The sequence below is a fragment of the Euprymna scolopes genome, chromosome 46 (genome assembly GCF_053919585.1).
Source record: "Euprymna scolopes isolate OS-2025 chromosome 46, ASM5391958v1, whole genome shotgun sequence".
Taxonomy (NCBI): Eukaryota; Metazoa; Mollusca; class Cephalopoda; order Sepiida; family Sepiolidae; genus Euprymna; species Euprymna scolopes.
In genome coordinates, this window is record NC_136527.1 from 200,017,024 (window position 1) to 200,089,112 (window position 72,089).

Below are 72,089 nucleotides of genomic sequence, written 5' to 3' on the forward strand. Positions count from 1 at the left end.
AAGAATACTGTTTAAGGAGGAACATACTCCCTTAATATTCATTAAAAACATTCAAGCAGGAACATCTGCAAATAAAAAATAAATGAAATTTAATATTTTAATATCATTGTTTATTGTGTGCAAATATATTGTGGTTTATTTATTTATTAATGTTCTTGATATCAGTATTAAACTTTGTTCCTTCTGTTTTATCTATACCAAGTTGTTTTACTGTTTTTACTGGGTTTTCGATTTTTACGCTTTTTAAAACATTTTAATTCGCTGTAAAACTGCGTTTCAAAACAAGAAAAAATGAACACATTCTTATTTGATGAACTAATGTAAAGTCTGATGATTTCTTTGGTGTATGCCATTCAATGAAACACATGTAAGACGCAGTAATTTAAAAATACAAATGTGAATAAAATGTTTAATAAAGGAACATATCCTCTGAAAGTGTAAATAATTTTCAGTGAACGTAATAAACTGTTGCAATTTAAAGATTGCCTTAATTATAATCGAATATCTGTTTTAAGGAAAATGTGCGCGCGTGTATTAAAATTTTAATGTAATATTTACCATTGTTATAAATATATTTAGGTTCATCAGAAACCGTTTGTTTCTGCCTTCCTAAAGCACATGCATATACTGTATATATGAATATGTAAATTTATTAAAACTATGGACAATTTCTTACAAAGTCTACAAAGCTAAGATTACCATATGTATTTTGCATTGTGGCCAAATATGGCTCCGTGCAACAACCTGCATCTGTATTAAACTGTGTATTTTCGTAACATTACTCATAATAGCGAATTTTATACAACAGAATAAGGTTCTTATTTTTTTACTTTTTATTAATAAATTCAACAGTTTTTTATTCAACAAATTATTTCATCCAATGGTTTGTAATGCATTATTATCATTCCCATATTTTATTATACAAATGATATAAACAGTTTTAATAATCGATTATCGCAATTTATTTTTTTTCATTCAACAAATTATTTCAACGAACGTTTTTGAATGCATTAATCAGTTTTAATAATCGATTATCGCAATTTTTTTTGTTTTAATTAACATTTGATAATGCATAGTTGTATGCAAAAAGGCTCTCGAAATCTGTGAATGTTACAGAATTTTAGCAGTTATTTTAATTTTTATTAAAATAATTTTTATTTTTATTTTTGAAATTCAACAAATTGTTACTAGCATTCAACGAATTATTACAACCACGTTTTAAGCGTATTTTTATTATTCGTATATTTTTTATCTTCTTTATGATGTTTCATCCTAATTATTTTCACCTTGTATAAATTATTAATATAAAGTATTTATGCTGAAAGCTTAGTATGGATTTAAATATGTAAAATGAACCTATTTAACTCATCGTATACGAACTAAACTTTTGTCTTTCTTTTGTATTAATGTTGTATCTATAACCAGTCGATATTTTATTGTTCGTTAAACCTTTTTCATTCGCTTTAAAATTACGTTTCTTTTACTTTTTTTATTTGAATTTTAGATGTTTATATTTTTTAAACGTTTCTAATGAGCTTTAAAATGACATTTTCTTTTTAACCAAGAAAAAAGTGAACATTTTCTTTGATAAACTGATGAAAGGTCTGATGAGTTGATTGGTTTATGCAATGAAACACATGAATGTAATAAACCTTTGCAATTGTAATGTTTATTGAATATATACTTTATAAACGTATTTTGTTTTAAGGAAAATGTGCACGTGCGGGTATGTGTGTGAGTGTGTGTGTGTGAGTGAGTGTGTGAGTGTGTGTGTGAGTGAGTGTGTGAGACAATCTTAATGTAATATTTGTCATTATTATAATGAAAGAAATATATTTAGGTTCACCAGAAAACGTTTGTTTCTGTCTTCCTAAAGCACATGCATATACTGTATATAAGGAATACCTGATAACGGAATATGTAAATTCATCAACATTATCAACACTTACTAAAAGGGACTTATTTATTACCAAAAACGTAACTAATTAGGTTGGAAAACATAGAGTAAAATCTGTATATTAAATTTTCATTAGTTATTTCTTATTTTCCGTATATATTTCTCAAATTTAAAGCATATTATTCAAATTTATAGATTTTTTAAGGATATCTGTTTATCGTTAATTCATTTGAACATAGAAATTGTTGTTACTAAATGTGTTTAACTCATCATCAAGTTAATATTTAATCTTTATGTTGCTGGAAGTTGAGAGATAAAGTTTATCGCTAATTCATTTGAACATAGAAATTGTTGTTACTACATGTGTTTTACTCATCAGCGAGTTAATATTTAATCTTTTACTATTGGTTAAAACAAAATTGTTATTTAATAATTTTTTAATACACAATTAACATAGTAAGGATGCTACAAAGCCAGCTTAAATCTTGCTAGAAAATTACATAAGAGTATCCTATACGTTAACAAAGCTAAGATTACTGTTGTGAGTTTAGAGCGCTAGTGCGCATGCACACAAGATGTTTACAAATAGAACAAAATTGGCGCCTTTTCCCAGCTTAGTCGTTCGTTACCGACCATGTTGTTGTATCTGCTGAATTTTATGTTGAATAAAACCCTTCTAATATCTTAAAAGGTCTTTATTTTTCATTACAATTTATTCAACATAAAATTAAAAATTAACAGCAACAATGGATGCTATACAGAGACCTGGTAAATTCGAAGGATCGTCAGATACAACCGCTGACGAATGGAATCATTGGTATCGTACCCTCAACTGCATCCACTCTCTCATAGTCGCTCATCCTCAAAATCCTCCGAATAAGTTAAGTATTCTGATTAATTTCATCTCACCGAAGGTCTATTCTCTTATATCTGTTTAATGATATGTTTATATTGTTTAATGATATCCGTTTATCGTTAATTCATTTCAACATAGAAATTGTTATTACTAAATGTGTTTAACTCATCATCAAGTTAATATTTAATCTTTATGTTGCTGGAAGTTGAGAGATAAAGTTTATCGCTAATTCATTTGAACATAGAAATTGTTGTTACTACATGTGTTTTACTCATCAGCGAGTTAATATTTAATCTTTTACTATTGGTTAAAACAAAATTGTTATTTAATAATATATTAATACACAATTAACATAGTAAGGAAGGATGCTACAAAGCCAGCTTAAACTTTGCTGGAAAATTACATAAGAGTATCCTATACGTTTACAAAGCTAATATTACAATATGTACTGCTTATTGTTGCATACCCTCGAAGAAATTCCAGCAAAATCCCAACAGCCAGTCGTGGTTCTCTCCAGAATGTGCTGCTACCATAGCGCACAGAAATCATTTTTCCATTGCCCCTAACATTATAGATGTATTTAAACTAAAGCCGCTTTCAGGACTGCCAGCAACCACTGTAAAAGATAATAAAGAAGGCAAGAGATGTGTATGCTCAGTCTTTAAATCCAAAGTAGCTAAGCAGCAGCTAGGTTCCCATCAAATAGACAACAGGGTCCTGAACAGAAGTGTGTGCTCTATCCCAAACATAATCAATGGACCTGTAGCAGAAAACATGCTATGCAACATACAAATATCTGTAGCAGAAAACATGCAACATACAAATATCTGTAGCAGAAAACAAGCTATGCAACATACAAATATCTGTGCATGATGTTGCCAAGCTAATTAAGAACCTTGATTCCATAAAAAAAGCAACTGGCCTTGACGGCATTCTAATTTTAGTGTTGAAAAGGCTTCAACCAGAACTAGCTCCCAGACTTATAAAGCTGTTTGAGTGTTGTCTTAAGGAGAATTGCTTCTTAACACCCTGGAAGATCTCATCAGTATGCCTTATATTCAACAATTAAGGTCATTGGTTATCTTCCTCTCAGTAGAGACCTATGTCTCCTGTGTGTCATGAGTAAGTTGCTGGAATCTGTGTTTAGTAGATAAGTAGTCAACCACATCAGCAAAAATAAAAACATCTTAGTGACACTCAATATGATTTCCGTTCTGCTAGATGTACATCAGATGTGCTACTCGTTATATCTCATAGGATTAGCGAATCTATATTCAAAAGCTTCTCTTGACATATCTAAGTATTTTGGTAGAGTATTGTATAAAGGCCTACTTCGCAAGATTTCAAACTATAGTATAGCTGGAAATGTCTTCTCAATTATTAAATCATTTCTCTCTGATAGGCTCATAAGAGTAGTGGTTGATGGGCAGAAATCAGAAGCTCTCAGTATTAATGTTTGGACCATCTCTCTTCTTGATCTACATCAATTATCTCCCAAAACACATACTTACATCATTTGTAGACATTTATGTTGACAACACTACCATCTATGGCAGCACATCAAAGGCAATAAATGCTCAAGTCCCCTCTGATTCCCTCTCCTCTTATCTTGAGTACATAGTCCAATAGGGAAAGAGGTGGCTGATTACTTTTAATGCATCTACAACCAAGCTTCTATCTTTATATCATTAACGCTCTGATCCCCATCTGGCATCAACTGAAATGAATGGCTCTCGTCTTGGGGAGGCCTCATCTTTTGACATGCTTCTGGGCTTGACATTTACTTCTCATCTGAAATGGAACATGTACATCAAATCTGTTGCCAAGGTCGCTGGAAAAATGGTGGGATCCTTCTACCACCCCAGTAGATATGTCACTCCTGATGCAATTCTCTATCTATATGAGAGCCAAGTACATCCAATGATGGAGTACTGTTGTCATATCTGGGCAGGAGCTGCTAGAAGCATCTTATGATGCCTTGACAGACTTCAAAATAGACTTTGTAGTTTAGTAGGGGAATCCCTTTTCTTTTCCCTGCAACCTCTTTCCCACAGAAGAGATATTGTGAGTCTGTCTCTGCTTTATCATTATTTCCATGGCAAGTGCTCGTCTGAGCTCCAATTTATTCCCCCGCCAACCTTTCATGAAAAACACCCGTTTAGATGAAACCACTGTCAATAATTTTACCAACTCTTTATCTGTGCCTAAACCGAAACATATTCCCTAAACAAAGCATCGTTCTTAGAACTGAACGCCTGTGGAACTCTCTTCCGTTCGTCTACAATTTTGTTGTCTTCAAGTCCAACATAAACAAATTCTTGATGAACCGTCCCAATAAATAATTAAATTTACCAAATTTCTACTACTAACGATTACTAAGAAATTATCCCATTGACTACTGTACATTTAATAACCCTTATCCTCGAGTGGCCTATGGGCCTTGCCTAGTCGTGACCTTTTCTTTAAAAAAAAATTATGAACAGCTTTTTCTTTTCAATATAAAAAATTCTTCTTCTTACATCCTCCAATAATATTTTCAGCCTTTCTGTTTGACAAAGTTTCATATTTTGAAGAAAATATTTGGAGCAACCATTTATTAATTCAAAGGTTAACTTACCCTTTGATGAGAATAAGAACCATTTTGAAACGTTCGAGCTTATAGGACTTGCCTTTTTTAAGTTGAGCATAAAAACAGTAAAGACTGGTGCTTAAAAAGGAACGTATGGTATATGTAATTATTTTATCTATCAGTGATAATTTAGGGAGAAGAGAGTAAAAGATTGGTAGACGACATTGTGAGAGATGCGGCACTTGGTGAGTTAAATGCAAGCTAAAACTTATTTATAAAAATTTTAATCAAAGTTATGGAGTATAACTCAATCCCTACACAAAATAATACAGAATTTTTGTGAAATTATTAAACGGATCCTGCTGGATTCATATTGACACATTACTTACGAAAAAAAAACAGTTAATTAAACTGCAGAAGCACCTGTTAAAACTATACAAGTTCTATAATTGAATACCCTCTAAAAATGTTCAAAATAAAAAATAAAAACGAAAAACAACACAAAAAATGCTTACGTTAGGCAAAATGGCCGCCATTGAAAACTACTAGAGACAAGATTGGATTATGAAGATGTCGATAACTTAAATACTTTTTGCCGGCCCCAATTCTGAATGTGATATTCGTTCATAACACCCGGGAAAACCTATAAAATGCATATTTTAATGGTAAGTTGTACATTGGTGTATTATCGATATTGACAAAAAAAAAACAACTTATATTACAAAGAAATGTTACCCAATGCAATATAAATTAATTTCTTCCAACAATTTTTGTTTTTTATATATTTAACATATTTTTAAGTGTTTATTAACTTTGAAAATTACTGCTGACGACTCCGTTAGAAAAATGATTCGCTGACATGAGTTGGTCATTTTGGGAGTTCCGATAATCGCTCATGAATCGAAAATTAAATCAAAAACTTGCAGAAATAAATCTAATATATGTCATGGTGACACTTTTTGCAAAGTTTTGTTTTGCCTTATTATATTTTAATTATATTTATTGTTTATTAAATTGCTAGTTGAAAGTACAGAATAGTTAATATCACATGGACTCCAACCCCCATCACAAAAGAGTAATAAAGAAAAATCAAAATGTTCCTCCTTGTACCACCGCCCAAAAATATGAAACTGCGAACATTGACAACATGTCTCGTCGACCGGTAATTTGTGAATATGTTAAAGTTATGAAGGAATCTAAAATATTTCAATATTTTTTTGTTTTGTTTTTTAGTTTCTTATTTACGGATTTTTTATGCGAAAACAAAAAAAAAACAGTATATTTTAATTTCTAGTTTAATTTAATATTTTTTTATACATTAAGTTTATTCTAATTGATGATGGTCAATAAATGGGTGCTCATTTCATGTAAACTTTATAAAAGAAACTGATCAACATTAAAATAGCAAACAGAATTCGCTAGCGACAAAATAGGTAAGACAGACAATAAACAGATAAAAAATTTAAAATTTAAAACCATATTGAAAAAAATCAGTTTTTCTGTTCAGTTGTTTAACAATTTGATAAACTTCGAAATAAATTTTTGTCATTATGGAAATTGCTCAGAAGTCAAATAAGTTTTACTAAAATAAGCATTATTATTATTATTATTATTATTATTATTATTATTATTATTATGATTTTTTTTTCTTTTTTTTTTTTTTTACTAAATAAGCATATTTACCAAAATATAAATATCAGATTGAATAATATATTTAAGGTGATTTTATTTTTTTAATTTAGAATTCATATTTTTTTATTCACGTTTGTTATAAAGAATGGTGGAATCAATAAACTTATTTAAATTTTTAAGATTAATTTAAAAGTTAGTGATTGAATAGTTTTATAAGCGTAAAAAAGATGAAAAAACTAACCTTTCATTCCAGGAGTTCAGGACGAAAAAAAAAAAAAAATCGGGATGAATTCGTTATTTTCTTTTTGTGTTCAAAACAGAAAAGTTGTTTTGTTTAAGATTTCTTTAGTAAATTTACCGAACTTTTGTTTTGTGTGTTGAATTCATTAAGAAATAACATATATAAAAATATAAAAGAATCAAAATTAAAAGATGAAAACCACGATTTAAACGTGAAATTATTTAAAGAGAAAATCAACTGCTTAAGAAGAATGAATTTAGGTCATCGTAATAAACCGGTGTAATCATTATTTTGTTCTTTGTGTAAAAATGTTCGTTCATTGTGTCGAATTGTTTTCCTATAAAGTTTATATTATCTTTGTTCATTCTGATACAAAGAAATCAATAGATATATTACAAAAAAAATCAATAGATATATAAAAAATTAAACAAAATTAAAACGTGAAATTATTTAAATAGAAAATTAATTGTTGAAAACAAAAAAAAATTAGGTCACCGCTTTTAAACATAAAAAATATATTGCTTAAAATCCGAAAAACGACATATTTGAAGAAAAGTTAAATGCGATATTCGTTTTCAGCATAGTCGAAAACTTCAGAGTCGTCATATTATGAGAAAATGTTAAGAAGGAAACCAAGTTAAAATTTACTCTTTAAACTTTAAATTTATAAAAATAGTTCTACCGTTTAAAATTATAAAAAAACTTTATTTATATTGTTTAAGCTTTAAAAAAATGCATTCTGTTTATATTCTTTTTTTAAAAAAGTGTTTTTTAAAAATAGTTATAAATTAAAACAGTTCTGTATATATTGTTTAAAATAAATAACAGGTGTTTATTCTTATAAAAAAAGTTGATTTCATATTTTTTTATTTTTGAAAAATTCGACTTTGTTGGAAAACATATACGAAATAAGAAGAAATAAACGAAAATAGCAATGCAAGAACACAAAGAAAAAAGAAAAAAAAAAACAAATAAATGAAATTGAATTGAAGTTTAAAAATTCCAAAGTTTATTTTGGAAAAACTGGTTGCTGCTTTGCTTCCCAAAAGCAAATGTAAAAATTAGCACATTAACAAGGTTACAGAAATAATATAACGAACAAAGTTCAAATTCAATTGAAGTAAATACAAAAAGAAAGGAAGAAATATAATTTGAAATGGAGAGTCGAAATTACACTTCCCAAAGGGGGGGGATTCTCGTTTCCTTTAAAATAAATAAGAAAGGCTTACTTGAAAAAAGGGATTCTGAAAGGGGGGGGGGGGAAATAACATGCAAAGAAAAGTTCGCAAAATTTTTTTCATGTTTTTTTCTCTTCTCTGTCCTTTTATCGACCTTTCTTCAAAACAAACAAAACCTTCAAAAAGGTTCAAGTGTTGGCCTCTCTCTCGCCTGAAGATTAGAGTCCGAATTAAAATTCCTTTTCTCTGAAAAGGCTGTAAGCTTTTTCTTCTTCTTTTTCTTCTTCTTCTTTTTATAGTCGTATGGTCACTAATACGATGGAATTCCCCCCACCAAAAAAAAAGAATCTTGCTCTCAAAAAAACTACCACTTGTTATTATGTGGGATAAAAAGCCAACAGACAGTACGTACACTTTATACACTTTCTCTCTCCATGAACTGGATTGACATTCACACTCTTTCTCTCTATATATATGCAACTGGCCCCTGAGAACACCTTCGCGTAGCTGACTGCTAACTGATGTCAATCCTCTATCCTTTTCTTTGTCTACACGATGGACTGCCATTTCTCGTTCCATTACATTACTCACTTCTCTTCTCATGCGCGAACAAATGATAGTGACCCGAACGTGAGATGAACACACATTTCTTTTTCTTTCTACACCACCAGTCCCGCAACAAACGATGGTTACACCCGCGCGGACATAAACACATGTTATATCTAAAACATTCATTCTTTCAACAGTAAATAAACGACGTTTATCTTATCCATCAATTATCCTCTACAGATGTCTTCCTTGAGCTAAAACGTCTCGTTTCGTCTCCTTAATATAACACATTCGTACTAATAATATTACAAAAAAAAGTACAACATGGTGGCAGCAGAAAAATTCGGTTATGGAATATTTCTGTAAAAAAAAAAGAGGGTAATCCTTACAGCATCCGACAATAGCTCAATCGTCTAACTGGCAGAAAAAAGGGCGTAGCCATGTGTGTCCAAAAAAAAAACGCAATATTGGATTTTAACGCGTGAACTGTAAGTTGCCTAATTAAAAAAAATCGTATGTCTTTCAACCCTATATTGTTTTGACGATACCAAGAATAATGTCGAATCGTACAAGTGAACCACATATGTGCTGGGAAACGACTAATTTAGTGGAATCTTTCAAAGTTTTCAAGCAACAGGCCGCTATTGAAAACTACTAGAGACAACATTGGATTATGAAGATGTCGATAACTTAAATACTTTTTGCCGGCCCCAATTTTGAATGTGATATTCGTTCATAACACCCGGGAAAACCTATAAAATGCATATTTTAATGGTAAGTTGTACATTGGTGTATTATTGATATTGACAAAAAAAAAAAACTTATATTACAAAGAAATGTTACCCAATGCAATATAAATTAATTTCTTCCAACCTGGACAATTTTTGTTTTTTTATATATTTAACATATTTTTAAGTGTTTATTAACTTTGAAAATTACTGCTGACGATTCCGTTAGAAAAAGGATTGGCTGACATGAGTTGGTCATTTTGGGAGTTCCGATAATCGCTCATGAATCGAAAATTAAATCAAAAACTTGCAGAAATAAATCTAATATATGTCATGGTGACATTTTTTGCAAAGTTTTGTTATGCCTAATTATATTTTAATTATATTTATTGTTTATTAAATTGCTAGTTGAAAGTACAGAATAGTTAATATCACATGGACTCCAACCCCCATCACAAAAGAGTAATAAAGAAAAATCAAAATGTTCCTCCTTGTACCACCGCCCAAAAATATGAAACTGCGAACATTGACAACATGTCTCGTCGACCGGTAATTTGTGAATATGTTAAAGTTATGAAGGAATCTAAAATATTTCAATATTTTTTTGTTTTGTTTTTTAGTTTCTTATTTACGGATTTTTTATGCGAAAACAAAAAAAAAACAGTATATTTTAATTTCTAGTTTAATTTAATATTTTTTTATACATTAAGTTTATTCTAATTGATGATGGTCAATAAATGGGTGCTCATTTCATGTAAACTTTATAAAAGAAACTGATCAACGTTAAAATAGCAAACAGAATTCGCTAGCGACAAAATATGTAAGACAGACAATAAACACTATGGAAATTGCTCAGAAGTCAAATAAGTTTTACTAAAATAATAATAATTATTATTATTTTTTTTTAACTAAATAAGCATATTTACCAAAATATAAATATCAGATTGAATAATATATTTAAGGTGATTTTCTTTTTTAAATTGGGAATTCATTTTTTTTTATTCACGTTTATTATAAAGAATGGTTGAATCAATAAACTTATTTAAATTTTTAAGATTAATTTAAAAGTTAGTGATTGAATAGTTTTGTAAGCGTAAAAAAAATGAAAAAACTAACCTTTCATTCCAGGAGTTCAATACGAAAGAAAAAAAAAAAAAAAACGGGATGAATTCGTTTTTTTCTTTTGTGTTCAAATCAGAAAAGAAAGTTGTTTTGTTTGTTAAGATTTCTTTAGTAATTTTACCGAACTTTTGTTTTGTGTGTTGAATTCATTAAGAAATAAAATATATAAAAATATAAAAGAATCAAAATTAAAAGATGAAAACCACGATTTAAACGTGAAATTATTTAAAGAGAAAATCAACTGCTTAAGAAGAATGAATTTAGGTCATCGTAATAAACCGGTGTAATCATTATTTTGTTCCTTGTGTAAAAATGATCATTCATTATTGAAACGCGTCGAATTGTTTTCCTATAAAGTTTATATTATATTTTTTGATTCTGATAGAAAGAAATCAATAGATATATAAAAAAGTAAAACACAATAAAACGTGAAATTATTTAAATAGAAAATTAACTGTTGAAAACAATTTTTTAGAGCAGAACGTCAAGTTAATTTTCAGATCACACGTTTTTGTTTACAGAATTACTCGCAAAACGAAACAGAAAAGATTGATGATTTTCTTGCGAGCTACAAGCTGCAAGCACACAAATGTAAATTCAGAGGCAATTATGAGTTGCAAGAACGGTTGATTGAACAAATAATAATAATCGGAACGAAACATCCGGAGTTGCAAAAGCAACTACTGAGCAAGAAAGAGGTCATGTCCTTACAGGAAGTACTTAACCTGTATAGAAGCTATGAGGCTCCGATTAACTGAATGAAAACAACGGCTAAGCTGCAAGGGAAACTGACAAGAAGATAAACGGGATAAAAGAAACATGTGGCAAATGTGTGCTTCTCAATCAGCATGGAAATTGCCCCGGTCGAGGCAGCACTTGTTCAGCATGTGGTCGCTAGAATCACTAAGATGTGCCAGACCAAAAGAGCCAAGAAAAAATCGGACAGACAGCCACAAATAGACATGCCAAAGACAAGAAATTTGTACCAGCACAGCCTACGTCTAAAAATCGTTAGAGCTGTATTAATTGGTTGATGAATTTTAGAATATGTCATTTTATTCAATGCAGGATCACAGGAAAAAGGAGTTCTCGGTCAGAAGCATTTGCCACCCGAAAGGTCATACTACCAAACAGGAAAGATGTTAGCGAACTGAAGATTAAAGTGGACAGAGGTGCGGAGATAAATACACTCCCATTACGTGCATTCCAGCAAATGTTTCTGGAACATATGGACCAGAATGGATATCCAAACCCAGGCACAAAGAAGAAGGAAACGGCAATCCTTACTGCGTACAATGGACCGAGCATCCATAGTACGGATCTGCCTACAAAGATACATGGAGATACGTGTGAGATTCTATGTAGTATTATTATTACAAAGATACATGGAGATACGTGTGAGATTCTATGTGGTAACCGCTAATGGGCCTGCCATATTAGGACTGCCCTCTCTTCAAGGACTAAAGTTAGTCACTTTGCACTGTTCCGTCGAGAATACAAAGTTTGTAACAGATGCCCCAAAATCACACCTCAAGTAACACTACAGAAGATCTTATGGAAGCATACCCGGACCAATTTGACCGGATTGCCAACTTCTTAGGGGAATACCACATCGTGCTTCATCCGAACAGCTGTCCCATGATTCATGAACCTAGGAAATGCCCCATCTACATAAAGGATGAGATAAAAACAGAACTGGATGAACTAATAAATCAACAGAAAGGTTGCTGAGCCAACAGATTGGGTGAACAGCATTGTATATGTGTGCAAGAGACATGGCGGACTTCGCCTATGTTTAGACCCTAAAGATTTAAACAGAGACATCATGCATTGTCTCCACAAATCCCCAACCATGGAGGAACTCTCGCATAAATTCTCTGATGCAAAATGTTTCTCCTAGCTAGATGATAACAATGGCTACTGGTCAGTGAAACTCGACAGGGAGTCACAATTACTGACGACCTTCAATTTCGTCATCAACACATACAGGATGTTGTTCACCCAATCCGTTGGCTCATCAACCTATCGGATTATTTGTTGGTTTACAAGTTCATCCAGTTCTGCTTTTACTTCCTGTAATCATGTGGATGAGTCATTCCCTAGGTGTATGAATTATGGGATGGATGTTCGGACGAAGCACGATGTGGTGTCCCCTGAGAAGTTGTCAATTCAGTCAAATTGGTCCGGGGTACCCTTCCATACGATCTCTTGTAGAGTTGATTGGGGTGTAGTTTGTAGTAGTAACTGTGGCATCTGTTGCGAACTTGGCCATCTCGACAGAACAGCAGTCTGTACATCTCCATCAACTGTCCTAAGTTGTGACCATGTTCCTCTTTGGTCTTCCCATTGATGATCACGTCATCAGTTTGAGCTAATGATCCAGGACACTTTTCGATTATCATGTCTATCTTTTGTTGAAAAACATCTGGAGACATGACTAGGCCAAAGGGCATTCTTTTGAAACAATATCGGCCGAAGGGTGAATTGAAAGTCGTCAGTAATTGTTATTCCCTGTCGCGTTTGACTGATCAGTAACCATTGTTGGCATCTAGCTAGGAGAAAAATTTTGCACCAGAGAGTTTGTGCGAGAGTTTCTCTATGGTTGGGGATTTGTGAAGATATTGAATTTCTACAGATCCCTGTTGTGCGATGCTAGAACCAATGTACGCAGTAAATATTGCTGTTTCCTTCTGAGTTGTTCCTGGGCGTGGATATCCATTGTGGTCCACATGTGCCGGAAACATTTGCTGGAATGTATGTAATGGGAGTGTATTTCCCTCCGCTACTGTGTCTACATTAATATTCAGTTCGTGAACACCTTTTTTCTTTGCTAGTATGACGTTTAGGGTGGCAAATACTTCTGACCGAGAGCTCCTTTTTCTGTGATCCTGCATTGAATAAAATGACATATTCTCAAATTCATCAACCATTTGGTTCTGAACATTAATACAGCTCTGACAATTTTAGATGTAGACTCTGCTGGTACAATTTTCTTGTGTTTGTGGTTGTCTGCCCGTTTTTTTTTACGCTTTTGGTCTGGCAAATCTTAGCCAGTGATTCCTGCTTCCGCATGCTGAACAAGTGCTGCCTCGACCGGGGCAATTTCCATGCTGATTGAGAAGCTCACATTTGCCACATGTTTCTTTTATCGCGTTTATCTTCTTGTCAGTTTTTCCTTGCAGTTTGCCCATTTGAAGAAATTTATTATCCACTCTTTCTCGTGGAAGGTAATTCTTCTTCATCAATTAGACGTTACGACTAAACTCTGAAACATCAAGGAAGAAAACAAACAAAAAAGGAAAAATATGAGAAATAGAATTTATGAAATATATTGGCAAAAGGAAAAGTTCGTGACCTCTATAGGCTGCCAAAAATGTCCATCTGGTTTACAAATATTCTTGTAGTAGTAACCGAAAGGGGAGAGAGTGAAGGGAAAGAGAAGGAAAGAGAGATGGAGAAAGAAAGAAAGAAAGAAAGAAGAGGTGCACTTACTGGAAGCTTCTGGGCGTCCTTTTCCGAATGGAACATTTAGAAAGTTCGTTTTGTTTTGGTTTTTTACTTTCAGAGTTCGTGTTATTTAAAAGTTCTTTTTTATTAGTCCTTTTCCTGGAAACTCGTTTCCGTAGTCCTTTTTGCAAAGGTTAAAATTCCATAAAGGCAGAATATTTCAGAGTTTTCAAGTTTCTTAGAAACTTTCCAGCGGCGAATGTTCTTCTTAAACTTCAATTATCCTTTTCTCGATAATTGAATTCAGTTTTCAAGTGTCTTAGAAAACTTTGAGACGAATTTGGTTCTCTTGGTTCTTTTCAACAATTTTAATGTCTTGTTACGACAGAGTTGTACTTCGCCTAAGTTATTTTTCAGGCTTGGTTTTCTGTTTCGTTTTGCGAGTAATTCTGTAAACAAAATCGTGTAAGAGCATGGCCTCTTTCTTGCTCAGTAGTTGCTTTTGCAGCACCAGATGTTCCGTTCCGACTATTATTTGTTCAATCACTTGTTCTTCCAACTCATAATCGTCTCTGAATTTACATTTGTGTGCTTGCAGCTTGTAGCTTGCAGGAAAAACATCAATGTTTTCTGTGTCCTTTTGCGAGTAATTCTGTAAACAAAAACGTGTGATCTGAAAATAAACTTGCGGTTCTAACTTCTCTAGGAGTTTATTCTAAATCATAGCAGGATTGCGTCTGTCGGCCTCGTTTTCAAATGACCAAGAATTATAACGCCTAAGACCTTCTTTCACCGAAAACAAGCGAATGTGATCAACTTGTCTGTCTTCTATAATGCCTTCTACGAAAAAATATAACTCACACTGTTGCTTGAAAAATTTCAAAGATTCCACTAAATTAGTCGTTTCCCAGCACATATGTGGTTCACTTGTACGATTCGACATTATTCTTGGTATCGTCAAAACAATATAGGGTTGAAAGACAAATATTTTTTAATTAGGCAACTTACAGTTCACACGTTAAAATCCAATATTGCGTCTTTTTGGACACACATGGCTACGTCCTTTTTTTTCCTACCAGTTAGACGATTGAGCTATTGTCGGATTCTGTGAGGATTCTCCTCTTTTTTTTAACAGTAATATTCTATAATCGAATTTTTCTGCTGCCATCATGTTGTACCTTTTTTTGTAATATTATTAGTACGAATGTGTTATAATAAGAAGACGAAACGAGACGTGTTAGATCTAATATAACTCACACTGTTCCCTGAAAATTTTGAAGGATTCAACCAAATTTTATCGTTTCCCAGCACATATGTGGTTCACTTGTACGATTCGACATTATTCTTGGTATCGTCAAAACAATATATGGTTGAAAGACAAACACAGTTTTGTTAATTAGGCAACTTACAGTTCACACGTTAAAATCCAGTATTGCGTTTTTTGGACACACATGGCTACGCCCCCCCTTTTTTTTGCTGCCAGTTAGACGATTGAGCTATTGTCGGATTGTCCTATTTTTTTTTACAGTAATATTCCGTAACCGAATTTTTCTGCTACCACTATGTTGTACCTTTATTGTAATATTATTAGTACGAATGTGTTATATTAAGGAGACGAAACGAGACGTGTTAGATCAAGGAAGACATCTTTGTTTGCATAAGGGATATAACTGGTACAGCAAGAATTACAACCAACAAGGAAAGATAATCCATGAATTGACACTCCCCCCCCCTCTCTCTCTCTCTCTCTCTCTCTCTCTCTCTCTCTCTCTCTCTCTCTATCTATCTGTCGATTGCGTGACACTGCTGTCCGAACTGTCACTTTCTGGTCACCACTTGACGCGTCTTCTCTCCACACCAAAACGAACTTCTGCAACTTTAGCTTTTCTCTCTCCGAATCCGACTTTTCTCTTCTACAAATACAACTTCTCTGCTCGCAATCTAACTTCAGAATGCCTTCCTTCTCCAATCACCCCTCTTTTATCTCCAATCAGGAGCATCTCATTTGCATACCTCGTGGTCACCCTGTAGGCATATAAAGAAACAGGGCAGCCATTTTTGTTTCTTTCTTCTTCATTATGAACACGAGGTAAGCCACACAAAAACGCGGTCGGTCGGTCGTTCTTGTTTCTTTTTTCTTCATTTACACCACACTATCTATCTCTCTCTATCTATCTCTCTCTCCTTTTTACTCGCAAGATAGTTTGCCGATCTCTGAAAAGTGGAAAAAGCTTGTTAGTAATTGATGTTCAGAAACAGTGCCAGCAATCTTTTTTCTTTTTTTTTTTTTTTAATTGTGTGTGTGTGGGTGTGTGTGTTTTTGTGTGTTTGTGTGTGTGTGTGTTTTCGCGTCTTTCGAATCAGTTCAAGGTAGGGTTTTTTTTTTAGAGCAAGAATCTTTTCTTGGGGGGGGGATTCGATTGTATTGGTGACCATATACGAACGACCATAAAAAAGAAGAAGCTTACAACCTTTTCAGAGAAAAGCCATTTTAATTCGGACTCTGATCTTGAGGAGAGAGAGAGAGAGCGAGAGAGAGCGAGAGAGAGAGGTAGAAAGAGAGAGAGAGAGAGAGAGAGAGTCCAATACTTGAACCTTTTGAAGTTTTTTGGTTTTGTTTTGAAGAAAGGTCGATTAAAGGACAGACAAGAGAAAAAAAACATGAAAAAAACTTTGCGAACTTTTCTTTGCATGTTATTCCCTCCCCTTTCCGAATCCCTTTTTTCAAGTAAGCCTTTCTTATTTAGTTTAAAGAAAACGAGAAGCCCCCCCCCCCTGATGGAAATCTAATTTCGAGTCTCCATTACAAATTATATTTCTTCCTTTTTTGTATTTACTTCAACTGAATTTGAACTTTGTTCGTTATATTATTTCTGTAACCTTGTTAATGTGGTATTTTTTACATTTGCTTTTGGGAAGCAAAACAGCAACCAGCTTTTCCAAAATAAACTTTGGAATTTTTAAACTTAAATTCAACGTCATTTATTTGTCTTATTATTTTCTTTTTCTTTGTGTTCTTGCATTGCTATTTTCGTTTTTCTTTTTTAGTAGATGTTTTCCAACAAAGTCGAATTTTTCAAAAATAAAAAAAATATGAAAACAACGTTTTTGTAAGAATACACCGATGTTATTTATTTTAAACAATATATACAGAAGTTTTTTTTAATTTATAACTATTTTGAAAAAAAAAAACACTTAAAAAAAACAATATATTTATTTTTTTAAAGCTTAAACAATATAAATAAAGTAGAATTATTTTTATAAATTTAAAGAGTACATTTTAACTTGGTTTCCCCCTTAACATTTTCTCATAAAATGAAGACTCTGAAGGTTTCGAGTATGCTCAAAACGAATATCGCATTTAACTTTTCTTCAAATATGTCGTTTTTCGGATTTTACGCAATATATATTTGTGTTTAAAAATTTATTGTTTTTCAACAGTTAATTTTCTATTTAAATAATTTCACGTTTTAATCATGTTTTTAATTTTTTTATATCTATTGATTTTTTTTTGTAATATATCTATTGATTTTTTTCTATCAGAATGAACAAAGATAATATAAACTTTATAGGAAAAAAATTCGACGCGTTTCAATAATGAACGAACATTTTTATACGAGGAACAAAATAATGATTACACCGGGTTATTACGATGACTTAAATTCATTCTTCTTAAGCAGTTGATTTTCTCTTTAAATAATTTCACGTGTAAATCGTGTTTTTCATCTTCTAATTTTGATTCTTTTATATTTTCATATATTTTATTTCTTAATGAATTTGACACACAAAACAAAGTTCGGTAAATTCACTAAAGAAATCGTAACAAACAAAACAAATTTCCTGTTTTCAAAGAAAAAGAAACGAATTCATCCCGTTTTTTTTTTTTTTCGTATTGAACTCCTGGAATGAAAGGTTAGTTTTTTTCATCTTTTTTACGCTTATAAAACTATTCAATCACTAACTTTTAAATTAATCTTAAAAATTTAAATAAGTTTATTGATTCCACCATTCTTTATAACAGAGATGAATAAAAAATACGAATTCTAAATTAAAAAAGAAAATCATCTTAAATATATGGGTTTGTATTACTGTACACATAGATTCGAAAAAGTTGTCAAAAAACAAATATAGAACAAATAAATGTTATCAAAGGCAAGATAAGTCATTTTTCTACCTAACTGGATATATTTTTTTTGTGTTTTTATTCAGTGTAACATGTTTATTCAGCTCGAACAACATGCAGTGTTTACCGATGTATTGGAAAATTCAAAATGGCAGCCGACTCTCTCTCTCTCGGAGAGGGTACGTTTGGGAAAAGGTATTATAAATAATAAACTAGACAAAATACTGTTAGAAAACAACCGAATACATATCAACTTATGTCACGGTAACATATATTGAGCGAATTTCTATATATATTATTCAATCTGAGATTTATATTTTAGTAAATATGCTTATTTAGTAAAATAAAATAATAATAATAATAATAATAATAATAATAATAATTATAATAATGCTTATTTTAGTAAAACTTATTTGACTTCTGAGCAAATAATAATATTTACCATAATGACAATAATTTATCGAAGTTTATCAAATTGTTAAACAACTGAACACAAAAACTGTTTTTTTCTCGATATTTAATTGTTTTACCATTTAATTTTTTTTTATCTGTTTCTTGTCTGTCTTATTTTGTCGCTAGCGAATTCTATTTGCTATTTGAATGTTGATACGTTTTCTTTTATAAAGTTTACATAAAATGAGCACCCATTTATTGACCATCATCAATTAAAAAAAAAAATATATATATATATAGTAATTGTCTGTATTTTTGAGATGAGGTGTTTTCATTGATTGAGATTGTAAATAAACACTTTAAAATAAGTTACAATATATCAAAAAACAAAAATTGTCCAGGTTGGAAGAAATTATTTATATTGCATTTGGTAACATTTCTTTGTAATATATGTTTTTAGTCAATATCGATAATACACCAATGCACAACTTACCATTCAAATATCCATTTTTAAATGTAGTCCCGTGTGTTATGAACGAATATCACATTCAAAATTGGGGGCGGCAAATAGTTTTCAAGATATCGACATCTTCATAATCCAATGTTATCTCTAGTAGTTTTCAATAGCGGCCGTTTTGCCCGGCGTAAGCATTTTTTGTGTTGCTTTTCGTTTTTATTTTTTATTTTGAACATTTTTTAGAGGATATTCAATTATAGAACTTGTATAGTTTTTAACAGGTACTTCTGCAGTTTAATTAACCGTTTTTTTTCGTACGTAATGCGTCGATATTAGCCCAGCATGATCCGTTTAATAATTTCACAAAAATTCTGTATTACTTTGTGTAGGGATTGAGTTATACTCCATAACTTTCATTAAATTTTTTAATAAATAAGTTTTAGCTTGCATTTAACTCACCAAATGCCTCATGTCTCACAATGTCGTCTACCAATCTTTTACTCTCTTCTCCCTAAATTATCACTGATAGATAAAATAATTACATATACCATACGTTCCTTTTTAAGCACCAGTCTTTACTATTTTTATGCTCAACTTAAAAAAGGCAAGTCCTATAAGCTCGAACGTTTCAAAATGGTTCTTATTCTCATCAAAGGTTAAGTTAAGCTTTGAATTAATAAATGGTTGCTCCAAATATTTTCTTCAAAATATGAAACTTTGTCAAACAGAAAGGCTGAAAATATTATTGGAGGATGTAAGAAGAAGAATTTTTATATTGAAAAGAAAAAGCTGTTCATAATTTTGTTTGTTTTTTTTTTAAACAAAAGGTCACGACTTATCAAGGCCCGTAGGTCACTCGAGGATAAGGGTTATTGAATGTACAGTAGTCAATGAGATAATTTCTTAGTAATCGTTAGTAGTAGAAATTTGGTAAATTTAATTATTTATTGGGACGGCTCATCAAGAATTTGTTTATGTTGGACTTGAAGACAACAAAATTGTAGACGAACGGAAGAGAGTTCCACAGGCGTTCAGTTCTAAGAAAGATTCTTTGTTTAGGGAATTATGTTTCGGTTTAGGCACAGATAAAGAGTTTGTAAAATTATTGACAGTGGTTTCATCTAGACAGGTGTTTTTCATGAAAGGTTGGCAGGGGCATGAATTGGAGCTCAGACGAGCACTTGCCATGGAAATAATGATAAAGCAGAGACAGACTCGCAATGTCTCTTCTGTGGGAAAGAGGTTGCAGGGAAAAGTAAAGGGATTCCCCTACTAAACTACAAAGTCTATTTTGAAGTCTGTCAAGGCATCATAAGATGCTTCTCTAGCAGCTCCTGTCCAGATATGGCAACAGTACTCCATCATTGGATGTACTTGGCTCTCATATAGATAGAGAATTGCATCAGGAGTGACATATCTACTGGGGTGGTAGAAGGATCCCACCATTTTTCCAGCGACCTTGGCAACAGATTTGATGTACATGTTCCATTTCAGATGAGAAGTAAATGTCAAGCCCAGAAGCATGTCAAAAGATGGGGCCTCCCCAAGACGAGAGCCATTCATTTCAGTTGATGCCAGATGGGGATCAGAGCGTTAATGATATAAAGATAGAAGCTTGGTTTTAGATGCATTAAAAGTAATCAGCCACCTCTTTCCCTATTTGACTATGTACTCAAGATAAGAGGAGAGGGAATCAGAGGGGACTTGAGCATTTATTGCCTTTGATGTGCTGCCATAGATGGTAGTGTTGTCAACATAAATGTCTACAAATGATGTAAGTATGTGTTTTGGGAGATAATTGATGTAGATCAAGAAGAGAGATACTCCAAACATTAATACTGAGAGCTTCTGATTTCTGCCCATCAACCACTACTCTTATGAGCCTATCAGAGAGAAATGATTTAATAATTGAGAAGACATTTCCAGCTATACTATAGTTTGAAATCTTGCGAAGTAGGCCTTTATACAATACTCTACCAAAATACTTAGATATGTCAAGAGAAGCTTTTGAATATAGATTCGCTAACCCTATGAGATATAACGAGTAGCACATCTGATGTACATCTAGCAGAACGGAAATCATATTGAGTGTCACTAAGATGTTTTTTTTTTGCTGATGTGGTTGACTACTTATCTACTAAACACAGATTCCAGCAACTTACTCATGACACACAGGAGACATAGGTCTCTACTGAGAGGAAGATAACCAATCACCTTAATTGTTGAATATAAGGCATACTGATGAGATCTTCCAGGGTGTTAAGAAGCAATTCTCCTTAAGACAACACTCAAACAGCTTTATAAGTCTGGGAGCTAGTTCTGGTTGAAGCCTTTTCAACACTATAATAAGAATGCCGTCAGGGCCAGTTGCTTTACTGGAATCAAGGTTCTTAATTAGCTTGGCAACATCATGCACAGATATTTGTATGTTGCATAGCATGTTTTCTGCTACAGATATTTGTATGTTGCATGTTTTCTGCTACAGATATTTGTATGTTGCATAGCCTGTTTTCTGCTACAGGTCCATTGATTATGTTTGGGATAGAGCACAAACTTCTGTTCAGGACCCTGTTGTCTATTTGATGGGAACCTAGCTGCTGCTTAGCTACTTTGGATTTAAAGACTGAGCATACACATCTCTTGCCTTCTTTATTATCTTTTACAGTGGTTGCTGGCAGTCCTGAAAGCGGCTTTAGTTTAAATACATCTATAATGTTAGGGGCAATGGAAAAATGATTTCTGTGCGCTATGGTAGCAGCACATTCTGGAGAGAACCACGACTGGCTGTTAGGATTTTGCTGGAATTTCTTCGAGGGTATGCAACAATAAGCAGTACATATTGTAATATTAGCTTTGTAAACGTATAGGATACTCTTATGTAATTTTCCAGCAAGGTTTAAGCTGGCTTTGTAGCATCCTTCCTTACTATGTTAATTGTGTATTAACATATTATTAAATAACAATTTTGTTTTAACCAATAGTAAAAGATTAAATATTAACTCGCTGATGAGTAAAACACATGTAGTAACAACAATTTCTATGTTCAAATGAATTAGCGATAAACTTTATCTCTCAACTTCCAGCAACATAAAGATTAAATATTAACTTGATGATGAGTTAAACACATTTAGTAACAACAATTTCTATGTTGAAATGAATTAACGATAAACGGATATCATTAAACAATATAAACATATCATTAAACAGATATAAGAGAATAGACCTTCGGTGAGATGAAATTAATCAGAATACTTAACTTATTCGGAGGATTTTGAGGATGAGCGACTATGAGAGAGTGGATGCAGTTGAGGGTACGATACCAATGATTCCATTCGTCAGCGGTTGTATCTGACGATCCTTCGAATTTACCAGGTCTCTGTATAGCATCCATTGTTGCTGTTAATTTTTAATTTTATGTTGAATAAATTGTAATGAAAAATAAAGACCTTTTAAGATATTAGAAGGGTTTTATTCAACATAAAATTCAGCAGATACAACAACATGGTCGGTAACGAACGACTAAGCTGGGAAAAGGCGCCAATTTTGTTCTATTTGTAAACATCTTGTGTGCATGCGCACTAGCGCTCTAAACTCACAACAGTAATCTTAGCTTTGTTAACGTATAGGATACTCTTATGTAATTTTCTAGCAAGATTTAAGCTGGCTTTGTAGCATCCTTACTATGTTAATTGTGTATTAAAAAATTATTAAATAACAATTTTGTTTTAACCAATAGTAAAAGATTAAATATTAACTCGCTGATGAGTAAAACACATGTAGTAACAACAATTTCTATGTTCAAATGAATTAGCGATAAACTTTATCTCTCAACTTCCAGCAACATAAAGATTAAATATTAACTTGATGATGAGTTAAACACATTTAGTAACAACAATTTCTATGTTGAAATGAATTAACGATAAACAGATATCCTTAAAAAATCTATAAATTTGAATAATATGCTTTAAATTTGAGAAATATATACGGAAAATAAGAAATAACTAATGAACATTTAATATACAGATTTTACTCTATGTTTTCCAACCTAATTAGTTACGTTTTTGGTAATAAATAAGTCCCTTTTTAGTAAGTGCTAATAATGTTGAGTAATTTACATATTCCGTTATCAGGTATTCCTTATATACAGTATATGCATGTGCTTTAGGAAGACAGAAACAAACGTTTTCTGGTGAACCTAGATATATTTCTTTCATTATAATAATGGAAAATATTATATTAAGATTGTCTCACACACACACACACTCACACACATACTCGCACGTGCACATTTTCCTTAAAACAAAATACGTTTATAAAGTATCTATTCAATAAACATTACAATTGCAAAGGTTTATTAAATTCATGTGTTTCATTGCATAAACCAATCAACTCACCAGACTTTTCATCAGTTTATCAAAGAAAATGTTCACTTTTTTCTTGGTTAAAAAGAAAATGTAATTTTAAAGCTCATTAGAAAGGTTTAAAAGATATAAACATCTAAAATTCAAATAAAAAAAAGTAAAGGAAACGTAATTTTAAAGCGAATGAAAAAGGTTTAACGAACAATAAAATATCGACTGATTATAGATAAAACATTAATACAAAAGAAAGACAAAAGTTTAGTTCGTATACGATGAGTTAAATAGGTTCATTTTACATATTTAAATCCATACTAAGCTTTCAGCATAAATACTTTATATTAATAATTTATACAAGGTGAAAATAATTAGGATGAAACATCATAAAGAAGATAAAAAATATACGAATAATAAAAATACGCTAAAAACGTGGTTGAAATAATTTGTTGAATGCTAGTAACAATTTGTTGAATTTCAAAAATAAAATAAAAAATTATTTTAATAAAAATTAAAATAACTGCTAAAATTCTGTAACATTCACAGATTTCGAGAGCCTTTTTGCATACAACTATGCATTATCAAATGTTAATTAAAACAAAAAAAATTGCGATAATCGATTATTAAAACTGATTAATGCATTCAAAAACGTTCGTTGAAATAATTTGTTGAATGAAAAAAAATAAATTGCGGTAATCGATTATTAAAACTGTTTATATCATTTGTATAATAAAATATGGGAATGATAATAATGCATTCAAAAACGTTGGATGAAATAATTTGTTGAATAAAAAACTGTTGAATTTATTAATAAAAAGTAAAAAAATAAGAACCTTATTCTGTTGTATAAAATTCGCTATTATGAGTAATGTTACGAAAATACACAGTTTAATACAGATACAGGTTGTTGCACGGAGCCATATTTGGCGACAATGCAAAATACATATAGTAATCTTAGCTTTGTAGACTTTGTAAGAAATTGTCGATAGTTTTAATAAATTTACATATTCATATATACAGTATATGCATGTGCTTTAGGAAGGCAGAAACAAACGGTTTCTGATGAACCTAGATATATTTATAACAATGGTAAATATTACATTAAAATTTTAATACACGCGCACATTTTCCTTAAAACAGATATTCGATTATAATTAAGGCAATCTTTCAATTGCAACAGTTTATTAAGTTCACTGAAAATAGTTTACACTTTCAGAGGATATGTTCCTTTATTAAACATTTTATTCACATTTATATTTTTAAATTACTGCGTCTTACATGTGTTTCATTGAATGGCATAAACCAAAGAAATCATCAGACTTTACATTAGTTCATCAAAGAAGAATATGTTCATTTTTTTCTTGTTTTGAAACGCAGTTTTACAGCGAATTAAAATGTTTTAAAAAGCGTAAAAGTCGGAAACCCAGTAAAAACAGTAAAACAACTTGGTATAGATAAAACAGAAGGAACAAAGTTTAATACTGATATCAAGAACATTAATAAATAAATAAACCACAATATATTTGCACACAATAAACAATGGTATTAAAATATTAAATTTCATTTATTTTTTATTTGCAGATGTTCCTGCTTGAATGTTTTTAATGAGTATTAAGGGAGTATGTTCCTCCTTAAACAGTATTCTTTGCACAATTATTTTCTTACGTGACTGACAAAGATTAAATGTATCCAGTTCATTGGAACGCTATAGAAAGTAACGAGTGTTTTGGATGGGTTCGATAATTCGTTTACTGAAACTAGAGAAACAGAGAAAAAAAGCGTATATGCATGCACACACCGCAAAACAAAAACAATGACAACAAAGAAAAAGTTTCTATTCAAAAAAGGATTTTATTTATTCAAAAAAATTTTATTTAAAAAAAAATCAGCTGCACACAACTATTTATTAGACATATATTTGTGAAGAGTTATTTTATCTGGATTGTTTAGCAAATAGTGATAAGAACATCACACATATTTAAATTTGTGAAATTTTTGTTTAATATTTTTATAAATCATAAGACATCGAATTTAACATTTCAGAAAAATCTGTTAATTTAGAAAAGATGATATTTTAACTTTTACACTAAGAAATATCTCTTATCACAAAAATGAAAAGTGATACACAATTAAAGTTTATTTAGTATAAAATCTAGCTTGCATCAATAACTCCAGATAAAACTAAAAAAGGGCATGATAAAATGTCATTGTTTATAATTTATTAGTGATAATCTTGTTGCAAGAGTAATTTAATTTAAATATGAATATACAAGATAGGGGAAAGCCATATTCTTGTGAAGTATGTAGATATTCTTATTCTCAAAAGTCAAAATTAGTGATACATATGAGAACTGGGGAAAAGCCACATTCTTGTAAAGTATGTGGATATTCTTTTTCTGTGAAATCATCCTTAGTGACACATATGAGAACACACACTGGTGAAAAACCACATTCCTGTGAAGTGTGCGGATGTTCTTTTTCTCAAAAGTCAAATTTAGTGAGACATATGAAAACTCACACTGGTGAAAAGCCACATTCTTGTGGAGTGTGTGGATATTCTTGTTCTGATAAATCAAATTTCGTGACACATAAGAGAACTCACACTGGGGAAAAGCCACATTCTTGTGAAGCATGTGGATATTCGTTTTCTGTGAAATCATCGTTAGTGACATATATGAGAACACACACTGGCGAAAAGCCACATTCTTGTGAAGTATGTGGATATTCTTGTTCTCAAAAGTCAAAATTAGTGACACATATGAGAACTCACACTGGGGAAAAGCCACATTCTTGTGATGTATGTGGATATTCTTTTTCTGTTAAATCAAATTTGGTGATACATATAAGAACTCACACTGGGGAAAAGCTACATTCCTGTGAAGTATGTGGACATTCGTGTTCTCGAAAATCAGACTTAGTTATACATATGAGAACTCACACTGGGGAAAAGCCACATTCTTGTGAAGTATGTGGATATACTTGTTCTCGAAAATCAAAATTAGTTATACATATGAGAACTCACACTGGGGAAAAGCCACATTCTTGTAATGTATGTGGATATTCTTGTTCTGATAAATCAAATTTCGTGAGGCATATGAGAAATCACACTGTGAAAAAACTGGGAGAGAACTTGAATGCCTACTAGACACTGTCCCCGAGGGTCTAAGATCTCTCTTACAGGGATTTGGCAGAACATCCGTGCATGAGGATACTTTTTCCATAGAAGTAAACCCTGACCAAATATTCAAAATCACACAGTATTCGTTGCCCAAATAAGGTCTCCTCGTTATGGCTAACCCATATTAGCTTTTACGAGAAATGGTGCACCTTCTCCAAGTGATGTTACCTCAAGTAATAGCACGAAGCTGGATATTCCACCAGACTAGATAAATACTTGTACTGGAATCCAGTAAGACCAAGAGACTAAAATAAAAGATATATTACAACGTATGAAAATGGTTCATTGGAGAGAGGAAAATTATCTTCACAATTTCCTTACTAAATGTTTGAGTAATAAAGAACTTAAGTGGAACATTCGAATATCTATGCATCTCATATATTTCAAGTGTAAAGTAAAATAAAACAAAAAATGAGAAATTCTTTTGAAGTGTGTGAAAACTCACACTGTCAAGTGCGGGGATACTCATGTTTTTAAAATCAGACTTAGTGATACATAAAAGATGGAACAAGCCTGAAAGAACTGCGCTCATTATCGATGTCACAGTCCCAAATGATTTGGACCTTTATAGAGCTGAACGGAGAAGAAAACAAAATATCTATATATAGTTCCTAACTGCTGTTTCCGACTGATAGTACAGGAGCCCTCACTCTTATGTAGAACTAAGAGCAGCTGCTCCATCAACAGTTGAATATTATCGGGATATTTGTAGGGATATGTCGCGCATGGAACGGGACCCAACACTCATCCACAGTGGGCTTTCCTGATGTCACAATCTTATAACTAAGGTGAAAGCTGATGTTCTTGTATTACATGTCTGATATTCTGCACAACCACTTGTCCAGCATTTCTCATTCGCCCTAACTAAAACCTTTAAATCAAATAAAATTAAATGACTGTTCAATCGAACATTACGTTTAAACCAGGACCAAACTCAAAGAAAGGCAACCTGCCTCCTCTCTTGAGGCTTGCGTTCACGAATATCCACGGGCATAGAACTAACTTAAATGATGTCGAATCATTTCTCCTATTAGAACTCCCGGATATCTAAGCATTAAGTGAACTAACCCACACTACTCCATTCAAATGAGACCACTGAATTGTTCAAAACTGCAATTAAAGCACATGTTCCTGCACGGAAATTCTATAGCAAGCCGCACTTCTTTACTTCTGCTTGTGTAGTTGCCATTGGAAAACTTAAATTGCTCAAACTTAAATGATGTCGAATCATTTCTCCTATTAGAACTCCCGGATATCTTAGCATTAAGTGAACTAACCCACATTACATTCAAATGAGACCACTGCAATTGAAGCACATGTTCCCGCACGTAAATTCTATAGCAAGCCGCACTCTCCCCAATGGTTTACTTCTGCTTGTGTAGTTGCCATTGCTCAAAGACAGCATTGGTACTGCAGATTCAACCGACATGACTTCAGTTCAAACAGACAGAAGGATATAGAAGCTAGAACTAATTGTAAGAGAGAAATAATGAGAGATAAGACAGAATACACTGAAACTACCAGAAAACGCATCGAAGCACAGGAATTAGGAACTCATGATTTTTGGAAAATCTACAACAGTGTAGTAAATAATGGGCAGTCAACGATTCCCCCACTGTCAAACAATCACGAGGTTGTTTTCATGGCAACCGAGAAGGGTAACCTGCTCGTCCGTCGGTTTGCCTCAAACTCCATATGGGACTTGGCACAACATTCCCTTCCTGACTTTCTTTTGCGGACAGACGCCACACTAGATGACTTGAAAATCACCCTTGTATATGGTATCATAAAAATCCTAGACACTTCAAAAGTATGTGGGCCAGATCTCATCCCAGCTGTGCTATAAAAAATAATGCTCCGATGAGGTTGCTCCAAACTTTACAACAAATGCCTCAACGAATCTTGCTTTCTTGACTGCTGGAAAACCGCTTCTGTGGTGCCAGTTTTCAATAATTCTAGCAAAAGAACTGACCCGGTAAATTTAGCCCCATTAGTTTTCTCCCGCATTTTGCCAAAATATTTGAGTCCTTAATCAAGCTCTACTCAATCACCTTACAGCTGCTGACTGACAATTAGACTGGATTTAGGCAAGCCCGTTCCACAGCAGATATCCTAACTGTAATCTCTGAACTGTATACCGTTCACTGGACAAAACAGAGGAGGCTAGAGCGATAGCCCTCGATATATCTAAGGCTTTTGACACGGTATCGCACGATGGTCTTCTAATGAAAATTAGATCATATTGTACCACTGGAAGAATACATAAAGTAATTAAATCCTTCTTAAGTAAGAGAAAAGTCCAAGGTATCCTTGACGGTCGTACATCTAAACAATATATAAATGTGGAAGTACCTTAGGGGTCTATCCTCGGACCTGTATTATTCTTGATATTCATAAATGACCTCCCTGATAAAATTGTTTCTGAGATGGCTATATTTGTTGATGACACCACTCCCTGTAACAGGCACGAGGGGAAAACAAATGAACACATATATAAGGAAATGGCAGAAACACTAGAGGATGACCTCTAATCTGTAGTGGAATGGGGACAAAAATGGATGATCACATTCAATGCTGCCAAGACTAAGCTTGTTTCCTTAAATAATTATAAGAAACCTTCTCTACCACCAATAGCAGTGTCCAAGGACACGTTACCCGAAAGTACTTCCTTTAAACTCTTCGGCCTAAAATTTACAGGAAACATGAACTGGAATAGATATATCGAGAGCATTGCCAGAACGTAAGCTCTCACTACCGTGCTAAAAAAACTACTTACGCTTTTCAACTTTTCAACAAGTTAACCCCTGGTGACTGAAAGCCTTCTCATCTTTTGAGACAGATGCAAGGCATGCTTTGTGCACGTACGATGGACGACAATATCTTACAGTTGATTTACTTGGAGAAACTGTCTCAACAGTTATCCCACATGCTGTCCATCTTTGTTGGGAATAAGGACCTGACACAGTTAACGGTTATCGCCGATCGCGTCGCCGACAATTACCACCATGTGTCAGCTGTAATCACTGTCTCAACCGATGCTGCCTTGAATAAAGCAATTTAAGCAATTCTTGTAGACAAACAATCACGGCCCAGCCACTGACGAAATTCTGGAGGCAGACGCTCATCGCAAAGACGCCTATCTTCCTCCCGATCTACCGTCGTTTCAGGAACAGCACATGCAAATACGAGCAACGTTTTACCTACAAGAGACCTGAACATTTAAACAGGTAGATAGGTGGAATTGCACGACGAATTCCACCCTATCTCTCCAGCCATATCGCCTAATATATATATATATATATATATATATATATATATATATATATATATATATATATATATATATATATTTGATGCACACTCGTCAAAAGTTCCTAGTGGATGCTGACGCTGTTCTTAGTGTAATTCCTCCTACACGATATAATGATACAACAGCAGATCCATTTTCACTACAAGCTACGAAAGGCAGTTCGATCCGAACCTACGGTACCTCATCCCTCACTTTGGACCTTTGTCTTAGACGTCGTTTTCCATGGATTTTCATCATTGTCGGTATAAAAACGTGTACTTTCCCGTTTTCAACTTTCCGTTGATCTAAGAAAACGTTGTTTAGCTGACACAATGTGATCTCTTTCCGTTCACTGTGATACACTTTCCTGCGATACACCAAGCATCTGCGCGACAAGCCCATCAAAAGCAATTCTTACAAAACCTTTTGCCACATGAAAATGTTAAACATCATGTGCAACAGCACATTACTTAATTAAGCCATTCTGAAATGGACAAGTGTTTCGAAAAGTCGGTTTGAAACAACTTTTTAATGAGTTAAACCTTGGCGACCGAAAGCCTTCTTAGCTTTTGTGACAGACGCGAGGCCTACTTGGTGCACGAACGATGGACGACAATATCCAAAATTATCCTACATGCTGTTCTTATTCATTCCTGATGAAGTTCCTCTAAGTAATCCAATTTATAAAATTCCTACACTTTATGTTTATTACGCTATAATCACATTGACTAATGTATACCCATTAGCCATTGTCCTCAAGTGGCCTCCGGGCCTTGATAAGTGGTTATTCCTTTGTAAAAAATACTTTAATATTTCTCAATAAAAGATATTCTAATAAAATATCTAATAACATAATCTGTTATTGTCTATTCAAATATTTTTTTCCTATTTGTAAACAAGTTAATTATGCACAAAGTAAGGGAAGACAATTCACAATTGATTTGTTTTGTTTATTTATTATAAGAAAATAAAAGGAAAGAAGATATATAACCACCACCTATTAATATTAAAGAAAACAATTTACTTTAAACATCTTGACATTAACATATGTAGACAGAATTCATTAATCATTATTTCAGTTATTAATATCTGACCTGAATCACTTCCCTTGTTCTCATTTCAATTTTCATCTAAGAAAGGTGGTTCGACTGTACATATTAGTAGGCCATAGGACAGGTAAAAGCATGCATTGTAATATACTGGTGTATATACTTATATAGATAACGTGCATACGTGTTCATGTAAGTTTATCTCTTTTATGTAAGTGAACTCGATTAGGTTTGCCAGAGTGTCGCATTGTTGCTATATGCTTTCTATAACGTCATGTGGCATTGATGCTATATATATATATAGATGGATTAGGCTTCAAAGAATGTGGCATTGATACTATATATATATATATATATATATATATATATATATATATATATATATATATATATAGTATAATAATATAAAGTCACATTGCTCTCCTGGTGTATACATTAAGCATTTTTATCAGTTATTATACATGTTCATGTAAGTTTATCTCTTTTGTGTAAGTGAACTGGATTAGGTTTGCCAGAGTGTCGCATTGTTGCTATATGCTTTCTATAAAGTCACGTGGCTGTGTAGTGGAACTGGATTAGGCTTCAGAGAATGTGGCATTGATGCTATATATATATATATATATATATATATATATATATATATATATATATATATATAGTATAATAATATAAAGTCACATTGCTCTCCTGGTGTATACATTAAGAATTTATTCATTTATTATATCTGAAATAATGCTTGAAGCGACCTTAATCATCTGTCTTGTTCTCATTTCAATGATCTGTAAGAAAGGTATTCTCTAATGTGATATGTTAGACTGTACATATTAGTAGGCCATGGGACAGATAAGAGAGCATGTGTTGTAGTATACTAGTTCATATATACATATACATAACGTGCATTTGTACGTGTCAGGTGGTATTGCGTCTATGTAATCGTGTTCATGTAAATTTATCTATTAATGAATGCATAATGTTTTCTTTTCTGTTTTGTTAGTATACAGCCTCTGTGGTTTCCCTGTGTGGGTGGATACACATATCAACATTGTTTACAACCGAAACAAATATCGTATGCGAGACAATTCTTTTAACATGACGAATAGACATTTTTGCATTGCACATCACACAAAAGGGAAACATACCTTATCCCATTGACCTTCGCTCTCTTGGTGGTTTTTACAAGAAATACATCTTCTTCTGAACAAAACACTATAACACAAATATATATTATTATATAGCTTTATTCCATGTCTGTGACTTTCACTCAGTTGCACCCAATTATAGTCTTTGTGATTATTTATTTACTAATATTATATTATTCTCTTTTTTCTTTAAAATTGTTGCATCAATCATGAGTCCTTTCAAATGTGTTCGATGTAATATCTAGTTTGAAGTTCTCATATAAATAAATGCAAATTCTTAGAAGAAAAAGGCACACATTTCACAAGAATGTGGCTTTTTATCTTATCTTTGTTTTTGTTGGGACCAGAGCCTTCCACCAGATGCCAAACATTCTTCAATTATTTTAGTGACTGCAATTGAAAGATCTTTTTAAGATTCAACCGTCCATTGTTGTGCAATTGTTTGTATTTCTTTTTCACTTGGTTCACCGAGTATATTCGCCAAATAGTTTTTGAAATTTTTTTCAATAGCCTTGTTGTTCCTATAATGAGTGGAATGACAGATCTTTTGATTCCAGTTTCTTTTCATGTCGTACATAAGTCCTTGCTATTTTGTTATTTTCTTCCTCTCAGCTCTGTTCAGGCCAGCATCATTAAGGATGCTTACTTCAACTTGTGTTGCAACTTTCTCCCTCTTGTCTCATATCAATATGTCCGGCTTAATATCCCGTTTTCTATGTATGTAGATGTAGGAATTTCGTAGTCATAATGGATGGTGTATGACTTATTATCAACTGTTGTTTCTGGTAAATGTTCCCAAGACTTGCTAATACATGGAATATTCAAGATTTTACAGTGGAGTTATATACACACTCCATTCGGTCACATTGTATAATAGTCGTTACCAACAGGACATTACAATTGGATGTCAAGAGGTTAACAATATTCCCTACTTCTGTGTGGCAGAATCAGCAATTGTTCTTATTGCTGAGTGAGTTCTATGTCTCACTAAATTTGATTTTTTAGAACAATAATATCAACACACTTCGCAAGTATGTGGCTTTTCCCTTTTTTTGTTTTATTTTACTTCAGTCGAAGTTCTCAGAAGTCAAGGGGCCCACGACCTGGGGCTAACACTTGAACTATATATGAGATACATAGATATTCGAATGTTCCACTAAAGTTTTTTATCTCTCAAACACTGAGTGAATAAAGAAATTGAGAACATAATTTTCCTCTCCCCAATTAACCATTTTCATACATTGTAGTATATCGTTCATTTTGGTCTCTTGGTCTTACTGGATTCCAGGACAAGAATTTATCTAGTCTGGTGGACTATCCAGCTTCGTGCTATTACTTGAGGTAATATAACTTTGAGAAGGTGCACTATTCCTCGTAAAAGCTAATGTGTGTCAGCAATAGTGAGGTGATCTTATTTGGGCAGTGAATACTATGTGATTTTAAATATTTGGTCAGGGTTTACTTCTATAGAAAAAGTATCCTCGTGCCCAATTTTTCTGACAAATCCCTGTACAGAGAGATCTTAGACACTCGAGGACAGTGTCTAGTAGGCATTCAACTTTTCCCCAGTGTGAGTTAGCTTGGGGCTGACTAAGCCTGATTTTTTGAGAAAAAAAAGCTACACACACTTCACAGGTATGTGGCTTTCCCCAGTGTGAGTTCTTATATGTGATACTAAATCGGATTTTTCAGTACAATAATATCCACACACTTCACAAGTATTGTTAGAGAACAGGTCGCCTGTTCTTGTAAGTAAAAATGAGACAGGATAATCCGAGAATTCGAACCTGGGAAGCTAGGTTTGGAATTAAAATTCAGGAGACTTCCGATCGAGAGTTTAAAATAAATAAGCAGATGTTTGTTGAAAAAGAAATTCGTTGTTTACTAATGTTATTCAAAATGAATTTTATGATTCAATTCTGTTTATTATGTGTTAAAAATATGTTCATTCAACAAACAAAGGTATTTATAACAACTTGTGTTCCACTCATGTGTATAAAATTCATATAAGTAATGTGTCTATCATCTTAAGAATGTTTCTCCCCTCAGCTATTATAAGTAATGACTGATTCCTTGTTTATGATAAAAGAACTGATAATCATCATCTCAAAAACATTTGTGTTAAAGAAATATGTTTATAGAAACACTCCCAGAACTGTCAGAACTGTATAAATGTCGATATCTCTTCTATCTATATATCTATCCCAATTCTCATTGTGTATTACATGTTACCGGCTCTATATTAAAATGTACCCTGTCTCTATCTCACTAATATGAACACTCTAAGATATATAATTTGTCATTTGTTCCATTAAAGTTCTTTATTTCTCAAGTGTGTGTTCTCATATATTATTATTTCTGGCTAAGTGTGATTTTCCTCTCCCCAATTAACCGTTTCATACGTTTTAGTATATCTTTCATGTTGGTCTCTTGGTCTTACTGGATTCTATGACAAGAATCTATCGAAAGTTCCATTAAAGTTCCTCATTTCTCAAGTGTGAGTTCTCATATGACTAAGACTATGAGTTATCTTATTTCTGATTAAGTGTGATTTTTAAAACAAAACTATTAGACACTTCACAAGTCTGTGAGTTATGTTAGACTAAGATATGAGAAAAAGAACATCTACACGTTTCACAAGTATATGTTTTTCCCCAGTGTGAGTTCTTATATGTATTACTAAGCTTTATTTTTCAGGTCAAGAATATCCACACACTTCCCCAGTGTGAGTTATCTTATGTTAGACTAAGACTGATATACTTGAAAAAGATTCATGCACTTCAGATATGTGGTTTTTCCTCTGAGTTCTCATATGTTTCACTAAATTTTATTTTTTTGAACAGGAATATCCACACACTACACACAAATGGCGCTTTTTCCCAGTGTGAGTTCTCATATGTATGACTAAGTATTTATTTTGTAGAACGAGGATATCCACAGACTTACAAGTATATGGCTTTTCAGGAGTGTGAATTTTCATATGCATTACTAACTGTGATTTTTAAGAAGTATATTCACGCACTTCACAAGTATGTGGCTTTTCTCTTTTTTAGTTTTCTTCCTTTGAGATTGTAATTTGATCTCTTATTACCTTTTGTTCTATTCAACAAAAATATATTACCTTTAAGATGTGTTATGTTTTCACCAATGTTTCACAAAATTCATCAAATATTATTGTCAAGTATAATAACTCTTGTTGTAGGTGTTGCTGTACTATCCAAATGAAGTATTAATTGTTTAAAAGATTATGTTTAAAGAAAATGTTACTCCATTAAAATTGCATAATAGTGGCCAATCAGGAACATCTGTAAAAAGAAATTCAATATTTTAGTATCTGCAATAACATAATCGTATTCTGTTTGTTTATCTAAAAAAAGGTTATGTTTTTTTATTGTTGTTAATATCATTGGATTGAACAAAATATCAAAAAGTTTATGTCCTTGTTTATTTTTGTCAATATTATTGAGTTGAACACAATATCAGGATTAATTTAATCTAAATATCTAGATAAATATAATCTGAAAAGTTATCTGTTTAGTGTTGTCAATATTATTGGATAAAACACAATATCAAGATTAATTTAATCTTAAAAAATGTTGCTTATTATTGGATTGAACACTATAAAAGTTATGTTTTTTATTGTTGTCAATAGTATTGTATTGAACACAATATCTACATTAATGTAATCTAAAAAAAACTTTATCTGTTTATAGTTGTCAATATTATTGGATTGAACACAATATCTAGATTAATTTAATATAAGAAAATTATCTTTGTTTATTGTTGCCAATATTATTTTACTGAAAACAATATATAGATTAATGTTTTATAAAAAAGTTACTTGTTTGTTTATTATTGTCAATATTATTTGATTGAACACAATATCTAGATGAATTTAATATAAAAATTATGTTTATTATTGTAAATATTATTGGATTAATCACAGTATCAAGATTTTCTGTTTATTGTTATCAATATTATTGGATTGAACACTATACCTTGATTAATTTAATATAAAAATATTATCTGTTTGCGTATTGTTGTAAATATTATTGGATTGAATACAATATCTAGATTAATTTAATCAAAAAAAAGTTATGTTTGTTTATTTTTGCCAATATTATTGGATTGAACACAATATGTTAATTTAATCTAAAAAAATTATCTGTTTATTGTTGTCAATATAATTGTTTTTGTTTTCAATATTAATGGATCGAACACTAGATTCATTTTATCTAAGTTATATGTGTGTTTATTGTTGTCAATATTATTGGATTGAAGACAATATGTTAATCTAAAAAATCATCTGTTTATTGTTGTTAATATAATTGCATTGAACACAAGATCTAGAATTATTCAATTTTAAAACTTATGTTTATTGTGTCACTATTATTTGATTGGACACAATAGATTAATTTAATCTAGAAAAGTTATATGAGACATGTTACAAAAATAATCGGATATTTTCTAACTTTACACAGTCGATACAAGTGTTGCTCAAGATATAATGTAATTGAAAATATTGCGTTTTTTTTATGATTTATATGTGAAAGAGAAATATTTATTTGCATTTCAAATCTTGTCGATTGCTTAATAGTAGTGTTGGGACGATTCCTAATTTTTATACGATTCCGATTCCAGGAAAATATTGATTAACGATTCCGATACCAAGTACGATTCCGATTCCGATTCCTAGGGAATTTATTGTTTTGAAATATACCAGGTAGTTTTATACTTATGGTCGGTAGTTCCCAAATATGTTCCCTAACTTTGGAAGAGATATTTTATGTCTACACCGTCATGTTTTGGTTTAAATAAAATTATTATATAGTAAACTAAACGGAAAAATTAGCAAAATTTATTTTAGAGAAAATTTATTTTACTTAATTGGAATACAGAAAAAAAACTCCAAGAAAATAGAATTTATCCTTCAGATAAAAACAAATAAAGTAGAATTTATATAACAGAACAAAAACAAGTTAAGCTTCACCAGGCTATCAATGGTATTTTTTATTGTGACACCATCACTAGATGGGCTACTTGGCTCGGTTTATGAGAGTCTCATTTACCCCCAAGAGAAGAATAGACAGTGGCAGTTTCTCAACCTGGTATCTTGCGGTTGATAAAGCACCTCACCTTTCTACATGATAACCCATCTGCCAGGCTCACTGTTGCTTAACTTCAGTGATCTGGCGAGAACTCATCTGTGATCAATGTGATTATGCCGTATATTTGTATGTATTCAGGTTAATTTAATCTAAAACGTAATATGAGAAAATAACCGGATATTTCCTAAATTGAGCAGATCCAGTCCATATAGGGTCTTGTTAATCTAGGTTTAGTCTAGTTGAAATTCTATCTAACTTTATTTTTTATGATTTAGATCATAATAGGAAGAACAACATATATGAGTATTATTTTACAATTTATATATGTATTAACATGCATACATATATTATATAACAATATAACAATATACAGTATTATGTTACAATTTATATATGTATTCACATGCATACATATATTATATAACAATATAACAATATACAGTGGGTAGCAAAAGCAATATTTCAAGCAATAAGAAATTTCATTCTTAAAAAGTCATTCAATGTTACTACAATATTTCAACCAATTAGAAGGCACCTCAGGGTTCCGCTCTTTACAAGTCAGTTGATAACATTTTTCAGACACTGCAAAGATTATCCTTTTAATTACTGTTTTTTAAATGGTTAAACTAAAGGAATGGTCTAATTATATGCGCCAGGAAATCATAGGAAGATGCAAAGGAGTACAGAAAAAATAGCTTCAGAAGTAAATTTGGTGGTGGGTACAGTTGGGGCTATCAGGTGCGAAAGTGGAAACAGTGGATGGTAATACTAAAAATCTTCTAAAAAAAAGGTCAACCATGTAAATTAAATGATGTTAGTACTCGTTATATTGCTTTTAACGTTAAGAAAGAACCATTTCTGACTCGTTCATAATATACACGACAAATAAAAATGCTTGTTTGCGTTCAACTCCACTTTAGACGTATTAAATCATTCCCCGACTAATTTTTAATTGCAGACAGAAGCCACAAACGATAATTAGAAAATTACCCCTTCCCATATTCAGGATATCATAATAAACCTGGAAACTTCGAAGTAGTGTTCGGTTGAGGTTAGCTTGGGTATCTCAAACTCTTCAACAAATGATTTGCCAAATCTTGCTTTCATGACTAATAATTGTGAAATCGTCTCTCTGTTACCAGTTTTCAGCAATTATGCGTAATAAACTCCTAAAATTATTGCGCCATTAGCCTCCCCTCCCTCTCTTCGCCTGGTGCTATCAGATCAGACTTTCTGAAGATATTGGCTTCCTGAGATGAAATGTACAAAACATTGATGCTTTTTGTTTTTCTACTTCCTTTTGCAAAACATATTCTGAAAAAAACAAAAACAAAAAACGACAACCAATATTTTCTCCCTTTTCCTTATTCCTATTTGCCTTTTCTATCTTCCAACTTCCTGACTGGTTTCCTAACTTAAAGTGTACCAAATATTAATACATTCTCCCATTGAAAAACTCGTTCATGTTCTGCAGAGTAGGGAACAAAAACTATAAAATCCACTATAAAACAACAAAACCAAACACTGCAAACTAGCGGTTGAAGATACGAAGAGCTTGGAGAATAAAATCCAACATGAATATTATTTCCAAAATCATTATACGAAGAGCTTAGATACAAAAGCCTTCTACAAAATAACTGAATCCAACATGAATATCATTTCCAAAATCGTTGAGTCTAATTAATCAAGTATTTGTCCACCACCTCATAATGGCTAAACTCCTTTCCCACGGACAATATGGATTTAGGTGAGCTTGCTCAACTGCAGACAACCTAACTGTAATCTCTTAAAGTTATAAGGCAGGGGAAGTTATAGAAGAAGCCCTAGATTTAGCTAAGCTCATGGGCTTAATATAATAAGATCCTTCCCATACAAGAGAAAAAACACAATATTAATGCAGGTGAGCCACATCCATCAATAATAATAATAAAAAGAAGACGAAGAAGAAGCAGAAGAAGAAGAAGAAGAAGAAGAAGAAGAATTACACGATAAAAATTCAAACTCTATCTTTTTAAACTGCTACGTTTCAACAACATTTAAAAAAAACTGCAAAGAATAATTAAAAAATAATAATAAATATTAAAGATTGCAAAACAGCCAACACAATGACTGGGTCGAGAATAAATTTAAAATAAAATTAAATAACACTACAAATTAAATAAACCTATGATGTTTACTATTGCAAAATAACCAACACGATGACTGGGTCGGGAATAAATTTGGAAGGAAATTAAATAACACTACAAATTAAATAAACCCAAGATACTTAACTCTTGCAAAACAGCCAACACGATGAATGGGTCGGGAATAAATTTGGAAGGAAATTAAATAACACTACAAATTAAATAAACCCAAGATGCTTAACTCTTGCAAAACAGCCAACACGATGACTGGGTCGGGAATAAATTTGGAAGGAAATTAAATAACACTACAAATTAAATAAACCTAAGATACTAAACTCTTGCAAGACAGCCCGATCGAGAATAAATTTGGAAGGTGAACTAATCACTAATATACAGCATTTTCGTGTTAACAACCATAGAACTATTTTGGGAACAGATGTTTTGTAATAATTAAATTATGGGGATTTTTCTATAAATATGTTTTGTCAAAAAGTCGAAACTCTTACGACTTGGAAGGAAAATATAAAGCCAGAATTAAACGTTTCAGTGAAGTTTTTTCAGCCGGTTATGAACAAGGCACAAAAATATCAGAGGTGAATTTTAATAGAATACACAAGTATTGAAGATAAAAAGAAATGTGCCGTTCATTGATAATTAGTTCCTTGAAAGACTTTAAAAAATGGTCAACTTATTTGTATTTTTTTAATTACATTTTCACCCCAAACAACGCAAATTGTCACTTTCGTGTAGGGGGCTACTATCAGGGGCAACAACTACTGGGGTACTATGTAGGGATTTGTGTAGCAAGATGTCGGTTCACGTTACACTTGAACTTCTGCATGTCAGTACAGTTGGCAAGGACCTGGAATGGATTCCAGATTCTAGTGGTTCTGGGGAAGAAACTACTGGAGTAGAAAGATCTTTTACATCTAGGATCTCTACTGTGTAGGGGTGGGATTTAGCTGCCTGTCGGGTTTGTCGAGGTTGTCTACGTCGTGGGGGCACAAGTGTCTGCAGTTCGCCAGAGCATTCACCATTAAAATACAGGCAGAGGGATGCAACATTTCGTCGATGGGACAGAGGCTGAAGATTAGATGCCAGTGTAGAGCCTATCAGATTGACGACTCACTTTTGAACCTTGTCTAGGAGCGAGAGACTATTAGCAGATGCACCAGCCAAATGTGACAGCAATACTCCATACATAGGCGAATGGTGGTCTAGTTGAAGTTAGTCATAGATTCTAACCCGTCATAGTTTACACAATAAAAATTCAAACTCTTTATATTTTTGTACGTTTCAAGAAGTCTGCAAAGAAACAATTAAAAAATAATAATAGATAATTAAGGTTTTAGAATGTGGGATAATATTCCTATTTAAATCAACTTTGAACAGCCTTAAAAATACATCTGCGAAGCTTTAAAATACATCTGCAAAGAAGGAATTAAAAATAATAATAAACATTTAAGATTTTAGAATGGGTTATTACTTTCCTATATAAATTCCATGTAAAGTGAGCACCCACTTAATGGTCAGTTAGTGATCATTGTTTGTGATTTCGAAATTTTACCAAACAATTTACTAATATTGTTATTGGTTTTCTTAATATTTATTATATTTGGTTTTATATAAAAATAGGGGGGGGGGTAATTTACAATTTTTATTCGAGGATTTGTTTTTACTCTTTCATACAAAAAATAATAGATTTTTAGGAGATTTTTTAATCGCAAAACTTTTATTCACGTTTGTTATGAAAAATACAATGTCTTTATTGGATTGCAAAATAAATAAATAAATAAATAAATAAATAAATGTAACTTAATATTTAAGTTCATTTTAAAAGTTATTTAATGGAATTGTAAACAAAAAAGAAGAAACTTACCTTTCATTCCAGGAATTCAATGCGAAAAAAAAAATAGAGTTGAATTCTTTGTTCTTTTGTGTTCAAAACATGAAATTTGTTTTGTTTGTTAATTGATATGATATGTGTCCAATTCATTAAGGAATGAAATATATGAAAGTATAAAAGAATCCAAATTAAAAGATGAAAAACACGATTTAAACGTGAAATTATTTAAAGAGAAAATCCACTGCTAAAGAACAAAGGATTTAGGTCATCGTAACACGGTGTAATCATTATTTCGTTCCTCGTGTAAAAATGTCCGTTACTTAGACCGCCGAATTGTTTTCTTATCAAATTTAAATTATATTTGTTAATTCTTTGGGTATTTTTTTTTTGGTAAATTTCTCTTTTGCGTGTCCAATTCATTAAAAAATAATATGTATTAAGATCAAAAATGAGTTTTTAAAGACTGAACATTTCATTATTATTTGGATTAGTCGAACAGTTAACATCCAAGATGAGAACAGTAGTTCGAATAATCCAAAAAATCCTCATATAAAAATGGACAAACTAAATATTTGACATAAACAACTAAAATAAGGAATAACACAAACAACGAAATATGAAATTTAGGCAGTACATTTTTTTTACTTGGGAGTCATCATTTATCAAGGCCCGAAGGCAACGTGAGGATAGGAATTAATGAATAAGGCCGTATGACAGTGATCATTAATTGTGTAAATTTGGTAGAATTGGCTTATTTATTGTGACGGCTCAACAAAGAATTTGTTTACATTTGATTTGAAGACTACCATTTTTTTTATCCAACAGTTCAGACCAAGAGTGAAAGAATCTTGCTAAGACAAAGAACTTCCCCAAGACTAGAGTCGCTGATTTCAATTGGTGTCAGGGCGTATATGACGAAAGGAGAGAAGCTTGGTTTTCGATGCATTAAAATTTACCAGCCACCTTTTTCCCCATTGCACCGAGTTCTCAAGATCAGAAAAGAGAATAAAAAATATATTGGTCATTGCTGGCCTTTGAAGTGTTGCCATAAATTGCGGTGTCGTTTGTATAAATGCTTACGAATGGTCTAAGAATGTGATTTGGGAAATCCTTGATGAAGATTAAGAAGAGAGTTGGGCCCAGGATGGAATCTTGAAGGATGCCAGCGTTAATACTATGAGTTTTTGATTTCGGCCCATCAACAACTATTCTTATAAACCTATCTAGGCTTATTTACTTATTCTCATTGGATGCTGAAAGCTATCTAGTCATTTCGGAGTGATACGGAAGTTATCAGAACAGTTTGCGAGTTCAAAATTGTAGAAATTCACCTAAACAAATAGAGCCTGACATTCTGCCGCTGCTTATGTATAATAGTTTAAAATACCGGAAATTCGAATCAGATTTGAGTTACAGACATGTAACACCATTAAAACATTATCACATAATCCGTTGAATTGGTTGAGAGACAAATTCAAATAAAAAACACATTAAAAAATTCAAACAATTCAATAAATATATTTAATTTGCTTTGATAATGTGTTTGTTCGTCTGAAAACAGACTTTAATAAGCGAAGTACTTTTTTTTAAGGAAAAACAAATTTTACGATTTTTAGGGATAATAAATAAATAAATTGACTTCTTTTAATAAAGAGAATGTCTTTTAATAAAGAGAATGTGGAGGGCACACCATCGACTATTTTTAGGGGGTTTTTTTTTTCGTAAAGAAAACAATAATTAAAAAAAAACTCATAAAAAGCAAGGCTGTATTATATAAAAAAATTAATAAAAATCTAGTACAAAGCAAGTCTATAAATGGGCCACAAGTAATATTTATAATCTTTATAATGTACGTACTTGTCACTGCATGAAAATGTCATATTCCAAACATTACGTAAATCGATCAAGTAGTTATTTTTTTTTATTTAAGAAAATCAAATATTATCGGACGTATTATCGAAGTTATATATATAGGCCAACAAGGGCAGAACATGCAGACCATCGAATATTTTATCAATCAAGTAGTTTTTTTTTCTTGTTTTTTTTTAAGAAAATCAATTTTTTTAAGGAAAAACAAATTATACGATATTTAGGGATAATAAATAAATTGACTTCTTTTAATAAAGAGAATGTGGAAAACACTAGTTTTTTTTTCTTTTTGTTCGTCTGAAAACAAACTTTAATAAACGAAGTACTTTTTTTTAAAAGAAAAAACAAATTTTACGATATTTAGGGATAATAAATAAATAAATTGACTTCTTTTAATAAAGAAAATGTGGAAAACACTAGTTTTTTTTGTTCGCCTGAAAACAAACTTTAATAAGCGAAGTACTCTTTTTTTGAAGAAAAAACAAATTTTACGATTTTTAGGGATAATAAATAAATAAATTGACTTCTTTTAATAAAGAGAATGTGGAAAACACTAGTTTTTTTTTCTTTTTGTTCGTCTGAAAACAAACTTTAATAAACGAAGTACTTTTTTTTAAAAGAAAAAACAAATTTTACGATTTTTAGGGATAATAAATAAATAAATTGACTTCTTTTAATAAAGAAAATGTGGAAAACACTAGTTTTTTTTGTTCGCCTGAAAACAAACTTTAATAAGCGAAGTACTCTTTTTTTGAAGAAAAAACAAATTTTACGATTTTTAGGGATAATAAATAAATAAATTGACTTCTTTTAATAAAGAAAATGTGTCTTTTAATAAAGAGAATGTGTCTTTTAATAAAGAGAATGTGTCTTTTAATAAAGAGAATGTGGAGGGAGACTATCGACTATTTTTAGTTTTTTTTTTCTTAAATGTCGGTCATCGACTATTTTTTTTTTCTCAAATGTCGAAAACACTTTTTGGGTTTGTATTACTGTACACATAGATTCCAAAACGTTGTCAAAAACAAATATATAATAAATAAATTTTATAAAAGGCAAGATAAGTTACTTCTCTATCTAACTGGACAATTTTCTAGTGTTTTTATTTAATGTAACATGTTTATTCAGCTCGAAAAACATACAGTGTTTACCGATATATTGGAGCGTTTAAAATGGCGCCCGACTCTCTCTTTCGCACGGTAAGTTTGTGTTACGTCCACGGGTTAATATCAGAGTGAAGACGACACGGAGTTAGGATGTAACATCAGCTTTATTGTTTTTTCATACAGAAAGTCTTCCTCCTTTTTCGGAGAGTTCATAGAAAGGCGGCTGGGAGCAGTGGTGAGGGTTTAGCTATACGCAACATCTTCCCCCGTTGGGGAGGGTTTTTTTTTTATTTTGTTTTCCTCTAAGGGGGAAGGGATAGGGACAGGGTTTTAAATGGCAACATGGAGGAGGGTGAATTGTTCATTTGTTGTAGCGTGCAGGTTTTGCATCTTGAGCGCGTGGTCACTTGTTGGCTGTCATTCCTTACACAAACGTTTTCTTCAGTCGGCTCATTTTCCTGTGCAATCCTTTCTCTTTGTGATATGGGATTGTCAGGCTGTATTTGAGACTGAGGGTGATCATCAGCTGTGTGTGTTGTTTGGTGGTGTCCTGGGAAGGAATGTTTTGACTCAGGCGTTTTGCGCAGGAATCGCCTGTTTCGGCGGTATCGTTGTCCGTCTCTTGCTTCCACTTCATAAGACCTACCAGTCATTCGTTTTCGGACCGTTGCTTCCCTTCACTCTCTTTTGTAGGGACTGGGTGGCTGGACACGAACATTATCACCCACGTTGAGGCTTTTTACCTCTTTCCCGTCTTATGGTGCCTAAACCTCCTTTCCTGTTTCCTCCATGCTTCATCAGTTGAATGTGGGTAAAGTGGCTTCAGCTTTAACTCGACAGCTGGTACTGTTGATCTTGTCCTTCTACCAAAGAGTTTTTGTGCTGAGCTGGTACTTCAGTTGGTGCGTTGCGTATGTTCAACAGTCCCAGGAATGGATCTTCTCCTGACGCTTTGCATTTTCGGAAGAGGCGTTTGGTGATTTTTACTGCTGCTTCGGCAGCTCTATTTGCTTGGCTGTTGCCTGGCGATATTGTCTCGTGTATGAATAGGCATTTACTTGCAAACCTTCGGAATGCATGACGAAAATTGAGGACAATTGTCGGATGTCAGCACCTCTGAAATTCCATGGCCTGCAAAATGCGCTTTCATGCAGTCAATCATGGCTTCTGGTGTGGGCGTATCCAGTTTGTACATTTCAAAGAAATTGCTATGTCTGTCTACTGTGATCAGATAGTTGTTTCCTCCCCATGATAGAAGGTCTGCTGCTACTTGTTGCCAAGGTCTTTCCGGCATTGGTGCTATGATCTATGATTCTGCTGGCTGGCGGTCTGCATAGGTTGCACAGGTGCCACAGGCTTCGATGTATTGGCCAATCTCTTTAGACATTCCTGGCCAAAATATGAGGTCCCTCCCTCGTCGCAGACATGTATTTATGCCGAGGTGGCCGGCATGTGCTTTTTGTTTAATCTCACTCCGCATAGCATGTGGTATGACTATTCTTTGTCCTCGCAGTACTAGCCCATCTTGTACCGTGAGTTCATTTCTGTAATAAAAAAAAAACAGTTTGATAGAGTTGGGTAAGCATTCCTTATTATGCGGCCACCCCTTAGCGATTACTTCTGCCAGTGCTCTCATGTTGGAGTCCTCAACTGCCTTTTGGCGAATCTCTGCGAGCCTGTGGTCTTGTATCGGCTGCATTGTCAGATTATTCACTGACATTATTTCTTCCAACTCTGGCTTGCTTGTTGGTGCTCGCGACAGCGTATCTGCTAATGGGATATCTTCCCCCGGTTTATATCGTAGTGTGTAGTTTTATTGCTGCGCCCGTAGCAGGAAGTTCTGCAGCCGTTTTGGTGCCTTTGATAAGGGCTTTTTGCTGATTGAGACAAGCGGCTTGTGGTTAGTCAAAACTACTACTTCCTTCCATGTGTGTAATGGTGAAATTTCTTTAGGCCGTATACAACTGCCAGCATCTCCTTCTCAATTTGTGCATATCTTTGTTCGGCATCTGATAGTGATCTACTTGCAAATGCAATTTGTTTGTCCACCCGCATTAGCGCTGCTCCTAACCCGTACTCACATGCATCATTCTCGAGAGTCAGCTCCTTGTGGGGGTCGTAGTATGTAAGGACGGGTAGTTCACAATTGCTTTTTTGAAAGCTGCTTGTTGGGAATCTGACCATGACCACGGAACATCTTTTTTAGTCAGGTTCTGGAGGGGTTTTGTCACTGTTGCCAGATTGGGAATAAACTTCCCTATGTAGTTAACCATACCTAAGAATCTGCGGAGAGTTCCAATGTTTCCTGGTGCTGGCATGTCAGTGATAGCCTTTACTTTTTCTGGGTCGACTCCAATGCCGCCTTTAGTGATGCGATGTCCCATGAAAGTGATCGCGTCTAGTCCGGTCTCCAGTTTTTCTGGGTTGAGTTTTACTCCTATTGTTTGGCATTTCTGGATTAGCTTGTGGAGCCGTCTGTCATGTTCTTCTTGGTCTTTCCCATAGATTACCAAGTCATCTAAAATGATAATAATTCCAGGCATGTCTTGGAATTATTCATTCAGCTTTCTTTCGAATATCTCTGCTGAGGAGTTCAGGCCAAATGGAAACCGACGCCAGCAATATCGGCCAAAACATATCTGAAAGGTGGTCAAGTCACTGGATGCATCATCGAGCTCAACGTGCCAATATCCTGATGAGAGGTTCACTTTTGTAAATACTTTTGAATCTCTTATGTCATGAAGGACGTCCTCGAGAATTGGTATGGTGTAGTGCTCTCGTATGAGTGTTTTCTAGAACTCAGGAGGATCCAAGCATATTCTCATTGTCCCGTTTTTTTTCTTGTTATGACAAGTTGACTAAACCACGGAGTGGGTTTTATCTACTGGGCTGATCACTCCTAAGTCAGTACAGAGCATATAGCTATAGGTACTCTCCGATTGGGTATTATAGTTGGTATTGCGTCTGGCTTGAGCTGGAGAGTGACAACACCCGGAAGCTTGCCCAGTTGATCATCGAACAATTCCTCTATGTTGACTGCTGCGACACGGTGGAAGTTCTTCTGCTTTATCTCCACAAGGCCCATTTGTACGCTCGCACACAGGCCAAGCAGTGGCTAGCAATCATCTCCATCCCTAAACACAAAAATTCCACTGAGTAGGTTTGCTGCGTTTTGGGGTTTCTTATCTTTCTTCGGCATACACCAAGTGGCTTCATTAAATACCCAGTCCACATTGATAAGACCCCTTTGTATGGTTGCATCCTCTTTGCAAACCTTTCAGGGAGGGTATTTGTTTTCTTTTTGTTTTTGTTTGTTTTTTTATCGCATTCACCCAGTGGGTGTATTCTTCATCCTCTTCTGTTGAGGATGTATCAAGTTGGTGTACTCATAGTGGGGGTGCAATACGTTTCTTGCTTTCATACATTCCTGTGCTCTGTCTCTGTTTTCGCGTTATTCTGTCTTTGTTGGGACACTTGGATTCTCATTGCATGCATGGCACAATTTGCTATGAGCTGGGCATCTGTTGCGCTTTGGCACGTGTGCGTAGCCACAGAATAGGCATTCTCTTTTAGAGACGGGTTCCTTCATTTGACTAGTTTCAGGTACCCTCATCACCTGGGATATATCCAGTCCCATTCCTTGACTGTGGGTTGAGGCCATTTCAGCCGCTCTGCATATGTCAACACTCTTCTGTAGGGTAAGGTTCTGTATCTTCAGTAGCTCCTGTTTGGTTAATTGGTCACGGACACCTTCTTAAATCTGGTCCTGCAGAAGTGACTGAGTCACTGCATCGGGTACAAAAATTACACGTCTTCGACAGTACTCTTAAATCGTTGAAGAACTTGTCGAAAGCCTCTCCCTTACCCTGTTTCCTCTGACAGAATGCAAATCTCTCATAGGTTTCGTTGAGAATTCCAACGGAATACTCCTCCAGTGCTTGTAGTATGTCCTCTACAGTCTGCTCCGTCTCCGGGGTGTCATACTGCATGCATGCATGGCGTCATCGCCCAAGCAGTTCTCCAGAAGGGCAACCTGAATTTCTCGTGGTTTATGGTCCAGACCAGTCAATAACGAGTAGTTGGACCATCGTTTATGAATTTTTTTTTTAATTAAAAAAAAAAATTATTACATTTTCACCCCAAACAAGGCATATTGCCACTGTGTTGTAGGGGGCTACTATCAGGGACATGGGCATCAGGGGTACTGTGGAGTCATTGCCCATTGCAAAATCCCACCCATTCACAGTAGCGATCCCTAGATGTAAGAGAGCCTTCTACTCCAGTAGTTTCTTCTCCAGACAGTTAAACTTTGGAATTCCCTGCCGGGTCCCTGCTTCCCCAACTGTACTGACATGCAGAAGTTCAAGTCCAATGTGAACCAACATCTTGCTGCCCAATTCCCTACACAGTACTCCTGATGCTTATATCCCCGACAATAGCCCCCTACAACAAAGTGGCAATATGCCTTGTTTTGGGTGAAAATGTAATAATAATAAATAAATAAAAACAAGCTTTGAGCATTGACAAATATAATCTAAACTTGATATGGAAAAAGATTCGGCACACTTAACTAATGAACGGAATTGTTTACATGAGGAACAAAATAATGGACACACCGTGTTATGATGATCTAAGTCTTTCACCAGTTGATTTTCTCTTTAAATAATTTCACGTTTAAATCGTGTTTTTCATCTTTTAATTTTAATTCTTTTATATTTTTATATATTTTATTTCTTAATGAATTGAACACACACAACAGAAGTTGTATTAATTTACTAAAGAAATCTTAACAAGCAAACAAACATTCTGTTTTAAACACGAAGGACAAAAACGAATTCATCCGTTTCTTTTTTTTTTTTGTATTGAATTCTTTTTTCTTTTTTTTTTTACTTTTTTACACTTAAAATATTAAAAATTATAAACAGTTTTTTTCTGTTTGGAACGCACACACAAAACAGATATTTTTCTCGTATTGAATTTCTGGAATACAAGGTAAGTTTTTTTTTTGTTGTTGTTCAGTTTTTTTTACAAATTCTAATCAATATATTTTTTAAAGCCTGAAACATTAAAATAAATTTATTTCAATCCAATAAAAATATTGATATCGCCATGCGTTATAACAGACGTGTATAAAAAGGCTATGAATTTCCGTTAAAAAATCTCCTTAAAATATATTTTTCAATCTGACTTTTTTGCTTATTTAAACGAAGTGACTATTCGCAGCCGGCTGCGGCTATTCTAAAATGCTATTCGCAGCCGGCCGGCGGCGAAACCAGAAGTTATCGAGAGAAATGCGCTTAGACATTTTGTAAACATTGTTTTTAAAAAGAAGTTGTCGGAGAAACGCGCTTAGACATTTTGTAAACATTGTTTTTAAAAAATAAAAAATAATACTTCTATTATGTTTTAAACGACTGTAATAGTTTATTTTGGAAGTATATTTCATAAGGAAAATAAACAACCCACTTTAAAAACAGAAATTACGAGTTTTATATATTTTATTCGCAGTTTTTTGTTGGGGGTGTCAAAAATTCCGCCTAAAATTCTGATACACCTAGCGGGCGGGCAACGAAGCCTGTAAAATGGCGACAGGTAGAGCCAGTCTCCAGGGGTTAATACCATCTAAACGGTAAATTTGCTGTGGGGTTGATTATCAGATTCGTTATCAGCGACCCGAAAACCTGTGTAAGAAGGCAGGACTAAAGTGATCGGTGTTATGAAAGAATGGTAATATCGCGGTTCAAAAATATCAGTAAATACGCTAATTTTATTAAAAATAAACTTTGCCAAAAAACACAAATTATTTACTAAAAACAAAAATATTTCGCAACTGAGCAAGTGATAAGCCACGCCCATGCCGTTCTCTGCATGAGTACCCCAAATTCTCCGCTGTGTTAGTAATGAAAAACTAAAACAAATAATTAAAATGAAAAGACATGTTAAATTCTCCGCTCAAAATAAAAAATGGGAGAGAGAAAAATTAAATTCGCCACTGTGTTGGTAATTAAAAATTAAAACAACTTATTTTTTACTTGTAAACTGGTTTATTAATTGTAGAAAACAAAAATAAACGGGAGAAAAAAGCAGCTCAAAATGAAAGAAATTGTTAAATTCTGTTACAAAAGAAAACAAATTATTTTTACAATTCTAGCCAAGAATTTACTTAAGATTTGTCTGACGTCACTTCCGGTCAGCTGATGCGACCGGCTGCGAATAGCATTTTAGAATAGCCGCAGCCGGCTGCGAATATCAACGGCCTATTTAAATAAATATTTCGTTATTTCTGCGACAGTAATAATGTATACTATAAACACAATAATTTAATTCGAACTTATTCGAATTATCTGATAACTTAGCACAAAAACTGCTTTTTCGATATTTAATTGTTTTAACATTAAAAAAAAATATTTCTCTGCCTAAACTTACCTGTTTTTTAAAACTATTATATATTTTCACGTAACAATTTAACGAACAAAAATATCGTAAAGATTGAATTTAACTTTAGTATATTATTAAAAATATAGCGCGGTTAGCACAAACACCAAAGACCCATAATTTTAAACACGTGTTCATTTGTTTTTAACACACACACACACAAAATATATTTTCCTCGTATTGAATTCCTGGAATAAAAGGTAAGTTTCTTTTGTTTGTTTGTTTGTTTGTTTTTTGTTTGTTTTTTTTTTAATTCTAATCAATATACTTTTTAAAGTCTGAAACATCAAAATAAATTTATTTTAATCCAATAAAAATATTGATACCGAACAAATGTGTATAAAAAAAAAGTTTGAATCTCCGTTAAAAAAATCTCTTAAAAAAATATTTTTCAATCTGACTTTTTGCTTATTCAAATAAATCTTTCGTTATTTCTGCGACAGTAATAATGTATACTATAAACACAATGTAAATAAGAAACACAATAATTTAATTCGAATTTATTCGAATTGTCTGACAACTTAGTTCAAAAACTGCTTTTTCGATATTTAATTTCTTTAACATTTTTAAAAAATATTTCTCTGCCTAAACTTACCTATCATTGTGTTAAAGAATTTTGGCAGAGAGAGAATTACATTTGAAACATAAAATAACAATATATTTCATTTAAATTTATTTGGGCGGCGAAGGAAGGAAAAATTTGAAACATAAAATAACAATATATTTGATTTAAATGTATTTTGATGGCGAAAGGATAAAAAATTGTAAACATAAAATAACAATATATTTGATTTAAATTTATTTTTGATGGGGAAGGGATGAAAATTTTGAAACATAAAATAACACGATAAATTGAATTAATTTTTGGTAAATGTGGCCTGGTTGACCAACGCATAACCTACCTTTAAAAACTTATTTTCTAGGGATTTCGGGTGTGCTGAAAATGAATATCGTATTTTAAATTGAAGCCGGAAACTAGTTTTTACGATGTTGCAAACATACTTTTTCACATGTTTCATGTAGCAATGTAATGTGACCGCCATATTTGTTTTATTTCTAGAGGTTTTGGGGTGTGCTGAAAACGAATATTGCATGCAATTTTTTACAACTAAGTAGTTGTCCAGATATTAAACAATACAATCATTTGTGTTATACATTGTGGCTAATGTTCTGTGCACATATATGTGTTTCAATTTTCGATTTTTGAACGATTATTGGGATCACCTACGCGACTGTCTCATTTCAACTATTTTTTTGTTCTAACGTAAAAGTCGGCACCAATTATTTTCAAAGTAAATAAACGCTTCAAAATATGTTAAAACCAAAAGTGTATCCAGTATGCTGGAAGAATAACGTCTCTTGCCTTTGGTAACGTTTATTAGTAATGTAATTGGATTTTGTAGTTTTATTCATTTAATTTTTGTGTACTTTTATTCGTTTAATATTGTATTTATTCTATGTTGAAATGATTAACTCATGTGTTTAATTTTATTAATCATCTCTTTTTAATTTTATTTATTTAATGTTTTATTTATTAAGTCCATGTTAAAATGATTTACTCGTGTGTTTAATTTTATTATTCATGATTCGTTTTTATTTAATGCTATATTCATTCAATGTTGAAATTATTTACTAAGGTGTTTAATTTTATTAATTATCTCTCTGAATTAATTTTGAGTTAACTTGATTTTTCTTTCAGTTAATAAAATACGTGTAATTCTCTCCCTGTTCGCCCTTTTTTTTTTACTCATGTTCACCCCTTCCAAAGCATATTGCCACTAAGACGTAAGGGGCTACTATTTGGGGTCATGTCTAGGAAAGATTAACAAAATATTTGTTTATGTTACATTTAAACCTCTGCATATCAGTACAGCTAAGGAAGCAAGCAGCAGGAAGGGAATTCAAAAGTCTAGCTGTTCGAGGAACAACTATTAGAATAGAAGGTTTTCTGGCATTTAGGGGCACTAACATGAATGGTTGAGATCTTATTGCTAAGCGGGTTTGTCGGGTATATGTATGTCGGGAGGGGGGTAAAATTGAAACGAGTCAATATGAACACATTCTGTTAAAACATTTGTAAAACAGGCACAGTGATACAACATGGCAGCGATGGGACAGAGGCTGGAGCTTAGTTGATATGTGGGACTGATTAGATTAACAATTCTTTTTTTAAGAGGGAGAGACTATTGGTAAATCACATCCCTTCAATGTTGACGTCCCTTACTGCCAGAAAGTGTTCTACTCTAATAGGTTCTTCAATAGAACAGATAGACTTCTCTTCATGATATCTGATTCCCTAACTGTACTGACATGCAGAAGTTCAAATGTAATGTAAACAAACATCTTAATCTTTCTTAGCCATAGTCCCAGTTAGTAGCCTCTGAGGTCCTTATTTTTGAGAAAGATGAGTAAAAAAAATTAATTCGAATTAAAATGTATAGAGTATCATTTTTGTTTTAACAACAAAACTCGTGTCCAAATGGGCACTAAACAAACACATATTAAGTAAATATTTTTGATAATTTTGCATATCAATTATACGTATGTGCGTTGAAGAAGATCAGAACGTGCATGCAATAAATATTTTTTGATGGCTTATTGTAATTTACTCTCATTGCTACATGAAGATACATATATTGTAGTATTATATATATATATATATATATATATATATATATATATATATATATTATAATATTATATATAGATATATTGTAGTATTATATATAGATATATTGCAGGATTATATATAGATATATTGCAGCATTATATATAGATATATTGTAGCATTATATATAGATATATTGTAGCATTATATATAGATATATTGTAGCATTATATATAGATATATTGTAGTATTATATATATAGATATATATTAATATTATATACATATATTAGTATTACGTATATATGTTGTAGTATTATACATATATATTAGTATTATATATATATTGTAGTATATATATTGTAGTATTATATATATATATTAGTATTATATATAGTATAGTATTATATATGGTAAAGTATCATATATAGTATAGTATCATGTATAGTATCATATATAGTATAGTATCATGCATAGCATAGTATTATATATAGTATAGTATTATATATATATATATAGTATAGTATTATATATATATAGTATAGTATTATATATATATAGTATAGTATTATATATATATAGTATAGTATTATATATCTATATAGTGTAGTATTATATATATAATGTAGTATTATATATATATAATGTAGTATTATATATAAATATTGTAGTATTATATATATAGTGTAGTATATATATATATGATAGATTTATATCTATATCTAATACTATCTCTTCTCATTAAGATGCCAATCATAAAACGCAAGATATATTTTCAATTAGCATATAACATAAACAACAACACTATCGACTTATTCTGTGTCAAATTAGAAAATATAGAAAATAGTTGTGAGTTCAATCCAATAATATTTACAACAATAAACAGAATATTAATATGTGAATTCCAATACTAAACATTGAATTTTCCTATCACTTTGATTCATCTTGAGTGTGATTTTTACAATGTTTTCGTCGATGTCCGCCCTTCTTCAGAATATTTCTATAAAATTCGGGAATACGGAATTTCAAGCGGAACACTTTTTTCGTGGGGTAGCATACTCTTATTCATGAGTCATGAGTAATTCACAACTGTAATTTTTGGTCGCCTTCAGGAGAATATCACTTGTTACAATTGATTTTTTTCTAATACTCTAACCACTGCGCCACAGGTCCTTGCAGACAAGACAAATGGTTAGATCGACCGAAACATTGTGAAAATCACACTCAAGATGAGAACAGTAGTCCCCTGAATCCAAATAGCACAAAAAATTAATCCTCATTTCAATAATTCAGAAACGTTATATTGAATTGTTATGTTTGACGTTCATCTTCGTCGCTAACTGTTATGAACCAAATAACATATAAGGCAATGCAAATGAAGACTCAACAAACAAAGGTAGATCAATAAGAAGTGTATTAGGAAAAGTATGTTTACAGTATATTTACATAATGGCTGTAAGGTAAGAGAGTCTTGGCTGGATAACATATCTGTTCTCGGCTCGGCCTTCGGTGGCTTCTGATTAACACACACTCAGACTAATGGAGTTTTGCTATTTATGTGTAATATTATCCACATATGTAAATGAATGTGTGCCACCACAACACCCTCCTACCAAGATTTGAAGTCACACAGATTTCAATATCTTTTTCTCTTGGGATTTAACAATAATGGTTCATTAAACTTTCTTTTTCTACTGATCTTAGGGGCTCAGGTGTATATTGAGGCGGTTCCAAATTAAAAGATTCGTATATGATGTACATGGTTTCCTCCTCTTCGACTGCCGTTGTATAATCATCATCTTGAATGTGGCGTTTCTTTTATTTGGTTCAGGTGCTTTTTTATGTATATTTTGTGGACCTTTAATCATGTATGTACAATCACCAATGTGTTTACCCACTATTCCACATTCGCAGTAAGAGGTGTTATTCCTGTAGCACTTGAAATATACTCGATCACCCGAGTTATATTTATTTCTTTCTTATCATGTGTGTAGTGTTTCGGACAATAGCCTGTCTTGTGAATAGTTTATCAAACGCCGATTTCAACTTTTCTGTCAAACATTAAATCAGCTGGTGATATGTTTGACGGTGTATTAAGATGAGAACAGTAGTCCCCTGAATCCAAATAACACAAAAAATTAATCCTCATTTCAATAATTCAGAAACGTTATATTGAATTTTATTATTCTTTTACAGATGTTCCTGATTAAACCCTGCATTCAATTTTAATGGGGTATCATTAATTATAAACATCATTAACTTTAACCAGTTATTATTTTGTTTTGAACAAGATAATGAAATTTTGAAAAACTGTACAGATAAATAAAAAAAGCAAGAAAACAACCTTATCACAAATTATAGAAAAATAACTTTTAAAAAGACAATATTTTCTATTGGAAACAACAGCACGAAGAAAACTCCCAGAGAAAAGTAATACCTTATACATGCTCAATAGCATTTTAAAAAGATATCATGGTTGTAATAAATGAAATAGTGTGTAACGTTTGGAATATGTATAGTCTCACATTTTCAGCTTAAAGAAATTCATAGGAAAATTGAAACAAAAAGTATGTGTGTGTGTGTGGATATATAATCGTTTTGAGTAAAACATAGATACTCACACTAGAAAAAATTCTTGTAAAGTGTATTGGAATTCTTGTTTTCATATATAAACCTTAGTGGTCAATATGAATACGCATACTGGGGAAAAGAAATTTGCTTGTGAAGTTTGTGACTATTCTTGTTCTAAAAAATCTAATCTAGTGAGACATACAAAAACACACACTGGGGAAAAGGCACATTCTTGTGAAGTATGTGGATATTCTTGTTCTCAAAGATCAACGATAATGACACATATGAGAACTCACACTGGTGAAAAGCCATATTCTTGTGAAGTGTGTGAATATTCTTGTTCACAAAAGTCAGTCTTAGTGAGACATATGAGAACTCACACTGGGGAAAGACCATATTCTTGTGAAGTGTGTGGATATTCTTCATCTCATAAATCAACGTTAGTAACTCATATGAGAACTCACACTGGCGAAAAGCCATATTCTTGTGAAATGTGTGAATATTCCTGTTCTGAAAGAACACATTTTGTGACACATATGAGAACTCACACTGGAGAAAAACCACATTCGTGTGAAATCTGTGGATACTCATTTTCTGATAAGTCCAATTTAGTGAGACATAGGAAAACACATACGGGAGAAAAGCCATATTCTTGTGAAGTGTGTGGGTATTCTTGTTCTCAAAAATCAGATTTAGTTAGGCATATAAGAACACACACTGGGGAAAAACCACACTCCTGTGATGTTTGCGGATATTGTTGTTCTCAAAAATCAATATTAGTGACACATATGAAAACACATACTGGAGAAAAGCTACATTCCTGTATAGTTTGTGGATATTCTTTTTCTAGAAAATCACATTTACAGTCTCATATGAGGAGTCACACTGGGGAAAAGCCACATTCTTGTCAAGTGTGTGGGTATACATTTTCTGAGAAATCCAATTTAGTGACACACATGAAAACTCACACTAGGAGCAACTTGAATGCCTGTTAGACAATTCTCGGGCGTCTAAAGTCTCTCTGTTCAGCGGTTTTCAGAACAACTTGGCTTGAGGGTACTTTTCCCTTGAAGTAAACCCTGGTCAAATATTGAAAATTACATAATATTCGCAGCCAAAATAATATCTCCATCCTATGGCACATTCACGTTCGCTTTTCCGGTGACTTGTGCACCTTTTCATAGTAATTTTACCTCACACTAGCACGAAGCTTGATACTCCACCAGACTTGATAAAAAGTATATTTATGAGAATTATAGAAGAAGGAAAGTAAAACAAAATCTTCAAATTTCAGCGTCCAGTGGGATATATTTTAAAGATTGTTCTTCTGCCTCACAATTGGCTCACTCAGCAATCTCTTTAAAAATAATATGCAGGGTCCAGTCGTAGTAGAAACTGGAAAAAAGTAAAAGTCAACCATTTACTTTTTATGGCCGATTTCAAACTCTATGCAGTGACAGAAAAACTGGTTGTATCTCTGATAGAAACTGCAAAAATTTTCACGTATGATATCTGCATGGAGTTTGAATTTGACAGATGTGCTACATGCACAATAAAGAACGGGGAAAATACGATATGTGAACATCTTAGGTTACATGATTGAAGATCTAGGAGAGGATGGCACATACAAGGAAAACGTTATTGTGGAGCATGAAAATATGAAACATTGACTTGCAATTGCAATGCAATATCAATGGGCTAGATACAAGACCACTAAACTTCTAACCTTACATAAAATCATATACCGAAACCAATGTATGGACAGAATATATTTATCATAAAAAGAGGGCCTCGGTCTCACTGAATAAACCATTCATGTCGAGTCACTATAGTAAGCATGAAACACTACATCAAAAGCTCAGCAATGAACGAAAAACCTCAATAACAAACTTTGCTGAAAACTTTGATGGTGTCATACTTAAAATACTTTCGATGTATATGATGAACCAGCAACACAGATTGCAATAAAGAAAATAAACAAATCCACGAAAATCGATGCGTACAACATAATAAAGCAGGAATACCTAGACAATGGCCCAAGAGCAGGACTTACACATACATTAAAAATGGCCAGTGCAGCTTTTGTGACTCAGCGATTGAGAGCCGGAGCCACACAACAATCTTATTGGCAGATGATTTTACAATTGTTGTCACATCAACACTATGTTAATATCTCTCTTGGAAAATCTGTGGAAAGATGTAACTTGACAGATAGTCGACCATCTGTGAACATCACCAATAACATCAAACGGTAAAATGGCAGTGTTTTATGATCAAGATATATAGGAAGGAAGTTACATAAAAGACAAGGCCATTAAACCAGATATCGCGTCCATTATCAATGTCATATTTCCAAATGATTTTGAATTTAATAGAGCTGAATGGGAAAAGATAACAAAATATCATGACCTAAAAATGATTTTAAATTTTTTGAAAGATATAAACATTATGCCGATTGTAATAGGGACAACTGACCTAATAAAAAGGAATTTGCAGAATCAATTTCTGGAAGACCACGCTGTAACGAAATATAGACAGCAGCCATAAAGGGAACAGCGTAAAAGAACCCTCGGATATAAATCTTAATTGAATTTGTTAAGAGGTTTCCTGTTAGAAATCTCTTAAGACTGACTGAAGTTAAATAAAAACAAGGAAAAGCTATATTGTTGTGTAGTAGAAATTCTTGTTCTAAAAAAATGACATTTAGAGACTCACATGAAAAAGTACTCAATAAATAAAAGCAAAACACCTGCATAACATTGATCAATGATTCGCATTATGACAAACCCCTGAGGGGATTATATTTTTTATAAGCTCCAAGAGGGTATTATATTTTTATTAAACTTCAAGAGTGGATTATATTTTTATTTAAATGTATTGACGTAACTAAGTCAACATTTATTGCCATAATAGAGCAGAAAACACCACTTTTAACATAATAATTAATAGATTAGAAAGGTTATATACCACAATAGGAGAAACTAAAGCAAAGTCGCTAAAAGTGATACACCGTCTTCTACAGGAGAAAATAGTAAAGATTATCCAGAACACTTAAACAAACCTGAAAAATCAAGTTGTTGCAAAACAACTGATAGCAGCTATGAAAATGACTTCTTTCAACTGATGTAATTTAAAAAATACGAGATGAGACTCATGCTGTAATATAAAAAGAATAAAACACATTATTTCAATGTTTTGTTATTTTTAATAAATGTGTTGTGAAAATAACTAATTAAAAAAACAATATTTTCACACATTATTTTAAGGTTACTGTGTTTTCTTTTGTAATAATTTTTGTGAAAATAAATAATTAAAAAAAACATATTATGTCAATATTTAAGTTCTCGTAAATCCCAAGGGGGTGAAAATAACAGACAAATTGCAAAAGTCGATAATACAACAAACAATTGACAAAAGCACTATGTCAATATTCCTGTTCTGTTATTCGTACATAAAATTTTGTGAGAATAAGAAAATATTGACAACGTCATATTTTTAGGATATTGCAATATGTTTATTTTCGTAAATACTTGCAAAAACACAACCAGTTGATAAAGCCATATTCTTATCAATGTCTCCTTAAAAAGGGTTGTATAAATGACAACCGGTTGATAAAAGCCATATTCTTCCATAAGGATCAATTCACAAAAGCAATATTATTGAACAATATGCCAAATAAAGTGTTCTATTTTTAAAAAACAATATTATTGACCTCACCAATACAAAATACAAAAAAATAGAGAGAGACGCGGATTTAAAGTATGGCAACCTAAAAGTGGACCATAGAGTGCCTGAAGGGCAACGACAATGTTTGTGCATATCACTTGTCACTTGCTGTGGTTCGAGTGTGGGCAATGATGATGCCCCGGTAAGGATAGACAGTAAGAATTAAATGATGAGTGGAGTCTGCATGAATAAGAATGCAGAGGTAAAGTAATAACGTCATCGATTATTAATTAGGCAAAATTGAGGACGAAAATAAAATTCGAGATTTAAAGATACGAATGAAAATCGGGAAAGCGTCCAACATGGAACAAAAAGTTTATAGTAGACGAAGTTGTATATTATTTGTTTGTTCCTTTGTCGTAAGTTGTTGATTATATGAATCGGATTATGAAACAAAATCTCGTGACGCATAGCATTTCGGTAAATAGCTTAGATGTAAGTTCTCTCCTATTCTTGTCATTAGCAGAGACAATTGATAGTGTTAAATAGTCAGTCCATATTGAGAACCGTTATTCGTGTGTGTATGTATATTTCAAAGTGTTTATATAACATTCGTGTGCATATTGAAGGGAACATAGAGAACGAAAGAGTGTATATTATAGACAAGTTTATCCTTCATCCAGATAAGATGATGTCAGGAACTAAAGCTTTTACAGCTACATGGTCTCCTCTTCCCTCCTTCGCCTCCAGCGAAATTAACTTGAGCAGAAGGACGCATGAGGATATCAAATGTTATTTAACTCGTAACAATTTAACAAATGCAACGCGGTTACTATTGACGCTTAATGAACAGGTGTAGGAGATATCTCCAGAGACAAGACAAAGTACTAAAATAAAACTCATTCTAAAAAAACTAAACTTGTTTGAATGCTTGCAAAAAATAAGGACTGATGTGTTTTTAAAGGGAAAACTGTTATAGAAATTGTGACACACACACACGTGTGTATGTGTGTATAACAATTTCTATCTATCTCTCTCTCTCTCTCTCTCTCTCTCTCTATATATATATATATATATATATATATATATATGTGCGTGCGTGTTTGTTCTATGTGTGTTAATTTGTTCACAAGGAAAAAAAGATACAGCTGTATACCAGAAAACCGAAAAACAAAGAAAAAGACATAAACTCATCGATTCCATTGGGTAAATTACTAATATGTTATTTTGTATTATTTGTGAAACAATGGAATGTTTTTTTTTTTTAAATAATTTATTCGTTTTGTTGCTGTAACTATTGAAAAGATGGGAACGATAAAAACTATAAAATATCTTGTTTTTTTTAATGAGGGTTTGGAATGTTGGATATTGAGCTGGGCGACGCCGGTAAAATCTGCGGGAACATGATGAGAATTAGCAGCGAACCGGATGTTAACGCATCCACCATGAGAGACAAAATGAAAAATCGTCTTTTGCACATGGCTCCACGCATCACTTCCGCTTGGGAAGAAAAAATAAGATAACCACAAAATAATTATCGACCAATGGCAGAGCTCCGCGCCTAAAATAAACACCTCAAATATCACAGTCACTGGGAGCCGGTGTGCCACTATAAAACGAGGGACTTGAGGGAACCGAAAAGTAGGAAGAGGAGATTCCCTCTGCTGCATCAGTGAACGCACAGACAGATTTTTCCACCCGACCTAAAGAGATGAAGAAGAGAAAGAAATAAGGCATCAGTGAACTGAAGCCGAGTACGCTCTCATGTTATGAGTCAAACGCCTTCAATTCTAAACAATGCCTAATTCACACAAACCAAAGAAGAGAGGAGGAAAAAGAAGACGAAGACGCCGGGCTGCTAGCTGCTGATGAAAAAGTCACTCGCTTTCCAGTTACAAGCCAGGACACGCATCAGCGACAGCAGGATGAGCGGCCTACCCTAACCCTCTCCATCGTCAAAAAGATAAGTTACATTTTATGAACCTTCATTCCTTGTCAATTCATACATACCTACAAACATTTTATGAACCTTCATTCCTTGTCAATTCATACATACCTACAAACATTTTACGAACATTCATTCCTTGTCAATTCATACATACCTACAAACAGTTTACGAACCTTCATTCCTTGTCAATTCATACATACCTACAAACATTTTACAAACATTCATTCATTGTCAATTCATACACACCTACAAACATTTTATGAACATTCATCTCCTTTGCTAAATCACTTTCCATCCTACGAACACTTTGCCTCTCCTAATACAAATTGTTGGTAGTAAAGAAAATCGGTTCTCAACCTTCAATATTCGTCTGTCTTTAATTATATGGAGTCAGAATCCACACACCTCCAACGTTGTTCATTTCATGTATTCTTGGTTGTGGCCTCTATGGCATCCTTCCTCCCCCTAATCCTTTTTATAAAAACCCAGGCTACACAGGCCAGATTTTTTTCTGTCCTATAAAAATGACCTGAATTGCAATCACCGAAAACAAAGAAAGCCTTACATTTCTGGTAGGGAAGTTAGAATTGCTTAACGCAAAATAAAGAACAATTAAATATTTTAAATATTTACGTCATAAGACACAATGAACATAAACAAACGACAGAGGTAAAAAGTCGTTCAGCTTAAGTGACAAATTTCGCCGTTGCCGCGAACACATCCATTCGCAATCCATCTCTCTCTCTCTCTCTCTCTCTCTCTCTCTCTCTCTCTCTCTCTCTCTCTCTCTCTCTCTCTCTCTCTCTCTCCCTTGTCACTGATTGAATTGTAAATAAACTTTCTAGCGAAAACATTTGTCTGTTTGGATTTTGAGAAGAACAAAAGAATTGTCAAGTATAGATATAATTTTGCAAACCTCTGAAAAGGGCAAACCAGAAAATCGCACACACACACACACACACACACACACACACACACACACACACACACACATATATATATATATATATATATTCAATAATGGAACATAAGCTACTTAATCGATGGGGCATTCTCATTCGAAAAAAAAAACAACAACAAAAAACAAAAAAAAAAAAAACAAAAAGGACACGTTAGCATTACAGAACCCCAGTATTTGAAAATTAGCTGCTTTCCCGTTAAAGGGGGAGTTAACTCCTGGCAGTGTAAAGTAAGGAAAAGTAAAATCTTTTGTAACTCAACATTATAGCGAGAAACTTTGCTGAAATGAGCATAAACCCCAAAACAAGTACTACATGTGATCGTTATGGGCTATTGTCGTCACATTTGCTATTAATCTCTTGCTCCTGGACAGAGTTCAACAGAGAGTCGCCAACTTGATAGGTTGTGAACTGTCATCTAAGCTTCAGCCTCTGTCCCATCGACGAAATGTTGCATCCCTCTGCCTTTTTTACAAGTATTTTAATGGTGGATGCTGCGACGAACTCCAAGACCTTGTACCCCCTCGGCATAAATATCCCCGACAGACCAATCAAGCAGAGAAATCTCACCCCTACACAGAAGAGATGAGAAGGCCGTATACTATAATAGTTTCTTCCCTCAGAACTGCTAGGTTTTTTAACTCCCTTCCGGGTTCTTGCTTTCCCAACTGTACTGGCATGCAGAAGTTAAAGTGTAATGTGAACAGACATCTTGCTCCTCAATTCCCTACATAGTATCAATGAAACTTATGGCCCCTACATCAAAGTGGCACTGTGCCTTGTTTGGGGTAGAAAATTGAATTTAAAGAAAAAATGATTTTTATATCTTCATATAATTTTTTTTAATGAAGTTGACATGCAAAAAAGAAATTTACTAAAGAAATTCCAACAAGCCTTGACAAATATTATCTAAACTTGATAGGAAATAAATCCGAACACTGAACTAACCCAACAAGCTTTCATCATTAACAAATATAATTTTAACTTGATAGGAAAACAATTCGGCACACTTAACTAATGAACGAACATTTTACACGAGGAACGAAATAATGATTACACCGTGTTATTACGATGACCTGAAGTTCTTTGTTCTTTAGCAGTTGATTTTCTATTTAAATAATTTCACGTTTAAATCGAGTTTTTCATCTTTTAATTTTGATTCTTTTATATTTTCATATATTTTATTTCTTAATGAATTGGACACACAAAACAAAAGTTGTATCAATTTACTAAGGAACTCGTAACAAGCAAAACAAATCGAACAAAGAATTACATTCCGATTTTTTCCGTATTGAATTCCTGGAATGAAAGGTATGCACTTATTGATCCGCGCTATTTTTAAAATAATATTTTTTTAGTTTAATTAAAATTTTATGATATCTGTTTTTATTAAATTGTAAGGTTCAAGTACAGAATAGGTACGACATATTCTCCCTTTCTCATGTTAAGAATGGCTTTCTAAATAATAACGTTATTATTTCAACACGGATTTATAAGTGCACACTGCACCACACCAGAACAAAAAAATCTCCTAAAATATATTATTCAATCTGACATTTATATTTTTGTCCAAAATGTGTTTATTTTAAAAGAATTTGTGAGATTTTTGGAAAAAACAACAACATAGTAATGTTTACTATAGTCGCAATAATTTAATTTGAAGTTGCTCGAATTGTTAATCAATTAAGCAGAAAAAATAATTTGATGTTTTTAACATTTTACAATTATTATTCTTGTTTCTTTACAATTATCTAATCATCTCTTCTTAAAAAATATCATAAAATTGTATTATATTATATATTATTGTAGAATCGAACAAAGAATTAAATTACGATTTTTTTTTCTTATTGAATTCCTAGAATGAAAAGTAAGTTTTTTTTTTACAATTTTAATACATTCAGTTAAATAACTGTAAAAATAGTTTTAAATATTATAACAAGTTTGTTTTTATTTCAATCGAATAAAAAAAAATATTGCTTTATAATAAGTGCGAAAAATAAGCATCTAGTGCACTTAATGATCGGCGCTATTTTTTAAATAATATTTTTTTAGTTTAATTAAAGTTTTATGATATCTGTTTTTATTAAATTGTAAGGTTCAAGTACAGAATAGGTACGAAATATTCTCTCTTTCTCATGTTAAGAATGGCTTTCTAAATAATATCGTTATTATTTCAACACGGATTTATAAGTGCACCACTGCACCAGTGCACCAGTACCAAAAAATCTCCTAAAATATATTATGGGTTTGTATTACTGTACACATAGATTCGAAAGAGTTGTCAAAAAACAAATATAGAACAAATAAATGTTATCAAAGGCAAGATAAGTTACTTTTCTACCTAACTGGATATATTTTTTGTGTTTTTATTCAGTGTAACATGTTTATTCAGCTCGAAAAACATGCAGTGTTTAGCGATGTATTGGAAAATTCAAAATGGCGCCCGACCGTCTCTTTAACACGGTAAGTTTGGGAAAAGATGTTATAAATAATAAACTAGACAAAATACTATTAAAAATCAACCGAATATATGTCAACTTATGTCACGGTAACATATATTGAGCGAATTTCTAACAGTATTTTGTCTAGTTTATTATTTAAAATACCTTTTCCCAAACTTACCCTTTTCGAGAGAGAGTCGGCCGCCATTTTGAATTTTCCAATACATCGGTAAACACTGCATGTTTTTCGAGCTGAATAAACATGTTACACTGAATAAAAACACAAAAAATATATCCAGTTAGGTAGAAAAGTAACTTATCTTGCCTTTGATAACATTTATTTGTTCTATATTTGTTTTTTGACAACTCTTTCGAATCTATGTGTACAGTAATGCAAACCCTATATTATTCAATCTGACATATTTTTGTCCAAAATGTATTTATTTTAATAGAATTTGTGAGATTGTTTTTGAGTAAAAAAAAAGTAATGCTTACTATAGACGCAATAATTTAATTTGAAGTTGCTTGAATTGTTAGTCAATTAAACAAAAAAAAAATAATTTGATGTTTTTAACATTTTACAATTATTTTTTTTTTGTTTCTTTACAATTATCTAATCATCTCTGAAAAAATCTCATAAAATTCTATTCTATTATATTATTGTAGAATTTGTGAGATTCTTGAAAGATATAATAAATGTTTAATATTAATTCTATGATTTAATTGTTGGTCGAATTGTTAACCAACTGAGCAGCAAAATTGATTTAATTGTTTTAACATTTGTAAAATCTGTTTTATGTTTACATTTACCTATTATGTTGCTTGAAAATCCAACTTGATTTTTTATATTTAATCCAATATTTAAGATTTTAGAATGGGGATCGCTTTCTTTTATAAAAAATTAAATAAACTGAGCATTCATTTATTTGTCAACATCAATTAGCAGAAACTTAATGTAAAAGAAATATTGGTAAATCTTTACCTCCTAAAAATTAAAATCTATTTTATTAGGTTTCAAAAATCTCCACAGTTTACCCGCGAAAAAATAATTGATAAAAAACAATGAAGGTTTTAGGGAAGGCGACCATTTAACTATATGACCAGTTAGTAGTCAATGAGACATTTAAACGTCCGTAGTTTTCAATTCGTTTGTGGTGGTAGAGGGTATCGTTGAACATTATAAAACTTTGTAAAATAAGTCACTGCTACGCTACATTAATTGAGTGGTTTTCTAAAAGTATTTTGTTTAATTTTCAATTTTTAGAGATTATCAGAACTCTTTCTTGTTCTAACTAGACTACGCAACTTTTTTCGAAGTAAATAAACGCTTCCAAATAAAGAAATGTCTAATGTTCAGGTAGGTAGAAGAGTAACTTATCTTTAGAAACATTTGTTTATTATATATTTCTTTTTTTACTATTTTTTAGTGTTTTCTTTTTTTAGTTTATTCAATTGCTAGGTGAAAGTACAAAAAAGTTTGCAAGAAACCACTTCCCCATGTTACGAATAGCTTTCAAAATAATAACATTAATGAGGGGAGATTTTATTTGAAACAGAACAAAAAATAAGGTACTTGTACAGTTTAGTCAAGATATTCAAAAATGCAAAAATTGAAAAAAAGTTTAAATTGTATGTATTTGTTATAAAACGAAGTTCTTTTTTTTTTTTACACAGTGATCACCACTTATCAAGGCCCGGAAGCCACTCAGAGATAAGGGTTATTGCAAGTACATTAGGTTAGTGTGGAGATTTGATGAAGTGTTTGCTTAAGGGGGCGGTTCATTAGGAATTTGTTAACATTGGACTTGAAGACATCCAAGTTGTAGTCCGGAGGGAAGCAGGCAGACGGAACAGAGTTCCACAGGCGTGCAGTTCTAAGAAAGAAGCTTTGTTCATGGAATCCACGTTTTGATTTAGGCACAGATATAGAGTGGGGGAAATTTTTCACAGTGGATTCGGCTAGACGGGTGTTTTTCGTAAAAGATTGGCGAGGGGGGACCAGATATTGGAGTTCATACGAGCATCTGCCATGGAAATAACGATAAAACAAGGACAGGCTCGCAACGTCTCTTCTGTGGGAGAGAGGTTGCAGGGTAGAGAAAAGGGCATCCCCCGCTAAGCCACAAAGTCTATTTTGTACTATGTCAAGGCAGGATAGGCTGTTTTTAGCAGCTCCTGACCAGATATGGCAACAGTATTCCATCCTTGGACCTACTTGGCTTTTATATAGATAGAGAATTGCATCAGTAGTGAGATATCTTCTGGAGCGGTAGAAGGATCCCACCATCTTTCTAGCGACCTTGGCAACAGACTTGATGTACGTGTTCCATTTCAGATCAGGAGTATAGGTCAAACCCAGAAGCTTGTCAAAACACGGAGCCACACCCAGATGAGAGCCATCCATCACAATTGATGCCAGCTGGGGATCAGAGCGTTGATGATGTAAGGATAGGAGTTTGGTTTTGGATGCATTAAAGGTAACCAGCCACATCTTCCCCCACTGAACCACGCGCTCGAGATCAGAGGAGAGAGAATCAGAGAGAACTTTGTCATTTACAGCCTTTGATGTGTTGCCATAGATGGTCGTGTCATCAGCATAGATGTCAACAAATGATTTAAGTATGTGTTTAGGGAGGTCATTGATGTAGATCAGGAAGAGAGTTGGGCCCAGGATTGACCCCTGAGGGACTCCAGCATTTATATTGCAGGCCTCCGATTTTTGTCCATCTACCACTACTCTTATATGCCTATCGGAGAGAAATGATTTAATGATTGAGAAAACATTTCCAGTTATACCGTAGCTGGAAATCTTGTGAAGTAGACCCTTATGCCATACTTTGTCGAAGGCCTTTGATATGTCAAGAGCAATTGCCCTAGAAAGAAAGCCTTTGTCAAGAGATTCACTTATCCTGTGGGATATAACCGTCAGCACATCTGCGGTAGATCTTGCAGAGCGGAAACCATATTGTGTGTCACTAAGAAGGTTATTCCTGCTGAGGTGGTTGACTATTTCTCTATTTAATATGGATTCCAGCAACTTACTCATAACACACAGTTCTCCGAAAAAACAATTTCACTTAATTTCATCAAGTTTTTTTTTACAGCGAAAAAAAAAAACAATTTGTTATGATACCGAGCAAAATGTTCGATTTTTAGGAAGAAAAGCTAGTATTAAAGATGGGAAGGGGTGTCAGCGCCTTAATTGGAATTATCTCCCTTTGGCATTTCTAAAATTCAAACAAAATTGTTTTTAATCCAAGATGGCTGCCTTCAACAAGCTCTCATTAAACTTTTTTCGGTATTTTCATTTTTTAATGTCTTGACTAAGCTGTACAAGTACCAAAAATAAAACTAGTATGCAAAAGATAATGTGAACGTTTCACTTTCTTGTTGTCTTCTAACTGGCCATGAATACGATGAATTTAAAAAATCAGTTACCTGTATATTTGTGGGAACATGATGAGAATTAGCAGCGAACCGGATGTTAACGTATCCACCATGAGAGACAAAATGAAAAATCGTCTTTTTTCACATGGCTTCACGCATCGCTTCCGCTTGGAAAGAAAAAAAATAAGTTAACCACAAATAGTTATCGACTAATGGCAGAACTCCGCGCCTAAAATAAACACCTCAAATATGACAGTCACTGGGAGCCGGTTTGCCACTATAAAACGAGGGATTTTAGGGATCCAGAGGAGAGAGGAGGAAAAAGAAGACGAAGACGCCGGGCTGCTAGCTGCTGATGAAAGAAGTCACCCGCTTTCGAGTTACAAGCCAGGACACGCATCACCGACAGCAGGATGACCAGCATACCCCTACCACATCCATCGTCCAAGAGATAAGTTACGTTTACGAACATTCATTCCTTGTCAATTTATACATACTTACAAACATTTTATGAACCTTCATTCCTTGTCAATTCATACATACCTACAAACATTTTACGAACATTCATTCCTTGTCAATTCATACATACCTACAAACATTTTATGAACCTTCATTCCTTGTCAATTCATACATACCTACAAACGTTTTACGAACATTCATTCCTTGTTAAATCGTACGTACCTGCAAACATCCTATGATATGTCAAATATCTCCATCGGACAATCTATTCTTCGTTAAATCACATTCCATCCGACGAACACTTTGCTTTTTCTAATGCAAGCTGTTAGTAGTGAATAATATTTGTATGTCTTTAATTATATGGAGTCAGAATTACTTCCAACATTGTTCATTTCATGTATTCTTTGTTGTGACGTCTATGGCGTCCTTCCTACCCCTGATCCTTTTATAAAAACTGAGGCTATATATTTAACACACATGAAAATCTAGATCAATTTTTGTTGTTGCTGTTGTTGTTGTTGTTGTTGTTGTTGTTGTTGAATGCGATTTATTTCATTGGAAATTTGAATTTTATTTTGTATACAAATATATTATAATTAAAATGTTTCCTTTTTACAAATTTTTTAAAGAAATATTTTAACAAAAAAACCTACACATCTTTAGAATGGCTTTCCAAATTATTATTAGAAGTCAATTTTAAACATGAGAAAGTACGCATTGTTTACTATCTTTACTTTCCTGCAATAATTTACTAAACAACAAATTATCTTAGTTATCTGGCATAGTGTCCCACGACGCAGAAAAAGAACTCAAATGTTGGTCATAGCAATGAATACACGACTATAATGTTAATTCTATTTTGGTGTCTTTAACTGTTCCCCACTATTTTTGCTGATGAGGAGACTTTGTTATAAAAGGACAACATTTTTGTCAAATAATTGTCAATATTCATTGTCAATTTCAATAAAATGAACATCGTTTCTGAAACGATCGTACAATCTAGTTGATTTTGTTTGTTCTCCTACTGAAACTGATTTTAATTCAGAATTATGAATCGTTTTACTCAATATATATATATATATATATATATATATATAGACATACAAATATTATTGAATAGCATGGAGTTATTCTGGTTTACAATGTTCCTTTTTATCTTCTCCATTTTCCGAATAGTCCTTTTTGTGTTCTTCTCGAAATTGTATAAGTTGGATCCATAATGGCGAGCGCTTTCGACAGACGTACTTCTATCATGCTCAGGCATATTGTAGAAATAAATGTGGAAATTGTTTTTTTTATTACATATATATATACATTTTTCATAGTCACGTTGTAGCTTGTTACAAGTTAGGTGGGCGGAATTTTTTTTTAATTTAAATTTAGATTGAGAGAAATGTAAATATAGGCTAAGAATACTCGAGGCGTTGCACATTAAAACAAAGAAGCCTCAGATAAATAATATTAATTATGCATGCAGCTGAAACGTTTTGAAATGTTTCGGATAAATTTTGAATATATATGTGTGTGTATATGTATATAAATATATTTAATATATCTATATATAAGAACACAAAAAGGACTATTCGGAGATTGGAGAAGATAAAAAGGAAAATGATAAAACAGAATTACTCCGTGCTATTCAATAATATCTGTCTAAATGAGAAGATGCGGCGTAAATATACACAATATATATATATATATATATATATATATATATATATATATATATATATATATATATATAATTCCTGATTTCTCCCAAGTTATAATTTCCCCTGTATTATATCCTTAGCAGCACCTGTATCGTCTTGTTTATTTTGCTTCCGCTTTTTACATGACATTTTCGATAAAATATAATTAGTTTATGAGATCCATATTTACAATGAACAAAAACTGATACTAAAATACTAAATTTGTTATATTTTTATTTACAGATGTTCCTGTTTCAACACGTTTATTGAATTGTAAATGATCAGCATTTACTTTAAATTTTAAGCAGACAATTGTGAAGAAAAATGTTATATTTGTGTGAAGCAGGTTCAGTAAATTAAGACATTGGGAAGTAAAATGGAATATTATTTATAAATACATTGTCGATGTGAGAGTGTTTTTGCTTTGTCTAAGATATATTCTTGCTCTAAAAAATCAACATTAGTGACACATATGAGAACACACACTGGCGAAAAGCCACATTTTTGTGAAGTGTGTGGATATTCTTGCTCTTTAAAATCAAATTTATTAACACATATGAGAACTCACACTGGGGAAAAGCCGTACTCTTGTAAAGTGTGTGGATATTCTTGTTCTCTAAAATCAGCGTTACTGAAACATATAAAAACTCACACTGGAGAAAAGCCACATTCTTGTAAAGTGTGTGGAGTTTCTTGTTCTGAAAAATCCACATTAGTGATACATATGAGAACTCATACTGGGGAAAAGCCACATTCTTGTTCCGTGTGTGGATATTCTTGTTCTAAAAAATCAAGTTTGGTAACAGATATGAGAACTCACACTGGGGAAAAGCCATATACATGTGAAGTGTGTGATTATTCTTGTTCTAAAAAATCAAGTTTAGTGACGCACATGAGAATTCATACGGGAGAAAAGCCATATTCTTGTGAAGTGTGTGGTCATTCATATGCTCAAATATCACAGTTAGTGAGACATATTAGAACTCACACTGGGGAAAAGCCATATTCTTGTGAAGTCTGTAGATATTCTTGTTCTGAAAAATCAACATTAGCGACACATATGAGATCTCACATTGGGGAAATATCAGGACCTATGTAATGATTTCAAAACTGCATTGTCCCTTAAATAAATGTATATCAAACAAGTCGACATCTGCAGAAAAATGTTAATTGTAATAATAATGAACTTAAACAAGGAAAAATCCATACTGTTTTTAAATGATTGGCTATTCTTTTTCTGAAAAAAATGAGACAGGATCTTCAAATAAGTTTGCTACAAAAATGAAACTGTGGTAAAAAATATAAAGATTATAAAAGAACCTCGAATAATCGACAAACCAATGGTATTAGAAGTAATGTCTGAGTGAATTATATAGATACCGACGGCTCTATGGATTGGCTAACAAGTTAATCGCTCCCCTAGACCCAGGAGAGGATTATAATGGCTTATGAAGATCAAGGCTTAATTATTAATGTTTTTAAGAGGATTATTATGGCTGGCGGATATCTAGTACCATTGCATTTTGAGAATTCAAAGAGGATTATGAATGTATGGTTGCAATAGAGCTATATGTACTAAAACATCCATTGAGCGTAAAACATCCTGAGAACTATCACAATCCATTTGATTAAGCAAAGATGCAAAAACATTCCGGATCATCCGAAACCGAT